Genomic DNA, 72,089 nt, shown 5'->3' with positions numbered 1-72,089 from the left:
CATGGGGATGCCAAGGGCTTGGTGACTTCGTTTTGGTTCTTTCGGCCTTGGCATCAAAACTTTCCACTAGTTATTTGGAACTTATTCGTATGTGTTTGCTACTCTATTCGTGGGTCTCCCGACCCCCCGTTTGTATTAAGACTTAATCGTGCGTAGCTTTATGGTCAATGGTCTCCATTATTTATTCTTTGTTTGGCCATATCATCCCTATGGAGGCACTTATTATTATGGTGGTGGCACTTATTCTTATGGTGAGTTTGGGTTTTCTCAAGGCAAAGGTATGAAAAGGTTCACCCAAACTCCCCTATACACATATTCTTGCCTCTATAGTCCTATACACACATATTCTTGCCTCTATAGTCCTATACACACATATTCTTGCCTCTATAGTGTACTTGTGCTACATAATCTTGTCATATGATCATCTTAGCACTTGTGCTTGGTTTGTGAAATTTAGGGGGAATTCTCTCTATGATGTGTGCATTTGTATACAAATGCATATTCTAAATATGCACACATCTAGGGGGAGCTTCGCCTATACTTGCAAACCAAAATTCCTTATCATAATATCCTATGATTTAGTGCAAATTCGTGTGCTGTCATCAAACACCAAAAAGGGGGAGATTGTAAGAGCAAGATCCATATCCCATGTTTTGTGTGTTTGATAACAACACTCGAACAATTCTAACCGTGCACAAAGTTTGTCATTGATAGGTTTGCAAGATGCACGGTACCCTCGCTGAGCACATTATGATCAGAAGACCGAAGCGTAGCTCTTAGGGTTTCTGGTTTTGCTTGTGTGTCGTGAGGTGACATGGTAGGAGAGGAAGAGAGGAAAGCTGTTTTAGCCATAGCGGTACTACCGGTACCAGGAGCGGCAGTACCGCTACCTCTACTGGTACCGCCCGTGATACCGCTCTGAGCCTTGCACATGGATTTGTCCCACAGAACACGTTGCGGTACCTTCACGGTACCTGGAGCGGTAGTACCGCTTGAGGGCGGTAGTACCGCCCACGGTACCGCGCTAAGTACCGTAACGCATTACGGTAGTACCGCTCTGGTACCGCTCGGGTACCGCTTGGGATCCAGTAAGGTCTGGACCCTATTGCGGTACCGCAAGCGGTACCGCGAGCGGTAGTACCGCAATGTGTCCATGTGGACAAGTTCAGTGGGGAATTCGAACTCAGAGCGGTAGTACCGCTTCTAGGAGCGGTAGTACCGCTTAGGCAAAAATAGTGGGCAACGGTTGGATTTGGAGGGACCTATATAAAGGGCCCTTCTTCTCCACCCAGCCTTAGCTCTTCTCTCTCTCTCTCCTCCATTGTTGCTGAGCTCAAAATTGAGGGGATCTCCTCATCCATCCAACCAATCTTGTTCATACTTTGTGTGGTGGTGGAGGAGACCCCGATCTATCATTCTACCGAGAGAAAGTTCACCAATTCGTAGTAGTCCTTAGTGGATCTTGTTGTTAGGGTTCCTTGGTGGAAGAGCCTCTTGGTGGAGCACTAGAAGAGCTTCTTGGTGGAGCATTGGAAGAGCTTCTTGGTGGAGCACTGGAAGAGCTTCTTTGTGGAGTATTGGAGGGGTTCCTTTGGTGGAGCATTGGAGATGGGTTCCTATGGTGGAGCATTGGAGATGAGCAGCTATGGAGTCTAGCTTGGTGATGTACTAGCTCCATAGGGTGTTGGGAGCATCCTTGTGTGTGTGGAGCTCGCCCCAACCTCGTGAAGGAATCACCGCCTCGACCGGTTCCTTAGTGGAAGAGGGAGAGCACCTCCGTGGAGTAGTCTCGAGGAAGAGGGTGAGGCCTTCCTTCGTGGTGTGGCCGCCTAGTCTCTTGTGTGAGACTAGCACCTCCTCAACGCAGACGTACCTCCTTTAGTGGAGGGAACTGCGGGAAACAAACCTCGACTCGCCTCGCGCCCCCCCCCCCCGGTTGTCTCGCTCCTCACTCTTACTATCTTGTTGATTCCTTTACTTGTTGCACATGCTCTAGCTTCATATTAGGAACACCGCTATAGCAAAAGTTATCACCTTTACCTTCCGTTGCGCTAAAACTTTAAAAAGGTTAAAACTTGCCGTAGCGCCATTCACCCCCCTCTTGTTCGCTACGATCCGTTCACTTATTAACTTGCTTGTTGAGCGATAACCATGTTCCTGGGGACGCCATCAACACTTTGTTGAATATCATGTGAGTTGCTATGCATGTCCGTCTTGTCTGAAGTAAGGGCGATTTACCATGAGTTGAATGGTTAGAGCATGCATACTGTTAGAGAAGAACATTGGGCCGCTAACTAAAGCCATGATTCATGGTGGAAGTTTCAGTTTTGGACAAATATCCTCAATCTCATATGAGAATATTAATTGTTGCTAAATGCTTAAGCATTAAAGTGGAGTCCATTATCTGTTGTCTATGTTGTCCCGGTATGGATGTCTAAGTTGAGAATAATCAAAAGCGAGAAATCCAATGCGAGCTTTCTCCTTAGACCTTTGTACAGGCGGCATAGAGGTACCCCTTTGTGACACTTGGTTAAAACATATGTATTGCGATGATAATCCAGGTAATCCGAGCTAATTAGGACAAGGTGCGTGCACTAGTAGTATACTATGCATGAGGCTTGCAACTTGTAGGATATAATTTACATGATGCATATGCTTTATTACTACCGTTGACAAAATTATTTCTTGTTTTCAAAACCAAAGCTCTAGCACAAATATAGCAATCAATGCTTCCCTCTGCAAAGGGCATTTCTTTTACTTTTATGTTGAGTCAGTTCACCTATCTCTCTCCACCTCAAGAAGCAAACACTTGTGTTAACTGTGCATTGATTCCTACATACTTGCATATTGCACTTGTTATATTACTTTACATTGACAATATCCATGAGATATACATGTTACAAGTTGAAAGCAATCGCTGAAACTTAATCTTCCTTTGTGTTGCTTCAATGCTTTTACTATGAATTTATTGCTTTATGAGTTAACTCTTATGCAAGACTTATTGATGCTTGTCTTGAAAGTACTATTCATGAAAAGTCTTTGCTATATGATTCATTTGTTTACTCATTACATTACCATTGCTTCGAATCGCTGCATTCATTACATGTGCTTACAATAGTATTGATCAAGATTATGATGGCATGTCACTTCAGAAATTATCTTTGTTATCGTTTACCTACTCGGGACGAGCAGGAACTAAGCTTGGGGATGCTGATACGTCTCCAACGTATCGATAATTTCTTATGTTCCATGCCACTTTATTGATGATACCTACATGTTTTATGCATACTTTATGTCATATTTATGCATTTTCCGGCACTAACCTATTAACAAGATGCCGAAGAGCCAGTTGCTATTTTCTGCTGTTTTTGGTTTCAGACATCCTAGTAAGGAAATATTCTCGGAATTGGACGAAATCAACGCCCAGGATCTTATTTTTCCACGAAGCTTCCATAAGTCCGGGGAGGAAACGAAGTGGGGCGACGAGGCGGCCAGACGCTAGGGCGGCGCGGCCCAAGCCCTGGCCGCGCCGGCCTAGTGTGTGGGCCCCTCGCATCGCCCCCTGACCTATCTCCTCCGCCTACTTAAGCCTTCGTCGATAATAACTCCAGTACCGAGAGCCACGATACGGAAAACCTTCCAGAGACGCCGCCGCCAATCCCATCTCGGGGGATTCAGGAGATCGCCTCCGGCACCCTGCCGGAGAAGGGAATCATCTCCCGGAGGACTCTTCACCGCCATGGTCGTCTCCGGAGTGATGTGTGAGTAGTTCACCCCTGGACTATGGGTCCATAGCAGTAGCTAGATGGTCGTCTTCTCCTAATTGTGCTTCATTGTTGGATCTTGTGAGCTGCCTAACATGATCAAGATCATCTATCTGTAATGCTACATGTTGTGTTTGTTGGGATCCGATGAATAGTGAATGCTATGTTATGTTGATTATCAATTTATTATCTTTGTGTTGTTTATGATCTTGCATGCTCTCCGTTACTAGTAGAGGCTCTGTCCAAGTTTTTGCTTGTAACTCCAAGAGGGAGTATTTATGGTCGATAGTGGGTTCATGTCTCCATTAAATCTGGGACAGTGACAGAAAGTTCTAAGGTTGTGGATGTGCTGTTGCCACTAGGGATAAAACATCGATGCTATGTCTAAGGATGTACGTGTTGATTACATTACGCACCATACTTAATGCAATTGTCTGTTGTTTGCAACTTAATACTGGAAGGGGTTCGGATGATAACCTGAAGGTGGACTTTTTAGGCATAGATGCATGCTGGATAGCGGTCTATGTACTTTGTCGTAATGCCCAATTAAATCTCACAATACTCATCATAACATGTATGTGCATGGTCATGCCCTCTTTATTTGTCAATTGCCCAACTGTAATTTGTTCACCCAACATGCTTATTCTTACGGGAGAGACACCACTAGTGAACTGTGGACCCCGGTTCATTCTTTTAATCGAATACAATCTACTGCAATACTTGTTCTACTGTTTTCTGCAAACAATCATCATCCACACTGTACATCTAATCCTTTGTTACAGCAAGCCGGTGAGATTGACAACCTCACTGTCACGTTGGGGCAAAGTAATTTGGTTGTGTTGTGCAGGTTCCACGTTGGCGCCGGAATCCCTGGTGTTGCGCCGCACTACACTTCGCCGCCATCAACCTTCAACGTGCTTCTTGACTCCTACTGATTCGATAAACCTTGGTTTCTTACTGAGGGAAACTTACTGCTGTACGCATCACACCTTCCACTTGGGGTTCCCAACGGTCGCGTGCTGTACGCGTGTCAGTTACGACCCACTATGAGTACTAATCTAATTATCTTATCTAAAATTTAAGCTTAGTTACAAACTATTACACAAATACTTGGTGATTCGTAAACATGTCACCGAAATTTGCATAGGTGAACTCACTCTCCAAGGGAAATGAGCCAATGAGTGGCCACTCACGATAACTATGCCTCGACTGTACTCCTCGTTGCAGCACACTTGTCTTGCAGTGGCAAAAGCGGAGACGGACGGCCACATGTTAACTGCTGACTTCCTTTGCTACCTCACCCGAAACTGGAGGAAAACTTGCTTGATTACCTTACTTGAAAACGAACCGCTTGAGCTGTAACCGAAGAAAAAAGATTTGATGACCTCTGCTCACTGCTGCCAATGCTATGACATCCACCCTATCTCTTAAGCAGCGGCAAACCTGCATTTGACACCATGCAACGGGCCTTAAAGATGATGGTCGTGTTCATACGCTCAGCTACACTGTTTTGTTGACGAGTGTGAGCAACAAAGCTACCTAACAGTGCCTCCCAGACTTGCAATATGATTCAAACTTATTAGAACAGAATTCCATACCATTATTGGTGCGAAGCTTCTTTGTCTTCCTTTCAATTTGCTTGTAATTAGCTTAATCTAAGATTTGTGCTTAGTTGCAAATTATTACTATAATAGATTGCGATTTGTGAAAGAACGAGTAAAGATGAATAGTTTGAGCAACAAAAAGTTAATAGTTGATGTTTTATGTGGTATTTCCTTCCTAGCCTTGTACGATGAAAGATTAGCGGTGCGCTGGAGGCTGGTTACACTAGGTAAGTTTGATTTTGCGTGTGTCGTGCGCAATACATGGTAAGGCGCGTGTCGCCTGATCCATGGTAAGTGTTGTATGTGTAGCACTGTTTCCTCCATCCCAAAATATGTCGCAGGTAAGTTTTAGTCAAAGTTAAACTTGTAAAGTTTGATGGACCATATAGCAAAAAAATATGGAAACTGCTAGGCGTCCCCCGGGGGATCTGATTTCCCAGCCCCCGGGTCCGTAGCCGTCCGATCAAACGTCCTAGGCCGTAGGATCTGGGCGGAAGGGAGACACGGTCCTGCTTTTGCTGCCGGGTAGCAAAAACTGTCCGATTGCAGCAAAGTACCTGAATTAACTTGTCCGCAGCTCCGCCACTAGTGACAGTCTCGTGGCAACCGCCGGTGACAAGCCCTGCAACAACATCCGCCGCGTAATCCATGGCGCATTTGCTACGATCCGTGCTGTACCCCCTCCTGGCAATGAGAACCACCTAGTCCCACCACCAATTGTTGCTTCAAGCTCTGGATCTAATCAGGGTCCTCGCCGGCGAGGCGGCAAATACGGCGAACGCGAGCGCAGGAGGACCGTTGTAGCAACCCATCCATGGAAGATTCAACAACCCTCCCGTGTTTTTCGACCACACCCCGAGGTTGACCAACCAGCTACATCGGTGAGTTCTTCCATCCAATCTCCATGAGTTTTGTTGCTGCAGTTTGCTTCTATACTTCAAAAAACTTGTGGAATTAGTTACCCTATAGTCAGGTGATGAACATTGCTACAAGTGATCAAAAATTGTCTTGTATTAAAAATTTTGTGCTCATGCAGCAATGATGCTGCATAGAATTTGCTTCTACAAAAAATAGTGTTGCACATATTCTTAACCATATTTAGTTGAGGATTGTTTTATTTCTACTTGAGCATTTCCTAATTACATTTGTGACAAAAAATTAATGCAGTTACAACATAGAAGAACAAGGCCTTAAATTTTACACAAGGGAAGTCTTCGACAGGTTCCAAAAAATGGTGCAGAGTTCAACAAGATTTTACCCTATCCGTGTAGAGGCAGAAGGCCTATGTTTTGATCTGGTTCCAAATCAAGACCTTGATGTGAAAACTTATCGGGTTGCAGTTGACCCTGAAGAAGGATGTTACACATGTGGCTGCAACATGTTTGAGATGTGTGGTTTAATATGCCCACATATCATTAGAGTGATGGTGCACCTCAATGTGCAGCAAATACTAGAAAGATACATGCTTCAAAGGTGGTATGCGGCAACAACAACACATGCCCGAGAACCTGGGACAAATACAATCAAATTTGGTGTCCCACTCACTAACACACTAAAGTACAACTCATTGTGCAGAAAGATGAACCAGTTGGCATCTGACGCATGCTTCGATGATGAGACCTATGTTGCTGTCTCCCGCATTGTTGACGAATGATACGTCCAATTTGCATCACTATTTTATATCATAATTTGCTGTTATTCATTGATATATTTCATATTGGGACACAATACTTATGTTATTTCATCTATTTTGCATGTTTCATCATTATTGGAGGATCAAGCACCGGAGCCAGGATTCTGCGGGAAAAAGCACCGTCAGAACGCAATATTTCGGAAGATCAACTGTGGAAGGAAATTATACCAAAAATCCTATTTTTCAAGATGACGAAGAAAGCCAGAAGGGGGAGCCAGGAGGACCCAGGGTGGGCCCACACCCTAGGGCGGCGCGGCCCATGCCCTGGCCGCGCCGCCATGTGGTTTGGGGGGCCCACGACCCCTTTCGCCTCCTTTTCTTCGCGAAATCCTTCGTCCCGAAAACCTAAGCCACAGAGGGTACCTCGCGAAGAGTTACAGCCGCCTCTGCGGGGCGGAGAACACCAGAGAGAAAAGAGCTCTCCGGCGGGCAGGAATCCGCCGGGGAAATTCCCTCCAGGAGGGGGAAATCGACGCCATCGTCACCGTCATCGAGCTGGACATCATCTCCATCACCATCATCATCATCTCCACCATCATCACCGCCATCTCCACCGCTGGACACCGTCACCGCCGTAGCAATTTGGGTTTGATCTTGATTGTTTGATAGGGGAAACTCTCCCGGTATCGATCTCTACTTGTTGTTGATGCTATTGAGTGAAACCATTGAACCAAGTTTATGTTCAGATTGTTATTCATCATCATATCACCTCTGATCATGTTCCATACGATGTCTCGTGAGTAGTTCGTTTAGTTCTTGAGGACATGGGTGAAGTCTAAATGTTAGTAGTGAACTATGGTTGAGTAATATTCAATGGTATGATATTTAAGTTGTGGTGTTATTCTTCTAGTGGTGTCATGTGAACGTCGACTACATGACACTTCACCATTTATGGGCCTAGGGGAATGCATCTTGTATTCGTTTGCCAATTGCGGGGTTGCCGGAGTGACAGAAACCTAAACCCCCGCTGGTATATCGATGCAGGAGGGATCGCAGGATCTCAGAGTTTAAGGCTGTGGTTAGATTTATTCTTAATTACTTTCTTGTAGTTGCGGCTGCTTGCAAGGGGTATAATCACAAGTATGTATTAGTCCTAGGAAGGGCGGTACATTAGCATAGGTTCACCCACACAACACTTATCATAACAATGAAGATTATTTAGCCGTATGTAGCGAAAGCACTAGACTAAAATCCCGTGTGTCCTCGAGAACGTTTGGTCATTATAAGTAAACAAACCGGCTTGTCCTTTGTGCTAAAAAGGATTGGGCCACTCGCTGCAATTATTTCTCTCGCACTTTACTTACTCGTACTTTATTCAACTGTTACATCAAAACCCCCTGAATACTTGTCTGTGAGCATTTACAGTGAATCCTTCATCGAAACTGCTTGTCAACACCTTCTGCTCCTCGTTGGGATCGACATTCTTACTTATCAAAGATACTACGATACACCCCCTATACTTGTGGGTCATCAAGACTATTTTTTGGCGCCGTTGCCGGGGAGTGAAGCGCTATTGGTAAGTGGAATTGGTAAGGAAAACCTTTACTGTTGTGCTGATTTTATTTACTCGCCATTGCTATAAGTCATTATGGAGAGATCTTCTCTTCAATTTTTATTTGGGAAATCTACTACTACTGCAACGGTAGTGGATGAGGCGCCAGGTGAGGAAGTGATACCATATAAAAAATTATTGAACGTGTTATGGATAACCGCTATGAAGGGGATGGAACTGTCCATCCTGGTGATCATTTACTGTTTTTGCATGAATTATGCGGGTTATTCAAATGTGCAGGTATTGCTATGGATGAAGTGAGGAAGAAACTATTCTCTTTATCGCTGTCTGGTAAAGCGGCGCATTGGTATAAATTACTGGATAATGGGGATTCTCTTGAATGGAATGATATTGTGCCCCGGTTTTATTCTAAGTTCTATCCTCCAAGTGAAATTCACAAGGATCGGAATCGCATATATAATTTTTGGCCTAATGATGGAGAGAGTATTGCCCAAGCTTGGGGGAGATTGAAGTCTTTAATGCTCAAATGCCCCATTCATGAGCTTCCTGGTAATGTTATTATTGATAATTTCTATGCAAGACTTTCTTTTCAAGACAAGACCTTGCTGGATACTTCTTGTTCTGGATCATTTACACGCAACAAAGAAGAGTTTAAAAGGGATCTTCTTGATCGGATCCAAGAAAATACTGAAGGATGGGAGAACGACAAGGATAGAGAATCAGGTATAATTTATGATTATAAATGCATTGAAGCTTTTATGGATACTGATAAATTTCGTAATATGAATGCTACATATGGTCTTGATTCTCAAGTTGCTGTAAATCTTTATAAAGCTTTTGCCTCTCATTATGAATTGCCAAAGAAGAATTTTGATAAGTATCATGAACCGTATAAAGATAAAATTGATTCATCTATTAATAAATGCGTTGTAGTTGAAACTGCTGATCATATTATTCCAGAAGCTTATATTGAAAAAACTCCTTTCCCTGCTAAAATGAAGGAGTACTCTGTTATAAATAGTGCGGTTCATAAAAGTGAAAAGAAACCTGTAGAACCTGAAGAACAAATAAAAGTTGAACCTGCTGTTGCAATAGTTAAAGATCTTGTGACTGAAAATGTAGAGGATGGTCATATTATTTTCTGTGAAGATGCTTCTAATATTGTTTCACATCCTAATAAACCCAAACAAGCTAGTGTTCCTATGCTATCCGTTAGAATTGGTGATCATTGCTATTATGGATTATGTGATATTGGTGCAAGTGTTAGTGCTATTCCTTATGAGCTTTACACGGAGATTATGCACGAAATTGATTCTTGTGAACTTGAAGATATTGATGTGGTTATTCAGCTGGCTAATAGAGAAACTATTTCTCCAATTGGTATTGTTCGAGATGTGGAAGTTTATGCGGTAAGATTAAATATCCTGCTGACTTTTTGGTACTTGGTTCTGCTGCTAGTGATTATTGTCCTATTATTTTTGGTAGATCTTTTCTAAATACTTGTGGAGCTATTATAGATTGCAAGAAAGAGAAAATTTTGACTAAATTTGATGGTGAATCTTATGAGTTTAACTTCTCTAAATTTACCAAAACTCCTTATAAAGCTGATTTGCCTAGTAATGATTTTAAAATGGAGCAGTGTGCATCTATTGTTCTTGTTCCTAATAATCCTTTGCAGCAACATTTGGAGGATAGTGAGAGTGAAGTTTTTAGGAAAGAAAGAGATGAGCTCGAGGAAATTATTCTTCGCCAACCCATTCTCAAGCATGATTTACCGGTGGAAGATTTGGGTACAACACCGCCACCAAAGGAAGATCCTGTTTTTGATTTAAAGCCTTTGCCTGATAATCTTAAATATGCTCATATTGATGATAAGAAAATATATCCTGTTATTATTAGTTCTAAGCTTTCAGAGATTGAGGAAGAAAGGTTATTGGAAATATTGAAGAAGCACCGAGGAGCTATTGGCTACACTCTTGATGATTTGAAAGGGATTTCTCCTTCTATTTGCCAACATGCTATTAATATGGAAGATGATGCAAAGCCTGTTGTTGAACATCAGCGTCGTCTAATTCCGAAGATGAAGGAAGTGGTAAGGAATGAGGTATTACGACTTCTTGAAGCTGGTATTATATATCCTATTGCTGATAGTAGATGGGTTAGTCATGTGCATTGCGTTCCCAAGAAAGGAGGAATGACTGTTGTGCCTAATGATAATGATGAGCTCATCCCTCAAAGAGTAGTTGTAGGGTATAGAATGTGCATTGATTTTCGAAAAATTAATAAAGTTACTAAGAAAGATCATTACCCTTTACCATTTATTGATCAAATGCTAGAAAGATTGTCTAAAAATACTCATTTTTGTTTTCTTGATGGTTATTCTGGGTTTTCACAAATTCTTTGTCATAAAGCTAAAGATCAAGAGAAAACCACCTTTACTTGTCCCTATGGAACTTATGCTTATAGACGCATGCCTTTTGGTTTATGTAATGCTCCTGCTACTTTTCAAAGATGCATGTCTGCTATTTTTCATGGTTTTTGTGAAAGTATTGTAGAGGTATTCATGGATGATTTTTCCGTCTATGGGAATTCTTTTGATAGTTGCTTGCGAAACCTTGATAAAGTTTTGCAGAGATGTGAAGAAACTAACCTTGTTCTTAATTGGGAGAAATGCCACTTTATGGTTAATGAAGGAATTGTATTGGGACATAAAATTTCTGAGAGAGGTATTGAAGTTGATAGAGCTAAAGTTGAAGCAATTGAGAAGATGCCCTATCCGAGGGATGTTAAAGGTATTCGTAGTGTTCTTGGTCATGCTGGGTTTTATAGGAGATTTATTAAAGATTTCTCCAAGATTTCAAAGCCTCTTACTAGTCTTCTTCAAAAAGATGTACCATTTGTTTTTGATGATGATTGTAAGGAAGCTTTTGAAACTCTTAAGAAAGCCTTAACAACTGCTCCTATAGTTGAACCTCCTGATTGGAACTTACCCTTTGAAATTATGTGTGATGCTAGTGATTTATTTGTAGGCGCTGTTCTTGGACAACGAGTAGATAAAAAACTGAATGTTATTCATTATGCTAGTAAAACTCTTGATGCTGCTCAAAGAAATTATGCTACAACTGAAAAAGAATTATTAGCTGTAGTCTTTGCTTGTGATAAATTTAGATCTTATATTGTTGATTCAAAAGTTACTATTCATACTGATCATGCTGCAATTAGATACCTTATGACAAAGAAAGATGCTAAGCCGAGGCTTATTAGATGGGTACTTCTTTTGCAAGAATTTGATTTACATATTGTAGATAGGAAAGGTGCTGATAATCCTGTTGCTGATAATTTGTCTAGATTGGAAAATATTGCTTATGATCCTGTTCTCGTTAATGATAGTTTTCCAAATGAACAATTGGCTGTAATAAAGGTGAGCTCGCGAGACAGTCCTTGGTATGCTGATTATGCTAACTTTATTGTTTCCAAGTACTTGCCTCCGACCTTTTCAGCTCAGCAAAGGAGGAAATTCTTTTATGACTTGAGGCATTATTTCTGGGATGACCCACACTTATATAAAGAAGGAGTGGATGGTATTATGCGAAGGTGTGTTCCCGAATATGAACAACAAGAGGTATTGAGTAAATGTCATGGTAGTGCTTATGGAGGACATCACGCCGGAGAAAGAACCGCGCAAAAGGTTCTACAATCAGGTTTTTATTGGCCAACTCTCTTCAAGGATGCGAGAAAATTTATTTTATCTTGTGATGAATGCCAAAGGGTTGGTAATATCTCCAGACGCAATGAAATGCCTATGAATTATACTCTTGTTATTGAACCATTTGATTGTTGGGGATTTGACTTCATGGGACCTTTTCCGTCTTCAGAAGGTAACACTCATATACTTGTTGCTGTTGATTATGTTACTAAATGGGTGGAAGCTATACCTACAAAAAGTGCTGATGGTGAGACCTCTTTAAGAATGCTTTTAGATATTATTTTTCCTAGATTTGGAGTACCTAGATATATTATGACTGATGGAGGTTCTCATTTTATTCATGGAGGTTTTAGAAAAACTCTTGCTAAGTATGGTATTAATCATAGAATTGCTTCCGCTTATCATCCTCAAACTAGTGGTCAAGTAGAATTATCAAATAGAGAGATTAAATCTATTTTGGGAAAGACCGTTAATAAAACTAGAAAGAATTGGGCTAGTAAATTGAAGGATGCACTATGGGCTTATAGAACTGCTTACAAAAATCCCATGGGAATGTCACCTTATAAAATGGTTTATGGGAAAGCTTGTCATTTACCTTTAGAACTAGAGCACAAAGCTTATTGGGCTGTTAGAGAATTAAATAAAGATCCTAAACTTGCCGGTGATAAGAGGTTGTTGCAATTAAGTTCTCTAGATGAATGGAGAAGTGAAGCTTATGAAAATGCTAAACTCTTTAAAGAGAAAGTTAAAAAATGGCATGATAGGAGGATTATCAAAAGAGAATTTAATATTGGGGATAAAGTCCTATTGTATCGGTCTCGTCTCAGATTCTTTGCAGGGAAATTACTCTCGAAATGGGAAGGACCATATGTTGTTGAGGAGGTGTATCGTTCAGGAGCAATTAAAATTAGCTCTCTCCAAGGCAATGCTACGCAAGTGGTGAATGGACAAAGACTCAAGCATTATATCTCGGGTGATTCCTATAATGTTGATGTTGATATTATTCAAGTGGAAACACCGGAGGCTTTCATTAAAGGACAAATTGACAGTCCGCCAGAACTCGACTTTGAATAGGTAACAGTACTGGTAATGAAAAGTACGCGATTTACTTTCCGAACAATATTTTTGCTGTTTTTGGAAAATATGAAAAATTACGAGTTCGAAACGGAGTGGAAAGGACGCACGAGGGCGTGGCACCATAGGCCGGCGCGGCCAATCCTGGGCCCGCGCCGCCCTATGGTTTGGCCGCCTCGTCGCCCCTTTCCGACTCTGTTTCGATCTGGTACTTTCCGTTTGTCGAGAATTTTTTTGCTATATAATCCCCCGGACCCCTGGAGGTCCGTATATCGTGTTTTCGACGTGTTTTGTTTCGAGCTGTTTCTGCCAGGATCTGTTTTCAGTTTAGAAGCACCATGGTCTCCAAGAACAAGGGCAAGGAGTTTCCGGATGAAGATGATCGAGATCTTGGGTGGAAAGAGGAAGACAAGGACGTCAAGGAAGAGGATGAAGAAGAGGCGGAGGAAGATTCGCGCGCACACCCGCGTGCTACTATCGCAAGCATCAAGGTGGTGGACAACCCTTTTAGTGCAAACAAGAGCGCAAGAATTCGCACTGGAGGAGGGGTTCCACGTCATTACCTAACTTCGAAAACATCTCTATCAGGCACTCATCACCCCTTCCACAATCTAATTTTCAATAATCAAATTGAAGGGACTCCCAAGGCAGCATTGCCTAGCCAGTGGGATATAGATCGCTCTAACACTGCAGGAGAGAAGGAGCCTGAGGCTGAAGAGTGGGGAAATAACTCCAAGAGCTGGGACTCGCCGTCAGACAGACTCTTTAACCGCGTCGAGCACAATTCAGAGATGATTCGCAATCTCATATACAGGATTGACGAGCTTCAGGAGCTTATTGAGAAGCTTGTCAGAAATTCATCACCACCATCGCCAAAGGAGTAATTCATCATCGGTATTGGCATCCCCTTGGTTTGTTCCAAGCTTGGGGGAGTGCCGCGGTATCACATTATCACTATCTTTTACTTTTATTGTCAAGTAGTGTCATATCATGAGTAGGTAAGTTATCGTATAAGATGGGTTGCAGTTGGAAGTATCTCTCCATTAGTTGGTTATCTATGTATCCCTTGGTGTGAGTTATCGTTATGGAATATTAATGAGAAGTCTTATCATTTACATATTGCACATCTTATTCTAGTTTGCAATCTCTATCATATGATTTACCTTGTTGTTAGTATTGGTATCACTTTGGGAGCATTGAATAAATCTATTTGGTTTTGGCAAACTTAGCATTGGTCAATAGCAACAACACTTTGAGGTTTAAGTAGAAAAGAGAAATACATGTAGATGTTTCATTGTCTTTCTTGTTAGCTCATAGCTTATTATTCTGAAGTTAAGATTGTTTGTGCTTACAAGGAAGATGCATGATTGTTTCTACCATATGTATATTTGTTTGTTTCCCTCGACTCTTATGCTTGCTAATTAACCTTGCTAGCCAAAGGCCTGTACTGAGAGAGAATACTTCTCGTGCATCCAAACCTTAACCCAAACCTATGCCATTTGTGTCCACCATACCTACCTACTACATGGTATTTTCTGCCATTCCAAGTAAATACTTCATGTGCTACCTTTAAACAATTAAAAACTTAGTATCTCTTATTTGTGTCAATGTTTCATAGCTCATGAGGAAGTATGCGGTGTTTTATCTTTCAATCTTGTTGGGCAACTTCCACCAATGGACTAGTGGCTTCATCCGCTTATCCAATAATTTTGCAAAAAGAGCTGGCAATGGGATTCCCAGTCCCAAATTAATCAAACTAAATAGACACTCCTCCATGGTATGTGATTGATGGATGGCACCCGAAGGATTCGGTTAGCCATGGCTTGTGTAAGCAAAGGTTGGGGGGAGTGTCATCATCATAATAAAGTTAAAATAAAAAGGCACTCCTTCATGGTATGAGATTGTTGGCAGGCACCCGAAGGATTCGGTTAGCCATGGTTTGTGAAAGAAAGGTTGGAAGGAGTGCCACATAAAATGAAAATAATATGGGAGACGCTCTTAGGAGGCTGTTTGGCAAGGGGGTTAGAGTACCCGCTACCAGTCGTTGACAACAACAAACACCTCTCAAAATGTTACTTTTATTCTCTTTATATGATTGCAAAACTGAAAAAGCTCTAGCACATGATTTAATCCCTTCTTCCCTCTGTGAAGGGCCTGTCTTTTACTTTATGTTGAGTCAGTAAACCTATTTCCCTCCATCTCAAGCAAGCATTTGAGTAGTTGTGATCAAACCATTATATTGTGATTTGCTACATCATGTCTTTTATTCTTCCTTGTTTAGTACAAGTTTTATCTGAATGAATATAGCTTTGCAAGTTATCAATGATTATGAAAAGACCATTATGATTGAGTATGCAAGTTGTGCCTTATAAACTTTAACATGAGAGCGCTGCTCAATGAGATAAATATAATCTGTTAATTGTTCTCTGACCAAGAACGAAGTTTGCCATCACCAATTATGATTTCTTATGCACCTTTACTTGTGATTACCTTATACTTGTTTCAAGTTGAGTTATAAGAGGTTGTTTACTATAATGTCTTGTGTGAAAGAATATGATGCTTCTTGTCCGTATTTTATTTATCGACTTTTCACTCCATAAACATGTGGTCCTGTCTATCGAGTTCAGTTTCGCTTGGGGACAAGCGAAGTCTAAGCTTGGGGGGAGTTGATACGTCCAATTTGCATCACTATTTTATATCATAATTTGTTGTTATTCATTGATATATTTCATATTGGGACACAATACTTATGTTATTTCATCTATTTTGCATGTTTCATCATTATTGGAGGATCAAGCACCGGAGCCAGGATTCTGCGGGAAAAAGCACCGTCAGAACGCAATATTTCGGAAGATCAACTGTGGAAGGAAATTATACCAAAAATCCTATTTTTCAAGATGACGAAGAAAGCCAGAAGGGGGAGCCAGGAGGACCCAGGGTGGGCCCACACCCTAGGGCGGCGCGGCCCATGCCCTGGCCGCGCCGCCATGTGGTTTGGGGGGCCCACGACCCCTTTCGCCTCCTTTTCTTCGTGAAATCCTTCGTCCTGAAAACCTAAGCCACAGAGGGTACCTCGCGAAGAGTTACAGCCGCCTCTACGGGGCGGAGAACACCAGAGAGAAAAGAGCTCTCCGGCGGGCAGGAATCCGCCGGGGAAATTCCCTCCGGGAGGGGGAAATCGACGCCATCGTCACCGTCATCGAGCTGGACATCATCTCCATCACCATCATCATCATCTCCACCATCATCACCGCCATCTCCACCGCTGGACACCGTCACCGCCGTAGCAATTTGGGTTTGATCTTGATTGTTTGATAGGGGAAACTCTCCCGGTATCGATCTCTACTTGTTGTTGATGCTATTGAGTGAAACCATTGAACCAAGTTTATGTTCAGATTGTTATTCATCATCATATCACCTCTGATCATGTTCCATACGATGTCTCGTGAGTAGTTCGTTTAGTTCTTGAGGACATGGGTGAAGTCTAAATGTTAGTAGTGAACTATGGTTGAGTAATATTCAATGGTATGATATTTAAGTTGTGGTGTTATTCTTCTAGTGGTGTCATGTGAACGTCGACTACATGACACTTCACCATTTATGGGCCTAGGGGAATGCATCTTGTATTCGTTTGCCAATTGCGGGGTTGCCGGAGTGACAGAAACCTAAACCCCCGCTGGTATATCGATGCAGGAGGGATCGCAGGATCTCAGAGTTTAAGGCTGTGGTTAGATTTATTCTTAATTACTTTCTTGTAGTTGCGGATGCTTGCAAGGGGTATAATCACAAGTATGTATTAGTCCTAGGAAGGGCGGTACATTAGCATAGGTTCACCCACACAACACTTATCATAACAATGAAGATTATTTAGCCGTATGTAGCGAAAGCACTAGACTAAAATCCCGTGTGTCCTCGAGAACGTTTGGTCATTATAAGTAAACAAACCGGCTTGTCCTTTGTGCTAAAAAGGATTGGGCCACTCGCTGCAATTATTTCTCTCGCACTTTACTTACTCGTACTTTATTCAACTGTTACATCAAAACCCCCTGAATACTTGTCTGTGAGCATTTACAGTGAATCCTTCATCGAAACTGCTTGTCAACACCTTCTGCTCCTCGTTGGGATCGACATTCTTACTTATCGAAGATACTACGATACACCCCCTATACTTGTGGGTCATCAACGAAGCAAACAAACTTGTTGCTACAATGCTTAAAGCAAAAGGTCAAGTGCAGCAAAAATGGGAAGGATATCAGCATCGACAGGGTGAAAACCAGAGACAACAAAAACCTGAAGCTCAATAGCAACATCAACAAACAGCAACAATAGATGGTACTACAAGTCAACATGTGAAGAATCCTCCACGTACGAAGCCAAAAGGTCACCCAAAGTTGACAGAAAAGAGAATGAAGACATTGGTTGAACTACGGGATGAGGCCAATGAGAAGAGAAGGAAGAAGCAAAGTGAACCTAAAACAATACTGTGGTGATGAATATCATATGTCTGTAAGGGAATGCAAGTACATGAAAATTGCTTTGGCTAGAGAAGCTACGATGAAAGCGGTAGCAGATTTGACGTTATAGATTGCTTCATCGAGGAATTATACAAATTCATTTTGAAAATTAGTTATACGAGAATATGTTACATATGCTTACAATTATAGTATAAAAAGAACAATGTCGGAAAATGTTACAAATGCTACATCATTGATTTTGTACCCCTATCTGTCTTATAATGATTTTGTAACCTGGAAAGTGTTATAGCATCAATAATGTTGCAGCATCAAACAAATGCAGATGCAACACTTATAGCTTGTGAAAAACAACATAATAAATATGAGTTTGCAACAACAATTAATCCCAGTCAGGAACATATGTTTTTACTGTATTTGTCGTACCGGGGACAGAAGGAAGCATTTCAATTGACATGTTAATGTAATTTCTTGATGGTTCATGCCTTGAAGCGTTTTATTGTACCATCTTGTTTGCAGCATAGAATAAAATGGAAAAAGTTAAACCTACTTGCTAGAAGCATGCATGTGGAAAATAAAGTTGAGGTATAAATTTGCTTGAAGCAAAACTTGTTTATGACATTATCAGGGAGGTAAACTTGTTTTTGAAGCAATGCTTGTAGCATATTTTTTGTGTTGAGCAACACTTAAAATGTTGGGAAGTGCATGTACCACATGTATATTGACAACAAAAATATATGATGATGGTAGCTGATGTCTACGTTCCCCCTCCTTTCCTGTAGACAGTGTTGGGCCTCCAAGAGCAGAGGTTTGTAGAACAGCAGCAAGTTTTCCCTTAAGTGGATCACCCAAGGTTTATCGAACTCAGGGAGGAAGAGGTCAAAGATATCCCTCTCATGCAACCCTGCAACCACAAAGCAAGAAGTCTCTTGTGTCCCCAACACACCAAATATGTGCACTAGTTCGGCGAAGAGATAGTGAAATACAGGTGGTATGAATAAGTATGAGCAGTAGCAACGGTGCCAGAAAATAGCTTGCTGGCGTGTAGTTGATGGTGGTAGTATTGCAGCAGTAGTAACACAGTAAAACAGTAAACAAGCAAAAGAGTAACGCAGCAGTATTTAGGAACAAGGCCTAGGGATTACACTTTCACTAGTGGACACTCTCAACATTGATCACATAACAGAATAGATAAATGCATACTCTACACTTTTGTTGGATGATGAACACATTGCGTAGGATTACACGAACCCTCAATGCCGGAGTTAACAAGCTCCACAATAATGCTCATATTTTAGTAACCTTTAGTGTAAGATAGATCAAAAGACTAAACCAAGTACTAGCATAGCATGCACACTGTCACCTTCATGCATATGTAGGAGGAATAGATCACATCAATATTATCATAGCAATAGTTAACTTCGCAATCTACAAGAGATCATGATCATAGCATAAACCAAGTACTAACACGGTGCACACACTGTCACCTTTACACACGTGCAGGAGGAATAGAACTACTTTAATAACTTTGCTAGAGTAGCACATAGATAGTAGTGATACAAAACTCATATGAATCTCAATCATGTAAAGCAGCTCATGAGATCATTGTATTGAGGTACATAGGAGAGAGATTAACCACATAGCTACCGGTACAGCCCCGAGCCTCGATGGAGAACTACTCCCTCCTCATGGGAGCAGCAGCGGTGATGAAGATGGCGGTGAAGACGGCGGTGGAGATGGCTCCGGGGGCAATTCCCCGTCCCGGCAGGGTGCCGGAACAGAGACTTCTGTCCCCCGAATTGGAGTTTCGCGATGTGGCGGCGTCCCTAGAGTCTTTCTAGAGTTTCGTCAATCGGTGTCGAAGTTTTAGGTCACGACGGCTTAAATAGGCGAAGAATCGGAGTCGGAGGGGGCCTGGGCTGCCCAAACCATAGGGGGGCGCGCCCCCCTTGGGCCGCGCCGCCCTAGGGTGTGGGGCCCCCTTGGCACCCCTCTGGCCTTTCTCCGGTGCTCTGGAAGCTTCGCGTATTTCTAAGACTTTCGGTGTTGATTTCGTCCGATTCCGAAAATATTTCCTTACTAGGATTTCTGAAACCAAAAACAGCAGAAACAAGAATCGGCCTCTCGGCATCTCGTCAATAGGTTAGTTCCGTAAAACGCATAAAAATGATATAAAGTGTGAACAAAACATGTTGGTATTGTCATAAAACAAGCATGGAACATCGGAAATTATAGATATGTTGGAGACGTATCAGCATCCCCAAGCTTAGTTCCTACTCGTCCTCGAGTAGGTAAACGATAAAAGATAATTTCTGAGGTGACATGCTACCAACATAATCTTAATCATACCATTGTAAAGCTTATGAGATGAATGCAGCGATTCGAAACAATGTAAATGCAATGAGTAAACAATTGAATCATATAGCAAAGACTTTTCATGAATAGTACTTTCAAGACAAGCATCAATAAGTCTTGCATAAGAGTTACTCATAAAGCAATAAATTCTTAGTAAAGGTATTGAAGCAACACTATGGAAGATTAAGTTTCAGCGGTTGCTTTCAACTTGTAACATGTATATCTCAGGGATAGTTGTCAATGCAAAGCAATATAACAAGTGCAATAAGCAAGTATATAAGAATCAATGCACAGTTCACACAAATGTTTGCTTCTTGAGGTGGAGAGAGATAGGTGAACTGACTCAACAATAAAAGTAAAAGAATGGTCCTTCAAAGAGGAAAGCATCGATTGCTATATTTGTGCTAGAGCTTTTATTTTGAAAACATGAAACAATTTTGTCAACGGTAGTAATAAAGCATATGTATCATGTAAATTATATCTTACAAGTTGCAAGCCTCATGCATAGTATACTAATAGTGCCCGCACCTTGTCCTAATTAGCTTGGACTACCGGATCATCACAATGCACATGTTTTAACCAAGTGTCACAAAGGGGTACCTCTATGCCGCCTGTACAAAGGTCTAAGGAGAAAGCTCGCATTGGATTTCTCGCTATTGATTATTCTCAACTTAGACATCCATACCGGGACAACATAGACAACAGATAATGGACTCCTCTTTTATGCATAAGCATGTAACAACAATTAATAATTTTCTCATTTGAGATTGAGGATATATGTCCAAAACTGAAACTTCCACCATGGATCATGGCTTTAGTTAGCGGCCCAATGTTCTTCTCTAACAATATGCATGCTTAACCATAAGGTGGTAGATCGCTCTTACTTCAGACAAGACGAACATGCATAGCAACTCACATGAAATTCAACAAAGAGTAGTTGATGGCGTCCCCTGAACATGGTTATCGCCCAACAAGCAACTTAATAAGAGATAAAGTGCATAATTACATATTCAATACCACAATAGTTTTTAAGCTATTTGTCCCATGAGCTATATATTGCAAAGGTGAATGATGGAATTTTAAAGGTAGCACTCAAGCAATTTACTTTGGAATGGCGGAAAATACCATGTAGTAGGTAGGTATGGTGGACACAAATGGCATAGTGTTGTTTGGCTCAAGGATTTGGATGCATGAGAAGTATTCCCTCTCGATACAAGGTTTAGGCTAGCAAGGTTGTTTGAAGCAAACACAAGCATGAACTAGTACAGCAAAACTCACATAAAAGACATATTACAAGCATTATAAAACTATACATCGTCTTCCTTGTTGTTCAAACATCTTACTAGAAAATATCTAGACTCTAGAGAAACCACTCATGCAAACCAAATTTTAACAAGCTCTATGTATTTCTTCACTAATGGGTGCAAGGTATATGATGCAAGAGCTTAAACAAGAGCACAACAATTGCCAAATATCAAGTTATTCAAGACATCATACCAATTACTACATGTAGCATTTTCTGTTTCCAACCATATAATAATTAACGAAGCAGTTTCAACCTTCGCCATGAAAATTAAAAGCTAAGAACACATGTGTTCATACGAACCAGCGGAGCGTGTCTCTCTCCCACACAAGCATTTATTCAAACAAAAACAAAAACAAGAAACATACAGACGCTCCAAGTAAAGTGCATAAGATGTGACGGAATAAAAATATAGTTTCAGGGGAGGAACCTGATAATGTTCTCGATGAAGAAGGGGATGCCTTGGGCATCCCCAAGCTTAGACGCTTGAGTCTTCTTAGTATATGCAGGGGTGAACCACCGGGGCATCCCCAAGCTTAGAGCTTTCACTCTCCTTGATCATGTTGCATCATACTCCTCTCTTGATCCTTGAAAACTTCCTCCACACCAAACTCGAAACAACTCATTAGAGGGTTAGTGCACAATAAAAATTAACATATTCAGAGGTGACACAATCATTCTTAACACTTCTGGACATTGCATAATGCTACTGAACATTAGTGGATCAAAGAAATTCATCCAACATAGCAAAAGAGGCAATGCGAAATAAAAGGCAGAATCTGTCAAAACAGAACAGTTCGTATTGACGAATTTTAAAATGGCACCAGACTTGCTCAAATGAAAATGCTCAAATTGAATGAAAGTTGCGTACATATCTGAGGATCATGCACGTAAATTGGCTTAATTTTCTGAGCTACCTACAGGGAGGTGGACCCAGATTCGTGACAGCAAAGAAATCTGAAACTGCGCAGTAATTCAAATATAGTACTTACTTTTCTATCAACGGCTTTACTTGACACAACAAAACACAAAACTAAGATAAGGAGAGGTTGCTACAGTATTAAACAACTTCCAAGACACAAATATAAAACAAAGTACTGTAGCAGAATAACACATGGGTTATCTCCCAGAAAGTTCTTTTCTTTATAGCCATTAAGATGGGCTCAGCAGTTTTAATGATGCACTCGCAAGAAATAGTATTTGAAGCAAAAGAGAGCATCAAGAGGCAAATTCAAAACACATTTAAGTCTAACATGCTTCCTATGCAAAGGAATCTTGTAAATAAACAAGTTCATGAAGAGCAAAGTAACAAGCATAGGAAGATAAAACAAGTGTAGTTTCAAAAATTTCAGCACATAGAGAGGTATTTTAGTAACATGAAAATTTCTACAACCATATTTTCCTCTCTCATAATAACTTTCAGTAGCATCATGAGCAAACTCAACAATATAACTATCACATAAAACATTCTTATCATGAGTCTCATGCATAAAATTATTACTCTCCACATAGGCATAATCAATTTTATTAGTAATAGTGGGAGCAAATTCAACAAAGTAGCTATCATTATTATTCTCATCAGGTGTAGGAGGCATAGTATAATCACAACAAAATTTACTCTCCATAGTAGGTGGCACCAAAAGACCACTATCATTATAATCATCATAAATAGGAGGCAAAGTATCATCAAAGTAAATTTTCTCCTCAATGCTTGGGGGACTAAAAAGATCATGAAAACCAGCTTCCCCAAGCTTAGAACTTTCTATATTATTATCAACAATGGTGTTCAAAGCGTTCATACTAATATTACTACCAGCATGCAAATAAGATTCCATAGGTTTTTTAATTTTCGCATCAAACAATCCATGTTTTAAATCAGGAAATAGAAATAGAAGCTCATTCTTGTCCATTATGCCAAACTAGTGTAAACAAGAAACAAAAAGATGCAATTGCAGGATCTAAAGGAAATAGCTTTGAGTACTTACAACGTCGGAAAATAGCTTGGTGGCCGAGGTCCGGAGTGTGAGTACCTTTTACCTTTCCTCCCCGGCAACGGCGCCAGAAAATAGCTTGATGTCTACGTTCCCCCTCCTTTCCTGTAGACAGTGTTGGGCCTCCAAGAGCAGAGGTTTGTAGAACAGCAGCAAGTTTTCCCTTAAGTGGATCACCCAAGGTTTATCGAACTCAGGGAGGAAGAGGTCAAAGATATCCCTCTCATGCAACCACCGCAACCACAAAGCAAGAAGTCTCTTGTGTCCCCAACACACCAAATAGGTGCACTAGTTCGGCGAAGAGATAGTGAAATACGGGTGGTATGAATAAGTATGAGCAAGAGCAACGGTGCCGTAAAATAGCTTGGTGGCGTGTAGTTGATGGTGGTAGTATTGCAGCAGTAGTAACACGGTAAAACGATAAACAAGCGAGTAACGCAGCAGTATTTAGGAACAAGGCCTAGGGATTACACTTTCACTAGTGGACACTCTCAACATTGATCACATAACAGAATAGATAAATGCATACTCTACACTTTTGTTGGATGATGAACACATTGCGTAGGATTACACGAACCCTCAATGCCGGAGTTAACAAGCTCCACAATAATGCTCATATTTTAGTAACCTTTAGTGTAAGATAGATCAAAAGACTAAACCAAGTACTAGCATAGCATGCACACTGTCACCTTCATGCATATGTAGGAGGAATAGATCACATCAATATTATCATAGCAATAGTTAACTTCGCAATCTACAAGAGATCATGATCATAGCATAAACCAAGTACTAACACGGTGCACACACTGTCACCTTTACACACGTGCAGGAGGAATAGAACTACTTTAATAACTTTGCTAGAGTAGCACATAGATAGTAGTGATACAAAACTCATATGAATCTCAATCATGTAAAGCAGCTCATGAGATCATTGTATTGAGGTACATAGGAGAGAGATTAACCACATAGCTACCGGTACAGCCCCGAGCCTCGATGGAGAACTACTCCCTCCTCATGGGAGCAGCAGCGGTGATGAAGATGGCGGTGAAGACGGCGGTGGAGATGGCTCCGGGGGCAATTCCCCGTCCTGGCAGGGTGCCGGAACAGAGACTTCTGTCCCTCGAATTGGAGTTTCGCGATGTGGCGGCGTCCCTGGAGTCTTTCTGGAGTTTCGTCAGTTGGTGTCGAAGTTTTAGGTCACGACGGCTTAAATAGGCGAAGAATCGGAGTCGGAGGGGGCCTGGGCTGCCCAAACCATAGGGGGGCGCGCCCCCCCTTGGGCCGCGCCGCCCTAGGGTGTGGGGCCCCCTTGGCACCCCTCTGGCCTTTCTCCGGTGCTCTGGAAGCTTCGCGTATTTCTAAGACTTTCGGTGTTGATTTCGTCCGATTCCAAAAATATTTCCTTACTAGGATTTCTGAAACCAAAAACAGAAACAAAGAACTGGCCTCTCGGCATCTCGTCAATAGGTTAGTTCCGTAAAACGCATAAAAATGATATAAAGTGTGAACAAAACATGTTGGTATTGTCATAAAACAAGCATGGAACATCGGAAATTATAGATACGTTGGAGACGTATCAGTAGCAAACTGGGTTATGTATTTACAACAAACAAAAACAACTTATGTAGAAAGTAAAGAAATAATGATACTGGAAAGACCATAAAACATGAGATACTGATCATAATTAAAACAAGATTATCCATATTGCAGGGCCAACATTCCAAAAAACAAAAAAGCTTAGGTCTGGTAGATTGTACTGAGAAACATAAAAGTATTGATCATTCAACTAACAGGTCCAACATAAAAACCCATCATCAGAAGCCTAGTTCTACTCCATGGTCCAGTACATGGTTACAGTTACAAGAAAGCAACACCATGAGTTTTGAAAAATCTAAACTATCCTTGCTGCAAGTCCTCGTTCATTATCAGGTCAACATCTTCGCTCTGATTGTCCCTGTTGTCGATTAGGCTTGCTGCGAGCACCATTCGAAAATCTGGAATTGCATCATTCTCGAAATTCGGCATGACTTTCCCATTAAAGTGCTCCATGTAAAGGATGCAGTAGAAGCCACAGTCAAACCTGCATCAACAAAAAATTGGTGAAAAACAAGGTAAAAAAGAAGAAGGAACCAGTGAACATTATGGAAGTATCAACTAATTGTCAAAAACAGTGAAGCAAACTTACAAAGTGTATTGTTGCGGATGGTCATGTGTGATTTGCTTGAATTTCCCAAAGTCAACCCATGAAACTTTGGACTCGTTTGTAGTCCGGACGAAATTGGAGAACTTTGGAAAAAGCCAATAGCATGGGATAGTAAGGACAAATCAGAAAAAATCAATTTAGTTGAAGCAAAATTGAGAAAAAAGTGGGATTTGCTACCATGTTATTTGCTTCATTTGCTAAGGTGCTCGCACCATTCTCTGGCATCATTGAATAAAAAATGTGATTTTTTTTGGGGAAAAGCAGCAGAAGAGGAAGTACTAGACGAGGAAGAGGTAGGGAAACTCACCGGAGGAAGCGGAGGAGCACATCGTCTTCTCCGGCGGCAATAATCGTCGGCAGCGCGCGGATTCGCTCCGCGGTCGCCAACCTCTCCACCACGAACAGCCCACGAGCCGCCCAGACACGAACCGGCCGTCTCGACCAGGTGGTGGGTGGGATGCACCAAATGCGGGATGGAGTAACGCCCTCTCCGCGAGGTGGGTGACGTGTCGCAATATTAGCCGATGATTGAACCCCCATCGGACAACTCTCCACCAGTAGGTTCCGACGCGCGCGTCCCCCAGGGAAATAGGATCATTTTCCAAAAAAATATCATCATATGTCATATAAAATATATATAATGTTAAAATATGTGTCATCATGATTCTAATAACATTGTTTTCATTGTATGAAAGTACTATATGCGCAACGTTAGGATGGAGGGGTACAGTACATGAGGGCATCTCTAGCGGCGCGACGCAAACGAACGCTGAGCGACCGTTTGTGTCCGCCGTGATCGAAAATGCGTCGTGCACCACCTCCAGCGGCGTGACGCAAAGTGACTGGGCCGTCCGCGGAGACGCAAACCTGGCCCAAATATGCGCCAGATTTGCGTCTCGGCGGACGCTCCGCGGACGCGCAAAGTGTCCGTTCGCCTCTCCACCGGGCCCGCCTGGCAGCGAGTCTGCACCGAGGGCACCGCTTCGGCGGTCAGCGCTTCCGCGTCTGCGCCGCAGGATTCGCCATCAATGGCGCGGCTGCCTGTTCTGCGCGCGCACTGGCGGGCGGCGGCTGGGCTTCTGCGCCGCCTTCAATGGCATCGTATCCCGCGCGCGGCCGCCCTTAAAAGTCCACCGGCCGCGTCGCTCCTTCACCCACACCACACCTCCACTCGCACCACCATCGCCGCAACGCCTTGGGGAAGAAAAACGACTTCGAGGCCTCAGGAAGCGGCACCAAAAAGATCCCGCTCCCCGTCACGGTGGGGAGGATCATGCACGGCAAATGGATGTCGTGCGACGACGCCTGGTCCGGCGTGCGGTACTGGCGGTGGCGGCTCAGCTGCCGCCGGGTGCCCATCCCTCCAGTACCTGCGCGTGAGCCTGATCAGACGGCGGAGATCCAACGCAGGAGGCGGTATCTGCCGGCGGACCTCCGCGCCGATCCGGCGTACGCCATCGACTCGGAGCTTTGACGTACGTACCTGTCCACGGAGACGGACAGGAGACGAAGGGCAGGCTTCATGGGCGACAGGGATTATCCCTTCGGCCCTGCACCGCCGGCTCGTCATCAGCAGGCGCGGACGCGACGTCAGCAGATGCAGCACAACGTCGCCGACGACCGCGAGGACGACGACGACGAAGCCTACGCCGTGTACGACGACGTCGCTGTCGTCTTCCACGAATGGCAGCAGGCCTTGGCGGAGGGCTGGAACTTCGACTTCCCGGACAACATGACGGACGACGAGATGGCGAAGGTCGCCGTCCTCATCTCCGAGTACGACGCGCCTGTGCAGCCACCGCTGCCCCGCTACGCCACCGCCGTCATGCCGCCGGGCCTATCGGCGGATGAAGCACTACGACAAAGCGCTCCCGAGTGGCCAGCCGCTCCGCCACCGCCACCACGCCCGCAGACGGGCGCTTCCACCGCCGCCACGGCCGCAAAGATCGGGCGCTCCACCGCCGCCACAACCGCAAAGATCGGCCTCCACCGCCGCCACGCCCGCAAAGATCGGGCGTCTCCACCGCCGCCACAGCCACAACACTGGGCGCCTCCACCGCCGCCACAGCCGCAGCCTCCTCAACCTCGAGCACCGGCGGCGGTGCGCCCGGCGTACGCTCCTCCGGATGGCAACTGACCTTGGGTCATACCAGAGCTCATCGTGCTCGACAAATGACGAGGAGCAAGACAAATGACGAGAGCGAGAGGCGTTTAGGTTTATTTTGTATGTTTTAAGTATGTAAATTATGTTTCATGTTTAAAAAAAATGATTCGTCCTAAAAAAAATGCGTCGTGTCGCTGGAGCCACCCGACGCAAACGGACGTGGTCGATTTCGACCAAAAGAATCGACGACGCGGACAGTAAAATGCGTCCGCCCGCTGGAGATGCCCTGAATTGTATGGAATCATGTCATCGAAACTTGCATAGGTGGACTCACTGTCCGAGGGCACCGAGCCAGTGAGGTGACCAGTCACGATAACTGTACCTCGATCTGTACTCACACTTGTCCTGCGATGCCACCACCTGGTGACCGTTTCCCACCCGTAGTTACAGCCTTGGGTGAGCCGCAGAAGATCCCGTCGATTCTCGCGCGGCGGAGCTCTCACTCTCAGCCACCGGATCTGACCGGTGGACGGCTCTGCCCTCATCACGCCCCCACTCCGCCACTCACACAGCCTCCCACCTAAACCCCTGCCCTGTCTCCGGCTCCCCTCCCCCACCCAACCTCGGGAGCACCGGACGCCCGCACCAAGGAACCCGGCGGCGGCATCGCCGGTAAGCCACCTCCCCTGGACCTCCTCTCCCCCGGCCGCCCTTCCCCTCCAGAGGCCCGCACCTAACCCTAGATCGACGGGCGGGAGCAGAACGCCGGCGGCATCCGGCTCGGAGGCATCCGGCCTCCTCCTGACCCTCTTCTTCCGCAACTCCGGCGAAACCTCACATTCGAACTCCTCCTCGCCCTTCCTTCCTCTCGCGGCCACTCACCGGGAGAGGAGCTGCAGAATACACAACATTTTTCTCTTCTTTCTATTGTCCCCTTTACTGTCAGCAGTCTGATCCGGACATTACCTCGTCTCCGACGCGTCCAGTCCCACATGGATTTGTTCGAGCTGTAGGATCAGTCTATATTTTGTCGTGTTTTCGGTGAAACGTGTGTGTCCCCTTTTTCCAACTTAGATCTTCCAGTCTGTTATATAGGCGGGGCGTATTGGTTTGCTTTTCTGGGTGGGCTTCGCTGAAGCGTGTGTGTGTGCTCCCCACATCCCCTTTGGCCTTTACGGGTATGGTATAATCGAGATCACTGGAGCGCATAAATTTTACTCTACTTTTGTGTGTGGGGAGAGACAGTTTTCAGTTGTTGTGCGAAAACTTTCTGTGGCTTCTAATGCCCTCAGCTCGTGAACCCTCATGAATGTCTCAATTTCTTCAGTTCTACCTTTGTACATAACATTTTATCAATAGAAAATCTCAAATCCCCTACCGTTTTACTGTCAAAAAAACCCGTCATGAATGTCTCAATTTCTTGAGTTCTACCTTTGTACATAACATTTTATCAATAGAAAATCTCAAATCCCCTACGGTTTTACTGTCAAAAAAACCCGTCATGGATGTCTCAATTTCTTGAGTTCTACCTTTGTACATAACATTTTATCAATAGAAAATCACAAATCCCCTACGGTTTTACTGTCAAAAAAACTCGTCATGGATGTCTCAATTTCTTGAGTTCTACCTTTGTACATAACATTTTATCTATAGAAAATCACACCGTAGGGGATTCCCCTACGGTTTTACTGTAAAAAAAAACCCATCATGAATGTGAGTCAGGATGTCCGGTGTGGCGTGTTTGAGGTTAGGGTGGCACGAATCGTAGTTTTGTTGTTAGTTTATGTCTGACACTGCACTAAGGTTGTTTGGATGTGTGGGATACACAGAACCCAGTGAATCCTACAAACCAGGGAAACTGTTTAACGGAACAAAACCTTGTTTGGCTCCTGTGAAAAGTCCGAGGGACGTAGAAAACTTAGTTCTCGAAAAGCTCTGACTCCAGGTTTTCAGAAAAAGACGACTATTACTCGTTTTTCTGAAAGGCGAGTTCTTCACGTATTCGATCGAACTAACTCATTCCAGCCCGTTCTTTTCTCAACTAAATTCGTAGGCGCCTTCTTGCTGCCGCTGGCCACCATGCCTTTTTTCAATGCCTCTATGCCGACGTATTCCAGGGCATGCGGCCAGCCACCGTCAAGGAGGCTTGCAATGGCCACGTTGAGGAGCATTAAGCATGGCGTCCTAGCCCCTAGGTCGTCGAGGAGCATTAATCAGGCGAGCCGGCTCTTCGAGGGGCCTGCGTTGGTCGTGTCGATGAGCGGCAAGCGCGGCGTCCTAGGCGTCGAGGGAGCTACGCCGTGCCTCTTGGTCCGCGTCGAGGAGCTGGTAGCGTCCTAGTACTGTGCGGTGACCGCCGTCTAGCGATTCCACGCCGTGAGGTGAGCTTCGCTTGCAGCCATGGCGATTCCTCCGGTTGTTTGCTCCTCTGGAGATCGGCAATAGTGGCAAGCATCGGTGGCGAGGACTCCATAGACAGCAAGGTTGAACGAGCATGCACCTCTGTTGCCGGAGTACTGAAACGCTAATCTTTATCTAAACAAGAAATAGTACAAACCCGTATTTCACTTTTTCAACCCAAATGTGATTTCCTATAAACTAATTCTCAGCCAAAATTTTAGTAAAAGTGATTTTTCCTGAAAACCAGTCTAAAACTTGTTTTACAATATCTGGCCGCTAATCTCACGTATCCAAACCGCCACTAAAAGTAGCACAGAATATCTGGTAGTAGCAGATTGCGCAAATAAAAAGAAACCCTGCCCTAACTTACTTTGACGCCACTACATGAGCAGAAAATGACGATTCGCGCCACCCTAACCTCGTACACCTCACTCATCATCTAAAAAAGGCCATATGTTTCATTTACTGTCCTGCTGAGATTGATGTATTTACCTTTTCGAGAAAATGATGCGTATGTGGATTTGTTTGTGCTGAATGTTAGAATCGTTTTTTGGGGGGATTTTGCTGTGTGTGCCCTCCATGTTCCCTTGTTAGATCTCCCATCTGTTATATAGCCAGCCATATTGATTTTGTACTGATGAAATCGAGATTATTGTGGCGCATAGATGGTGGTGTGCGGACTGAATTGAGTTGTTTTGAAAAAACTTTGATGGCTTCCAATGCCCTTATGAATGTGAAGCTAGGGTGCCCTGTGTGATCGGTTTAGGGTTAGGGTGTCTGTTATTGTCTTTTACTTCATGTAGCGGCGTTGAATTAAGTTAAGGCTGGCTTTCTTTTTATTGCGCAATCTGTTAGATCATTTTGTGCCGTTAGTAGATGTCTTGTGTTACTTTTAGTGCAGTGTAAGCAACACACTTCATTCATCTAAAAAAGGTCATGTCTTCATTCATTGTCATATGGAGATTGAGGTATTAACCTTTTCGAGATAATGACGTATACGTGTGTGCGTACACATACCACGTGTTGGAGCTATGCTATCTACTAGCTCTCACTCAGGACTATCTCTCTCCCCTAAAGAGATGTGCTTCACACACAGCTCTGTTTTGATGTGCCTCACACACATGTGCACACACATGGCTTATACTACTAGGAACTAGGAAGCTTGTGCTTCACACGCATGGCTTCTACTAGTAGGAAGCTTTGTTAGATATCTCAAGTGTACCAAGCTTGCTTAGATGGGAGGGGTGATACCCCTATTTATACTTGTACATGACCCTTTTGTTGCCATATATCACAATCCAAACCCTACACCATACTTTTAGAATTCTCTACAAACTCTAGATATTTAATACTACTCCTAAATATCTCACTCTTGAACATTCTTAATTCTAGAGTTCTCTATACATGCCCTAGATACTTCATGACTAAGCTAGCTCCTTCTACTAGCCAACTACTTTGACAAGATTAATACTAACACCACGAGTATCGCCATTTATGGCTAATAATCATTTCAACAGTTCAATTTGTAGTATTCAATGCTGCACTGTAGAATGCATTTTGTATGTTCAAATTATCAGTATCTAATGTGGTGTTTTTTGTATGATGGCATTGCGAATCGCGATACTTGACATGGTATTAGCGTCCTCTGCTCGTGTAATGGAAGATCCACCAAGGGACAGTGGGCAATCAACAAATGGCCCTGAGCCTGAGCTGGAATCTACGATACTGGATGACACTGGAGGGAGCAGATCCCATACCATGGATGATTCGAACGGGCAGTCTTCTATGGATGTTAACAGAGATCTGTCTTTTATGGATGTGGATGCGAATGGGAGATCATCCCTGGATGATGATAGTAAAGGGAAGTACTCTTCTGAGTCACATCCAGAAGTTCCCATTGACATGAGCTTGGGAAGTCTAGAGGAGTTCTGCAAGGAAGCCTCAAGGTCATTTTTTGACGAGATTGGTCTGATTAGCCATCAGTTGAATTCCTACAACCAGTTTGTCTCGCATGGGCTCCAGGAGCTTTTTCATTCGCTAGGGGAAATTACCGTCGAGCCGGATTATGATCCTTCAAGGAAAGGACCAGGTGGTTGGAGGCATGCCATCATCAAGTTTGGGAAAGTGGAACTACATAAGCCTGTATTTTGGTCTGAAAAAACTGATTTTGCTGAGGAGTCACTCGTCCTCGAGCCGAGACATGCTCGCCTCCAAAATATGACATATTCTTCCAAAATGGAGGTAGAAGTGAATATCAAGGTCAGCAGTTTTCATGTTCTATATATGTTAATTACATATTCTTTTTGCTGTTATCTATTTGCGAAGTGTCTCATGCATGCACACAATCTGTAGAATCCCCAAAATTTACTTGAAATTGCAAAACGACATGTATGGCATAACCTACTTTTAAATGCTGTTGACAACACACAGTTTCAATTTTGTTCTCATAAGCTAATCCTGTAAAAGTACTCAATTCCTTCTCTGTCTCTCTACTGATCTTGTGAAGCTTTTGTCGTCTACATTCAATACGGTAGCTGTTCTTTCACTGGTGCCCTAATCAATATACCAAAATGGTCCATTGACAGTACATGAATTGGTGCAGTCAAGGAACCAATGTTTGCATGATGTTGGTTCAGCAGTCATTCAGTAGCATACATAGTTGTAGATGTCATTATGTGTGTTAATGTTTTTTGCACTTTATCCTATTGAACTGTTGTGTTGATATCCTATTGAACTGTTGTGTTGATATGTCATTATTTTTACCTCCGTTTCAGAATATAAGATGTTTTGGGTAGGTTAAAGTCTTCTATTATGAAACAGAGGAAGTATGTGCTAAGTTGTCTGATACTGTATTTTGAGGTTACGACATCGATATTGGTGCTCATATTTGCGTCCTTAGTTGTTGTACAGTCACTGAGTCACCCTATTGACTGTCATGTTCTAAACTGTTAACAGGTTTATTCTATGGAGAAAAGTGACAAGGCTAAAACAGGGAATGATCTTTCTGTTCAGAGCAGAGTTCTTATCATGAACGAAACTACAACAATGAATATTGGCCGCCTTCCAGTTATGGTTAATTCAAACTTATGCTGGCTGCATAAAGATAAGAAAAGTGAGCATAAAGATAAGAAAAGTGGGCATGCAGATAAGGCAATTGACTGCCTTTATGATTCTGGTGGATACTTTTTGATCAAGGGAATGGAGAAGGTATAATAATATTGATGTCTCGTTGCTTATTTTATTTAATCTATCATGCTTGGAGTGTTGCATTATCAGTACTATGGAGCTGTGGATTTTTTTATATTTTAATTGGATAATCTTATATATTCTTGCTCTTATCTAATGAAAGGAAGCCCACATATCTGTTTTCGAAGGCATTAGTGCCAAACACTATGATCTTTTACGATAATTCTATTATAGTATACAACTGCACATGGAGTGCTATCAAAAGAGTTAACTTATACCCTACAGAAAAAGACCAGTTAAAATGTTTATCATGTGCATGGGTCTGCTTCCATAGGTTGAACTCTTGTGTGTGAGCCCATTAGTCAAATATGATCTTAGTAAGCTACAATATGTTTTTTTAAAGACAAGGTAGAATTCTATCGAACTAGCTAAATACTCATGCTTTGCTACGGAAAACAACAATGCGAGTGATCATGTTAATCACCGGCCTAGTCTGTTCCATACTTTAGGAACACGATCATGTTAATCACCGGCCTAGTCTGTTCCATACTTTAGGAACACCTTCATGCCTACCTAAGTTCAGCCTAGACCAGTGTCACTTCTGCACATTTGTGCTTTTTGTCATCTTGCATCTTTGTTTTGGAGGTGGTTACCTTTGCGTGGGAGTCTCATTGTGTTCCAGTTAGTTAGTTTGTGCATCTTGTTACAAATCTTTTAGTAATGTTGGAAATGGAGGCGGAGGCATGGAGAACTGCGCGTCATCAACTCCAGTCTATGCCATATACTACCTCTGCTCCAATGAATAAGGCTTATATATTTTTCAAAAAGTCAAGCTAAGCAAAGTTTGACCAAACTTTTAGAAAAGTCTGTCAACAAATATGACATTTTATAGATATCATATGAAAATATATCTCATGATATATTTAATGATATTGATTTTGTATTTTGCATGTTAGTATTATTTTGTAAAAACTTGGTCAAACTTTAGATGGTTTGATTTTTCAAAAATAATATAAGCCTTATTCATTGGAATGGAGGTTACTAGTTAAGATTTTCCAAAATTAGGCCAATGATGCATGGACATGAGGTTCTGCTGATAACATAGGCACATCTAGACTCACTTAATGATCTTGTTAGGCAATTAAGCTATTCTCTTGGGGAGCGGTTCTTTTAGAGTAGCAGTTGTCTGATACAGTGGTAATTTTATAACATATTGCAAGCTTCTTGGATCTCACTATATTTCAACTCTAAAGGTATTCATCGCGCAAGAGCAAAAATGCTTGACCAGGATTTGGGTTGCTGACCGGCCTTATTGGACTGTCTCTTATTTGTCTGAAATCAGAAAAAGAAGAGTATATATCACACTAATTGATTCTACAAAGAATAATGATACCAGTGGGAGCAAAATCATTTCCTTCTCCTTTTTGTATGCCAATATGCCTATTTGGCTAATGTTTTTTGCGCTGGGCGTATCATCTGACAAGGAAGCATTTGATATGATAGACATGGGAGACTGTGATGCTTCTGTCATGAACGCGATATCTGCAACTATTAGTGAATCAGGTGAACTGTGTGAAGGCTTTCGCAAGTCCGATAAAGCCCGCCAATATGTGGATGATTTGGTCAAGAGTCAAAAATTTCCTCCAGCAGAGTCGTTTGATGATTATGTTGCTAAGAATCTGTTTCCTGGTATAAGTGGGAATAGGAATAAAGCATATTTCTTAGGTTACATGGTCAAATGCCTTCTCATGGCTTTTACTGGGAAGCGCAAATGTGATAATAAGGATGATTTCAGGAACAAAAGGTTGGAGCTACCTGGTGAATTGCTTGGAAGAGAACTTCGTGCACATCTTAGGCATGCAGAGAGACTCATGGTTAAGGCCTTGCAGAGAGATTTGAATAGTGACCGCGATTTAGAGTTTCCTCTGCGCTACCTTGATGCTTCAGTTATTACTAATGGTATAAATCGTGCCTTTGCTACTGGTTCTTGGTGCCACCCCTTCAAAAGAAATGAAAGATGCTCAGGAATTGTTGCAACGCTAAGGAGAACAAATCCTCTTCAAATGATGTCAGACTTGAGGAAAAGTCGCCAGCAGGTTGCTTATGCTGGGAAAGCTGGTGATGCAAGATATCCGTAAGTAATTTCTTAGACCAAGTGTTGTGCACTTGCATGTCCATTTTGTGATTTATATGCCCTCATTTAAACTAACATCAAGGAAAAACCTTGCAGCAATCCGTCCTACTGGGGAAAGATGTGTTTTATGTCCACTCCTGATGGTGAAAACTGTGGGCTTGTGAAAAATCTAGCTGTGACTGCTATTGTTAGCTGCAGAGTGGCACAGCCATTGATTGACAGATTTATTTCTTGTGGAATGAATAAACTGGATGAAATTCATGCCGAGGAGATTCCTAAAATGGTTAAGATCTTTCTCAATGGCGATTGGGTAGGATCCTGTACTGATCCAGCTTCATTTGTCATGCGTTTAAGGTGTATGAGACGCGGTGGTCTGATTGATCCACAGGTTTGCTCTCTTTCTCATGGTTAGATTAGAAGCATTGTTTTTATCTTGATTTTTCTATCTATGTTCAATAACATTAGTAACTCTTCTTAAACTAAACATGGCATGTATGCAATCTTATAGAGTATCATGATGTTCTGTCATGTATATATTTGTACTTAATTATTTCTGGAGAATCATTATTTTACAGGGTTCAGTTAATGATAACCAAGATTATAATCTCTTCCTGTTTGTCATATTCTGATTTAATTTTTTTTGTTGGTGCTATCTCCTAAACTGATTTTTGCCTTTTTGGTACTGCCTAACTTTCAATTTGCATTTCTTTTGTGTTTTGTACCGAAAATTAGGTATCTGAGTAATATAATTTTAGACAACTTTCTTATCTGATATACAATAATGGAGATACCTATTGCTACATGTGCGTTCCCCTTGCATATTATGTGCTAACATCAGACACCACAATGTCATTTGTGGTATTGCTTATGCTTCCATCTGATCAGGTTGAAATCAAAAGGGACAAGCACCAACTTCCTGGAGAAGTACGGGTGTTCTCTGATGCAGGGCGAATCCTCAGACCTCTTCTTGTGGTTGAGAACCTAAATAAAATTACAAAACGGAAGGGCTGTCCTTACTCTTTTCAGACACTAGTGCAACAAGAAATAATTGAGTTCATTGGTGTTGAAGAGGAGGAAGATATACAATGTGCATGGGGAATTAGGCACCTATTTCCGAGCAGTGGGCAGGAGGTTCCTGGTTATACTCACTGCGAGCTGAATGGATCTTTTCTGTTGGGATTAAGTTGTGGTCTTATCCCTTTTGCAAATCACAATTTTGCTCGAAGGGTGCTGTACCAGTCGGAAAAACACTCACAGCAAGCTATTGGATACTCCACAACAAATCCACGTACCAGAGTTGATACTCTTTCCCATCAACTTTACTACCCTCAGAAACCCCTTTTCAAAACAGTTACAGCTGATTGTATTGGGAGATCAGATTATCCTTTTGGAAGAAAAGATGGATTTTCTAGGCCAGAGTATTTCAATGGACAAAATGCGATAGTGGCAGTCAATGTTCATCAGGGATTCAACCAAGAGGATTCCCTGGTTATAAATAGGGCTTCTCTTGAACGGGGCATGTTCAGAACTGAGCTCATACGGAGCTATAAGGCAGAAGTAGAGACCAAAGAGCCCATCAAACGGCTGAAAATGAAGGAAAAGGTGAACTTTGGTAAAATGGAAAGCAAGAGAGGGCGAGTTGACAATCTTGATGACGATGGATTACCATACGTGGGTGCAAGTCTCCAGAGTGGAGACATTGTCATTGGGAAAGTGTCAGAATCTGGTGAAGACCATAGTATTAAACTGAAGCATACGGAAAAGGGAATGGTCCAGAGAGTGTTGCTCTCAGCCAATGACGAGGGGAAGAATTTTGCTGTTGTGTCTTTAAGACAGGTAAATCTTCAGTAAATAATAACTATTTTCTAGTACTTGCATCAACTCAACTTCACTGGTGATTTCGTTCGTCTTATAAACAGTAAAACCACTGGCGGAGCTATGTGCATGTCAGGGGGGGCAGTGGCCCCCCCAACTTTTGACCATTCTCTAAAGATTTTTTTGGGGGATAGGCTTAAATGGGATTTTTTTAACCTTTTGCCCCCCCAAACTTAGAGATTTTACATTTCGCCCCCCCAGTACTTCTTGCCTAGCTCCGCCACTCTATGTTTGCCTTCTGCTCTACAGATTGATCAACATAAACCAACTGCAACTGAAATGTTTCTTAGTTGTGTTTGCTCTCCTTTCATGTGCCCAATACTATAGCATGATCTAGTGAACTAGCAAATTGCTTCTTTTGAGTTTGTTGTATATATTTATCTTTCCCTTCTCGAAACATGAATTTGCTACCCTATTTTCCTCTATATCCTTCCATATAGGAGCTAAATGGAAGTTTAGAAAGGTAAGCATCAGTGTGCACTAATGGTACGCAAGAGAAGTAATTGATCCGAAGTGGTATTTTCATAGTTAAATGTCTGTGCTTGAAACATGTAGTATGTAATTACTCTAGTAACAATTCAGAATTAGCTCAAGCATAATGGTGGGTGATAAGATCACTAATTATGTCTTAATTAATGCATATGGTACACGCTTCATTTATAAACCATATCTTCTTGGGAACTTCAAATAAAATAAATCAACTTTGCCTAGCAGTATATGCGCATTTGTCGATAAAGAAAAGGTATTACGTATAGATATATCCTGAAAAACATTCTCATGCCGCTAACAATTTGTAGCATTTACTGACATTTTGGGTCTATCAAAGAAGTCTGCATCTAGGTGGAAAGCAAGAGCAATGATCCTTGCAACCGATTTTGCCACTCCTGAAACCAATATTCCAATAAAGGCAGGCCAAATAAGACATCTTTGTCTTACGTTTGAACCATGGTTTAAAGGCGATGCTTAGGCGTCCAGGCGCCCCCCCCCCCCCCTCTGCCTTGGAAAATCGACCGCTTTAGGCACCCCCCCGGCCGCGCGCTGTAAGACGCCTTAACGCCTTTGAAACCATGGTTTGAACGAAGAAAGAAAACATCGATTATCAGACACATAAGGCGCCCCAAAAAGGCAAAGAGACATTTCATTGACCACTTGGAAGCCACTTTATTAGCTCAGACTCAAGTTTACAGGAAGCCACTGTTTTGGACCATAAAATGGCCTGGTACCTCAACACCTATATTATACCTTTCCTTGTAGTCACCTAAAGAGTCAATTGTAAGAAACCCAGTTTGCAGTGCAGCTTGTATCTCCTTTTTACAATGTAGGAGACTCATGATTTTTAAGTTTACAAAGTAGCAACGGATGGATGAGTCAATAGATTACCATTCACTTGATTTTCTGGATCAAGAATCTCATCTAAAATAAGAGCATACACACGATTCTTTTCATTTCCGAGAAGCTTCAGTTTCTCACTGTTTGGTAGATCAAAGAACATCTTGCTCTGGGTAAAAACCTCATCCATGAACTCCTAGCTTACTCCATGATCCAGCACACAGAAGAAGCCTGAATCCAGCCATGGCTAAAAGTAATTTGGAACATTTGTTTAGAAAAATTTGGTTCAAAACTGTTGCGAGAAACAGAACTCAGTAACCATGTTTTCAACACTAAATATCATGAGGATTTCATCAAGGCACTCTAGTGGCCCTTCTTTGTACTCCCAGATAGTTTGCAATAACTGATATTTTAGAGGTTGGGGAAAACTATGGCTAGTAAGAGGCAAGACAACATATGCAAAGTAATTAACAGTACTAATACTGAGCGTTTCTGCAGAATAACTACAAAAATCCTTACAGCATGGATTGCTTGGGTTATCTATCATAGAACTCGGACTATGATACTGACTGGCGTCTTGCTCATTACATTATTCATAAGAACGAGAACGCTTGATCCTTTATAGAATATCATCTTTTAATATGTAATTTGGTATCTAGTCCTAGAGGCCAACATCATAAAATGTCATTTTGGCATAATAGAGATTCTATTTTAAAATGTATACTACTGTAAATAGTTAGTGAGAAACAAATATAGCCCATATTGTTGGGGGGTATACATGCCTTCTTCTATTAACACAATAACCCTCGGTAACACTGCCCTTAACAATTTGTTCCTTGGTATCCTAATATACGGAATACTCAAAGACATAGATCATGTACGAAGTAGGAAAAGCAAGCCCACTGAAAAATGTCAGTACAATTAAATACTGCTATGGTGTGTTCAGTACAGAATAACTACTAAAACGGACAAAAGCAGAAGCCAAGCCTAATGCTTTTAATGACCTTTTATGCACCAACTGTAACTAGTACTTCCTGTTTCTTTCCTCTTCAAGCAATCAGATCTTTTTATTTCTCTGTCAAATATGATATAATAAATCCAGCCGGTCACTCGATATATTATAATATTTTCCTATCCTTTTTGCTATGCCTTCGTATTCCTAGAACTTGTGTTTCCTTTAGATGGCCATAAAGTTCTGTTGCTGATGATTTTTCAGGTTCGATCTCCTTGTGTCGGAGATAAATTTTCTAGCATGCACGGACAGAAAGGTGTTGTTGGTTTTCTAGAATCCCAGGAGAACTTCCCTTTTACTTGCCAAGGAATAGTTCCGGATATTGTGATAAATCCACATGCCTTTCCTACCCGTCAAACTCCAGGCCAGCTGCTTGAAGCTGCTTTGGGGAAGGGAATTGCTCTTGGTGGTAAAATTAGATATGCAACGCCATTCACAACAGCATCACTTGAAGTGATCTCGGAACAATTGCACAAGTAAGTGCCTTCTTAATTCTCTGAATTAATTCAAAATGAGCCTCTTGTTGAACATAGATACAGCAGAGTGATATATTTACTGATTTAAAATGGCTGAGCACAGGGGTGGAGCTATGTGTTGGCCAGTATGGGCCATAGCCCCTCCTTTAGTATCACAATCTATAGAGGGTAGTTGTACATGATAAATGCCTTGGCAAGAAATCATCTTCTTTCTATGCATTTTTTTCCCCTCAGGTGATGGCCAACTCTCCAGTTTTGCGGTTATCCTCTATTAGTTCAACTTGGTAATTACTGGTACATTTGAAGTTACATCTGTTTCAATTTTTTTTACGTCACTGGATGGCACCCTGTTATCCTTGAATCTTATACTTCACTGTAGTATGGATCAAATTAGCAGCAGTGTAATGTTAGTGAAACTAGCATAATGGTCTGCACATAGTTTTGGTCCTGATATATCGATCAATTGGGGAAACAGATTCTGGTAAAAGAACTGGGAAAATGTACTATACATGTTTTGTAAGGTCTGCGCTTACATTTCACTGTATTTACAGATTGTTCAAGGTACAAAGTAGTGCACGTTATTGCCTTAAAAGGTCCAAAGCTGATGCATCTTGTTGTATTCAGGGCTGGATTTCAAAGATGGGGAGCTGAAGGTGTTCTCAACGGCCAAAGTGGTGAAAGAATGAAATCCCTGATTTTCATGGGACCTAACTTCTACCAGAGGCTGACACACATGTCCGAAGACAAGGTGAAATTCCGGAACACGGGGCCAGTGCACCCCCTCACAAGGCAACCTGTCGCAGACAGGAAGAGGTTTGGAGGTGTGAAGTTTGGCGAGATGGAGCGCGACTGCCTCCTTGCCCACGGAGCAGCTGCCAATCTCCACGAGCGGCTCTTCATGCTTAGCGACTTCTCAGAGATGCATGTGTGTCAGACGTGTGAACGGGCGGCGAACGTCATCATAAGGCCCGTCCAAGGAGGGAAGAAGATCCGAGGTCCTTACTGTGGGTTCTGCCGGTCTTCGGAGAACATAGTCAGGATTGCCGTCCCCTACGGCGCGAAGCTGCTCTACCAGGAACTCTTCAGTATGGGGATCTGCCTCAAGTTCAAGACGGAAGTCTGCTAGAACTCCGTTGTCAGACTCATGATGTATATAGGTTATCTATGGTTATGGACATGTATGCTATGCGAAACCCCCTTGTGACAATGGTGTTTGCATTAGCTAGCTATGATGGGGTGAGCCCTGTGATGCGAAGCTGCTCGTGAAGGATATCTTAAGCCGTGTGGGATCTACCCTCCGGCCTGGGAAGTTGCGTTGAAACATTATATTAGCTAGACCTGTTTTAATGAACTTCCTCCTAAGTGACTGGAACTTTTGTCTACCCTAGCACTCTTCTGGGAAGAAGTTAATCGTGCGCATTGCTGGTTTGGATGGGTCGCATCATGATTACCTTTGACCACCAGCTATCGCTGACCACCCTATGTTGGCTTCAGAGTCAGGTTAGGGCCGAGCTAGTCGTGTTATGTGAATGTCTAATGTCTTGTTGCAGGTTATGTCATATATTGTGAATTACGATTACCTGTGTTCACGAGAGCATGTAACCCGCTGCATCTATATGCATAAGATAGAAATCACATGCCTGAATCAAAATGTCCCGTGAATTGGCAGCATGCTCTGGGGACATGTGCGGATGAAACAATATTTCATGCTCTGGTTGTGTCTGAGCATGCTAAGTTTTTCTGGACAGTCCTAGTCTCCTAGAGGAACAACGACCCGAGGAGTTGGGCCTCTGGTTCTGGATGATGTCAGTTCGAACGAAGATAAGGCGGTCTGCATCACCTTGATGTGGTGTAGCTGGACGAGTAGGAATATAATCGTACGCGGGGGAACAGTATTTAGCCAGTACGGTCCCTTCTACTTATCGATGAACTGGTCTCATGCCTGGAGTAACCTCAAAAACCTTCGGCTTCTGTGCCTCATGCTGCCGCCAGGCTGATTGGACATTTGGACAACTATTAACACTCTTGATTTGGTTAGCAGGACAAGTGACGGTGGGCTGATTGAAGGTGGTTGTACCACCATGAATCCGCACACAAGAATGTTATGGCTCATCACGCGCCACGTGGACCGAGCAATTCACGTCACTAGTACCATGGGGATGTAGACGCCAGAATTATCACCCCTCCGTTCATCCCACTCGAAAGCGATTGCCAGAAAACAGAGGTCCTCTCAAAACTCTGCCTCTCATTCATAAACACATTCAGAAAGAAGGACACTGTTCTCTTGATGATCAATACCATCTGCACAACTATGGTTACGCTGATACTCGCACATTAGTACATTACCTTCTCCGCCTTAGGGTAGAATAAGATGTTGTGCTTGATCAAAGTTTACTGGTCGAGTGGTCGTTGATAAAACATGCTTAGAAAATGCACCCCCCCCTGTAAATCTAAGAAACTAACCTTCCTAATCACTGAGTCATTCCTCGACCTCGATCCCCAAGAGTGATGGTATACCAGTGATCCATGTACAGGGTCTCCCTGCAAAGATGGATGGTAAACTGTCCACCACTTCCCAAATGCCCACTGTCACTAGTAGTCCTGGCGGCATGGTTACACAACGCGTCACGAAGAGTGAGCCTGGGAGGGCAGGCAGATGAGCCATAGGACTGCAGCTTGCCAAGACTTGACAGTAACTCGAGCAGAAAATTCACATGGACAGGATAAGGCCGCCTTCCGGAGCACTTGACCATAGCTTCCATCAAACGACGCCAGAACCGGACGTCAAATTTCGACCTGAGCAGCGTGCCAACCATCCTTGCGCCCAAGAACGTCCCGCCCAGCTGCCGGGCCATCTCCTTGCCCATGGCCGCCATCCTCGGGTGGTCGCCGGCGTCCATGCCGCCGAACGCGAACGCCTTGAAGTAGTACCAGTACTCCTCCTGCGGCAGCGGTCTGACCACAACGGGGTCCACCGTGCCGAGGCATGCGTTGTCGCTGTCGCGGCTCGTGAGCAGGAGCTTGCTCCCGGCTGCCAGCATGGTGGCGGCGGCGGGCGACGCGGCGAACGCGCTCCACGCCGACGGGTCGATGGGCCAGGCGTCCTCGAAGATAAGGAGCGACCTCCGCGACGCGAACCTCTCGTCCTTTCCGAGGATCCTGCGCACGCCGGCGAGGTACTCGCCGCCGTCGCTGGCCCAGAGGGTTTGGTCCGGGTGCCCACCCTCCCTGACGACGTGGTCCAGCTGGAAGCACTCGACGAGCGAGAAGTGGCCGCGCACGCGCTCGTCGTCGCAGGCGTGCCTGACGAGCGTGGTCTTTCCTGCCTTGATGCGGCCGATGATGGGGAGGACGCTTAGGTACGGAGGAGCACCGGCCGGCTCCGGCTGCAGCAGGAAGTTAACCACGCGCTCCGTCTCGACGTGCCGCCCGAACACGCGCCGGTCCATGTACAGCGTAGTGGCGACCGGCCGGTGCACCCGCCGGGGGTAGCCCTGCACCAGCAGCACGAACTCTCGCATGCAGTCGCGCGTCAAGCTCTCCAGCTCCTCGATGGCGACGGCGAGTTTTTCGTCGTGGTTGACCCGGCCGAAGACCAGGCTTGCGACGCGGAGACGCTTGGCGCTGTTGAACGTAGACGAGAGCGCGAGGGAGCGTCGACGCTCGACCACGTCGTCGTCGCCGACATCGATGTCCGTCGCTTCGAGGGCGAAGCGGGCACGGTACATGCCGGCGGTGAGCGCCTTTAGGTGTGAGAGGAGGTGATCGTTGGTGATGTGCCGTCCCTCCGCCTCCTCCACCGTGCCGCCGATGCTCGCGAGGAGGCGCTCCAGCCTACGTCGGTGTGCGTCGCCGCTCCCTCGTCCGCCCAGTCGTGGGAAGTTGTCGAGCGCGAAGGAGAAGAGCCTGGCGAGAAGCTCGGACAGTGCCGCGGGGAGAACCACTTCCTTGGCAAACTCCATCTTGATTCTTCACTGCGAGAGAGAGGGTCAGAGAAATGATGGAGAGAGAACTGAGAAGTCTTTTACTATCTAAGCTAGACTAGAAGCAACGAAAAGTCTTTTTTTTTAATATCAAACCGCGTCTGATGGGGATATGCCCATAGGAGGTCGGTCGCAAGTCCCACTCGCCATGAGATGAAGGCCCAAGTAGACTGCCAGTCGCCCGGCCAACTGGACTCGAAGGCGACTGGGCCGAAGATCCAAGGAGGAAATCCGTACGGCCGGATAAGGAGATTACTTGCAGAAGGGTGATGTATCCCGGATTAGTAGCAACTGACATGATTCGGAGTTATCTCCTTGTAACCCTAGACCGAGGGTGGATATATAAACCCCCGGGCTAAACCCTAGAGGGGACAACCTCTGAGATCCAATCTCCCCCTGTAAGCTCTTGGCTCCGCGCCGACTGAGCCCCCCCCATTGTAATTCTCCACTGAGCAATAAGATCTAGCAGGACGTAGGCCTTTTACTCTCCGGAGGGGCTGAACCTGGGTAAAACCTTGCGTCCCTTGCACCTCGACCCGCAGATGGCAATGTTCCCTTGCCCCCGCATCAACGAAGTGCTACCCCCCGTAGCATCTGCTGTGGTCATATCCACGACAGTGGCGCCCACCGTGGGGCATGGGACATCAAGCCTCCGAGCTGCGGCGAGGCCCTACTCGCCAGTGCGGCGGCCGGTCGCTTCCGGCAGGATGATCACCACCGGCAACTTCTTCCACATCCAGCCAAGCACCTACCGGCCCGCCTCATCGCCCCTCAAGCACGCCTGGATGGTGCCGTTCGGCTCGATCAACCTCTTCGTTGGGCTCGCCGGCGTCAGCGACCCCACCGAGCCCCGTCCCGGCCGATCACACGACCCCTTCGCGCTGGGCCAACTCCTCACCGCCACTCGCCCAGTCACCGGCGAGGTGTACACGGAGGCCGAGTTGGCCCTGGAGGACGACGCCGACTCGGGGCCGCGGCGCCGATCGCCGATCCCACCATCACGGCGTCAGCCGCCAACTCCGTCGCTGCAACCCCAGCCGCCGACTCCGTCGTCGCGGTGTCCGATGCCGACTCCACCACGGCATCAGTCGCCGGGTCCACCGCCGTGTCCCCGACCGTCGGCTCCATTGCCACGGCGTCATTTAAAGACTCCATCTCCCTGGTCTCTCACCCAAGCGACTTTGAGGACGATTCCGTTCTCTCCCTCTTCGGCAGCGATTCCGACTCGGACTCCATGGAGGCCCCGCGCTACTGCTACCCAACCGCCGTCTTCATGGCGGGAGGCGAGGAGGAACCTCCGAATGACGCCTTCACCACTCCTCTCCCTGCAACCGCCACCGTGACCGAGATCGAGGCGCATCGGGCGGCCCTCGAAGAACAGAGGAAGAAGGAGCTCGCCGAGCGGCAGAAATTTCGCCTCGAGCAAGACGAGGTGAGAGCCGTGTCCCACTATCGCCAACAGCGCAATCGCTTGCGCATGGAGCGTGCCCGCGCGCACGACTTCCCCAGCGCGCGTCTCAACTTTGACGACCCGGATGGAGAAGTTCGGACTACCCGAGTCCAGAACCCCGACATCCCAGAAGGAAGTCGGGTCGCCGCCGGCAGGACGGCGCATGGAGCGCCACCACCACCACCACCTCCACCGCCACCACCACCCGAAGTTCCTCGGGCGGAAGTCGACGCCAATGGCCTACCACTACACTCGTCTCCAGCTGACAACGTTGCAGCCGCCCAAGCTGTTCTCGCGAGGCTCCCCGAAACGGGAGATGGCGCGATCCTCATCCAGCACGCCAAGGCCCTGGTCGCCAAGGCTTTGGAGCAGCAACACGCCGCCGCCGACTCGCAAGGGCGATTCTATTCGCGCTCCTCCGCCAGTCGCGCGGCGTCTTCCGGAGCGGCGAACCGCGCGGTCGCCAACGCCAACAACTGCCCACCACCAGCACCACGCGCGGCCCACTCGACCAATAACCGAATCGAGCCGCGCCCCGCGCGAGTGATGGTCGCCGCCAATGGACAACCCGTCGATGCGCGCACCCACATCGTCAACGATCAAGAATGGCGGGCGCGAAACCGCATGAATGACCGCTACGCTGACGAAGCCCCGCGCCAGAGCGCGTTCACTCGGGTCGGCCCCGCCTGTTTCGGGCCGATGACCAGAGGCGAGCCGTACCCCGCAGGGTTTAAGGGGCCCCGCGACATCGAGAAGTACGATACTCACATCGACCCCACGGTCTGGATCGATTCGTACGCCATGGCAATGGGCATCCAAGGCCATTCTGAGTTGCTCGCGGCACGCTACCTGCCTCTCATGATGGACGGCGTAAACCGCCACTGGTTCAACACCCTCACCGCCAACAGCATCGACTCTTGGGAAGAAGCCCGTGCCGCATTCATCCAGCACTTTGCCAGCGCGTACACTCGCGCAACAACTATAGAAGACCTGGATCGCTGTGTCCAGGGCCCGCGCGAGTCGACTCGCCGGTGGGTGCAGCGCTGGCAAGATATGTGGACGACCTCCAGCGGCATTAGCACGGACACGGCGATCTAATGCTTCTGGCGGTGCTGCCGGTATGAACCGCTAAGCGCCAAGCTCCACCGCGTTAGCAGAGATAACATCTCAATCTCCGAGCTCTTCGATATCGCCACCCGCTACGCCGACGAAGACCCTACAGTCGACTCGGACGACGAGTACGGCCAGCGGCGCAATCGCCGCCCCGTTCACACCGATTCTCGATGCGGCGATTACCGGTTCGGCGGCCGATCCAACAACGGCAAGCGCCGCGCCGACGGAGGACACAACGAGCTCGTCGCCAACGCCGACTATGAGCAGCGCGAGCCAAAATCCTTCCGACGCGACAACCGTGCACCGCGGGAGGACCGACCTCAGCCCAAGCGCTTCGATGCCCGTAGTCTGCTGGACGCTCCGTGCATCTACCACAGCAGGGAGGGCAAGCCCTCAACACACACGACGTGGAACTGCTACTCCCTGAAGCAGATAGAGAAGGCCCGCCGCGCCAAGGAGAACGACGGCGGCAATCAGCACAAAGATCGCGCCAAGGACCCAGATTAGCACAAGGGAGAAGGGTTCGGTCACAGCGCCGGCTCACTCCACACCTTCACCGGAGTCGGCGATCGTCGGGACAGGAAGGTCCTCGCAAGGGCAGTGGCAGTACACGCGGTCGTCCTCGACGTGCCCCGGTGGCTCAACTGGTCCGAGCAAAGCATCACCTGGAGTCGCGAAGACCATGCTCCCCGCATCGAGTACCCCGGCCGAGTGGCGCTGGTCGTCAGGCCCAAGGTGGCCGACTACTGGCTGCCAAAAACCTTGATGGACGGAGGAAGCTCCATCAACATTCTGTACTACGAGACCTTCCAGCGACTCGGCTTACCAGACTCGCGCCTTGAGAACACCAAGGGCACATTCCATGGCATCGTCTCCGGGCGGAAGGCCTTCCCGATCGGCAAGGTCACGCTGCCAGTCACCTTTGGCACAACCGTGAACTACCGCACCGAGCGGATAACATTCGAGGTGGTCAACTTCCGCAGTTCCTATCACTGCGTGCTCGACCGACAGGCGTTCGCCCGGTTCATGGCCGCACCTCACTACGCCTACAACATGATGAAGATGCCCGGGCCTCGCGGCGTCATCACCGTCCACGGCGACCCGGAGATGGCACTGGAATGCGAGGACGTCAGCGCCAAGCTCGCCGACGCCGTCATCGCCGACGAACACGACAACTCCGCCGAGCTCGCCAAGTACCCAGTCGACCGCAACGACCCGGCCATCCTGGTGAAGCCGACCGAGCTCGACTCGTCCGCAGCAACCTTCAAGCCTACAACCGACACTGATGAGGACATCCCTACTACACCACTACATCCGTCAATGATAAATGAAGATGAACCTGTTGTGGAGCTCAAGTCCAATGAAGTTCGGATTGGACCAATTACAAGGGCTCGTGCGGAGCTACTTAAATAACAGGTGAACTTGTTTCTAAACGGTACTTTGATTGATGAGGACTTTATACTGCCTAAGTCCTATTACTTGTGTATCATCAAGTATCAAGAGGAGACGAGCATCGCACGAGGAGGAGAGGAGCAGCTGGACATGAAGACGGACATCAAGATGGACGTGAAGCTGGACATGGAGCTGGACATGAAGATATCTCATGGACGCGCGAGGGAGGAGCGGGAGGCATGCGCGAGAGGAGAAGAAGACGTCCAGGCCGGTCCAACACCCGGTCCGACCGGCCGCCAGACCGGCCGACCCGGTCACTGACTCGGTCGACCGGGCGCCAACCGGATTTGATTTATCGTACCGGATGAAAACCGGAAAACCTCGCAACTATCCGGTTGCCGCCCGGTTGACCGGACCCCAGACCGGCCGACCCGATTGCCGCCCGGTTGACCGGACCCCAAACCGGCCGACCCGGTCCCTGGCCCGGTTGACCGGATTCCAGACCGGATTTGTCCGAGTCTGTCTCGACCAGATCTATTCTGGGTCGGTTATTTTTGTATCTTTTCGACCAGAACTCGTCCCGGACGCCTATATAAGTGCCCAGGACGCCCCCCTAGCTGCTTTAGACCACGTTTAAGATAAACCCTAGTTCTTACTTGTTTGCTCTAGCAAAACTATTGAATCCCTACACCATATTTCTTGAATATTGTGTAGATCCTGAAAATGTCTTGTGTGATCTGCTGTTCCATTGGGAATTAGACGGTTGCAACTTACCGCTTCGTGGTCGGCGGCTACGTGCGCAAGTGTGTGGAGTTGCGAATATCTTGCAGGGTTGAGAGCTGTTGCATTGGCGACAGGGACCAGTCGAGAGATCTCGTTGCGTCATACAAGTTATCATCCACTTCATCGTCGTGTATCTCCGCTGCCATCCCCCCGTGATCATCATCACCACCGTTGCTTACTGAGAAGATCGGGCCACCCCTTATCATCTTGGTATCAGATTTCCAGTTTTCCTCGGTAAGCCATCCACAATCCACCCCATAGTTGAGTTGTGAGTGTTTCCTATCCAGAAAAAGCCAAAAAAAAAATTAGGGTTAGGGTTTGCCATAGCTTTAGATTGCACTAATTTCAAGTTTTAGTTGCTTTTAGTTGTTGTTTTTGCGTATCTTTTCTTTCCATCTAGTCTTTTAGGGTTTGAGTTTACTCTACCATCTTGTGTTCCTTTATCTTGTGGTGTCAGTTTTTGTTACTCCGAGTCCACATAGCGTACAGTGTGCTTGTTCCCAACCATAGACACAGCCTTTCGATATAAAGTGACTAGGAACTTTCCCAGAAGAGACTAGTTTTACCGCTCGACAGGCTGCTCGTTAGGTTATTGGTGCTTTGCATTTTTCTGTTGGCCGTGTTATCAAGGAGTTGTGTCAGAAAGTCAAAAAAAAAGAGAAAATTGAAAAGAAGCAAAAAGAGCTACATAGCTGCGTGTGTTATATAAAAGAAAATTCCAAAAAGAAAAGTGTAGTGCTAGTTGAATCAAGTGAAGGCCTAAGTTTACTTTACTGCACCTGTAGTTGAGCAATCTTGTGCCTGTCTCGTTGAGCTTTGCTAGCGTCTCTCGTGTGCATTGCAACCTTTCCCACATATAGTTGCATTGCCCCATTATATCGCCTTGTGTGAGTATCATTGGTTGTCTACGGTCAGCGCTAGATCTTGTTATTGGTGCAAATAGGTAGCCTACCTACAGCCCCACATATACCCTGCTTTGTCGTGTGATTTGTTCTTATACCCTTGATATTCGCTTCGCTACATCCGTGCACTAGTTGTTACTACAAGTGGTAAGCAACACTAATTTACTTTGGAACGGTAGGATCTCCTTTTCTTATCAGTTTTGAGTGAGTTGTGAGCGTACCACCATATATTTTTGATTTAGTGCACTAATCTACTAACGATGTCTGCTAGTGATCATAGAATTGTTAACCAGGAAAACAAGAGTGCTGCAGATATCATCACATGGAGGGAGTATGAGGCTCTTCGTAATGAGATGCAACATGAATTCCGCGCTCAGGACGAGGTGCTTAATGGAAAGATTGATGAGATCTCCCAAAAGCTGGATGCTACTCATGTGACCGTCACTACAATGCAAGATCAAATGACGGATGTACAACGCAATCTTGCTGATTTGCGCTTAGCTGTTGAGAATTTGACCGCGCAACAACAACAAGAAGATGGCGATGATCCTGAGCTTCAAGATGATGCACACAATGCTCGTGATGCGCCACGTGGTAATCGTCCTCGCGGTTGGGTTCCACTTGCCCGCCATGGTCGTGGACAAGATGAGGAAGATGGTTTGGGTAAGCCCAAATTTTCTATACCCAAGTTTGAAGGAGGAGCTGATGTTGAAGAATACCTCACTTGGGAGCTGAAGATTGAGAAGTTATGGAGCTTACATCCGCATTATACTGAAGACCGGAAGATCAAGCTTGCTTCTTCCGAATTTGATGGCTATGCTTTGCATTGGTGGGATGCTTTTGTTCGTAACCGCGAAGAGGATCGTGAACAGCCTATACGCACATGGCGTGCCATGAAGGAGGCGATGACTGCTCGCTTTGTGCCTACAAATTACTTGCGGATTATATATGATAAGCTGACTCTATTGAGACAAGGTGTGAAGACTGTGGATGAATACTACATGGAGATGGAGATGCTTATGCAGCGTGGCCGTGTCCGTGAGTCTCTTGAGATGACAATGCAGCGTTTCCTCAACGGTTTGAAGTATGACATCAAAGGCATTGTTCGTCACTACAGCTACACCAATATGAATCAATTGTTACATCATGCAAGAGAAGCTGAATCACAGTTGGCTGACGAAGCAAAGATCAAAGGTCGAGCTACAGGAGCTAGGCGTTTCACACCCCGCGCGGCCCCATCTATGGCGCCGGCGCCTTCGACGCGCTCCGCCCCTCCGCCTAGTAAGTCGGTCTCCAATGTGTCTAACACAAAGAAGTCCGAATCTGCTGCAAGTACAAGTGGCTCTAATGTGTCTACTGCGCGTAACCGTGATATGGTTTGTCATACATGTGGTGGCAAGGGTCACTTCAAGAGAGATTGTCCTAACCGCAAAGTCATGGTTATCAATGAGGACAATGAGTATGAGACGGGAGATGATGTTGATCCTAATGCTCCAGAAGATGATGACTATGACACTGATGGTGAAGATGCATATCCGTCTGATGCTCGCACCATTGTTGTGTCGCAGCGTGCTCTTAATGTGTTGCCTAGTGCATCTACGCAGCGCTGCAATTTGTTCCAAACAAAGGCTTTAGTTGGTCCTGACAAGGCTTGCAAGGTCATTATTGATGGCGGGAGTTGCCGCAATTTAGTAAGCAAGGAGTTGTGTACCAAGCTGAAGTTGAAGTATCTACCGCACCCGCATCCATACTATATTCAGTGGTTGAGCGACAATGGTGAGATGAAGGTAAACCACATGGTGCGTGTTGAGTTTGCTATTGGACCGTATAAGGATTGCATTGATTTTGATGTTGTTCCTATGACGGTGTGTCACCTACTATTGGGGCGGCCTTGGCTCTATGACCATTCTGTGCAACACAATGGCCGTGCCAATACATATCACTTGGAGTTCAAGGGCAAGAAAATCAATTTACAGCCTATGACACCACAGCAAATTGTCAATGAGTCCCATCAGCAAGTTGAAGTCAATTTGGAGGATGCTTCTTTCGATAGGCGAGAGAATTGTAATGTTGTGAGTGATATAATGAAAAGTGAGAGAGTGAATTCCTTAGTCTCATTAGCCACCAAAGAAGACATGAGAGAATTTAGTGAGGATTCTACAACCATGCCTCTTGTGCTCTTGTACAGGGGTACGGTTTTGGTTTCTAACGACATGACCCCTCTTCCTCTTGGTGTTTCTAATGTTTTGCAGGAATTTGGCGACGTGTTTCCGGATGAGGTACCCGCAGGACTTCCACCATTGCGAGGTATTGACCATCAAATCGACTTGATTCCCGGAGCTTCGCTACCCAATCGGGCACCATATAGAACGAACCCCGAAGAAACGAAAGAGATACAGAAGCAAGTACAAGCGCTACTCGACAAAGGTTATATCCGCATAAGCCTTAGTCCTTGTGCTGTTCCTGTTATTCTTGTTCCTAAGAAAGATGGTACATGGCGTATGTGCGTAGATTGTAGAGCTATAAACAATATCACTATTCGATATCGTCACCCTATTCCCCGTTTAGAGGATATGCTAGATGAATTGAGTGGTGCTGCTGTGTTCTCTAAAATTGATTTGCGTAGTGGTTATCATCAAATTAGGATGAAAGAAGGGGATGAGTGGAAAACCGCCTTTAAAACAAAATTTGGTTTATATGAGTGGTTAGTAATGCCTTTTGGTTTGACTAATGCACCCAGCACTTTCATGAGACTGATGAACCATGTTTTGCGTGATTTATTGGCAAGTTTGTGGTTGTGTATTTTGATGACATATTAATTTACAGCCGCAATGAATCTGATCATATTATACATATTCGACAAGTTTTGCAAGTGTTGCGTGATAGTAAACACTATGGTAATCTTGAGAAGTGCACATTTTGCAAAGATAAGGTCATATTTCTGGGTTATGTTGTCTCTAAGCATGGAGTAGAAGTAGATGTGACTAAAATTGAAGCTATTCAAAATTGGCCTACTCCCATGAATGTGAGTCAAGTTAGGAGTTTTCATGGTCTAGCTGGGTTTTATCGCCGTTTTGTGCCCAATTTTTCTACTATTGATGCACCTTTGAATGAATTGACTAAAAAGGGTGTTGCATTTGAGTGGGGCGTTGCCCAAGATCATGCTTTTGATGAACTGAAACGATTGTTAACTTCTGCATCATTGCTTGCACTTCCTGATTTCAATAAGCAATTTGAGATTGAATGTGATGCTAGTGGTATTGGAATTGGTGGTGTGTTGATGCAAGAGGGTCGCCCAATTGCATATTTTTCTGAGAAACTTTCTGATTCTAAGTTGAACTATCCAATATATGATAAAGAATTGTATGCTTTAATTAGAGTTCTTGAGGTTTGGCAACATTATTTGTGGCCAAAAGAATTTATCATACATTCTGATCATGAAGCTTTGAAATATCTGAAAGCCCAATCTACTTTGCATAGGCGTCTTGCTAAGTGGGTTGAGTTCATTGTGTCTTTTCCATACATTATTAAGCATAAGAAGGGAAAAGATAACATTGTTGCTGATGCTCTATCTAGGAAGAATATGCTATTAACTCAACTTGATGTTAAAATTCCTGGTTTAGAGGTGTTATGTGATTTGTATGCTACTGATCATGATTTTGCTGAACCATATCGTTTATGTGCTCTTGGTAAAGCATGGGAAAATATCACATACATGATGGGTTCTTGTTTCGAGCTAACAAACTATGTGTTCCAGAATCGTCTGTGCGTTTCCTCTTATTGCAGGAATCACAATGCTGGAGGTTTGATGGGTCACTTTGGGCATGAGAAGACGCTACTCATGCTCGCTGATCATTTTTATTGGCCAAAGATGAGGCGGGATGTGGACAGGTATGTGAAGAGGTGCATTACTTGCAATAAGTCCAAGTCCAAGATGAAGCCTCACGGTTTGTATACTCCATTACCGGCACCTACTACACCTTGGGAAGATATTAGTATGGATTTTGTGTTGGGTTTGCCGCGTACTAAAAGAGGCCATGATTCTATATTTGTGGTAGTGGATAGATTTTCTAAAATGTCACACTTTATTGCCCGCCACAAAAGCGACGATGCGTCGCATATTGCTAACCTGTTTTTCAGGGAGATTGTTCGACTACATGGAGTCCCGAAGACTATTGTTTCTGATCGTGATGTGAAGTTCATGAGCTACTTCTGGAAGACACTTTGGGGAAAGCTTGGGACAAAGCTACTGTTCAGTACTACTTGTCATCCCCAAACTGATGGTCAAACTGAGGTGGTGAATCGAACCTTGTCACAACTGTTGAGATCTATGATCAAGAAGAACCTGAAGGAGTGGGAAGAGTGTTTGCCGCATGTAGAGTTTGCTTACAACAGGGCGGTACATTCTACCACGGAGCTATGTCCTTTTGAGGTGGTGTATGGTTTCAAACCCATTACTCCACTTGACTTGTTGCCTTTACCCATACATGAGAGAGTTAATATGGAGGCATCAAAGAGGGCAGATTTTGTGCGAAAGATCCATGTGAAGACTAAAGAGTTGATAGAGAAGAAAGGCAAGAGCAATGCTGCAAGGATGAATAAGAAGCGCAAAGAGATGTTGTTCAAGCCTGGTGATATGGTCTGGGTACATTTTCGCAAGGATAGGTTCCCGAAGCTGCAGAAGTCTAAGTTGAAGCCTCGTGGTGCTGGTCCTTACAAAGTGCTTGCCAAGATCAATGATAATGCATACTCGATAGATCTTCCAGTTGATGAGTTTGGTGTCAGTAATTCTTTCAATGTTGCTGATTTGACACCATATGACGGAGAAGACCTTGGAGCGTCGGGGTCGACGCCTTTTGAAGGGGGGGGGGGGGGAGATGATGAGGACATCCCTACTACACCACTACATCCGTCAATGATAAATGAAGATGAACCTGCTGTGGAGCTCAAGTCCAATGAAGTTCGGATTGGACCAATTACAAGGGCTCGTGCGAAGCTACTTAAACAATAGGTGAACTTGTTTCTAAACGGTACTTTGATTGATGAGGACTTTATACTGCCTAAGTCCTATTACTTGTGTATCATCAGGTATCAAGAGGAGACGAGCATCGCACGAGGAGGAGAGGAGCAGCTGGACATGAAGACGGACGTCAAGATGGACGTGAAGCTGGACATGGAGCTGGACATGAAGATATCTCATGGACGCGCGAGGGAGGAGCGGGAGGCATGCGCGAGAGGAGAAGAAGACGTCCAGGCCGGTCCAGCACCCGGTCCGACCGGCCGCCAGACCGGCCGACCCGGTCACTGACCCGGTCGACCGGGCGCCAACCGGATTTGATTTATCGTACCGGATGAAAACCGGAAAACCTCGCAACTATCCGGTTGCCGCCCGGTTGACCGGACCCCAGACCGGCCGACCCGGTTGCCGCCCGGTTGACCGGACCCCAGACCGGCCGACCCGGTCCCTGGCCCGGTTGACCGGATTCCAGACCGGATTTGTCCGAGTCTGTCTCGACCAGATCTATTATGGGTCGGTTATTTTTGTATCTTTTCGACCAGAACTCGTCCCGGACGCCTATATAAGTGCCCAGGAAGCCCCCTAGCTGCTTTAGACCACGTTTAAGATAAACCCTAGTTCTTAGTTGTTTGCTCTAGCAAAACTATTGAATCCCTACACCATATTGCTTGAATATTGTGTAGATCCTGAAAAAGTCTTGTGTGATCTGCTGTTCCATTGGGAATTAGACGGTTGCAACTTACCGCTTCGTGGTCGGCGGCTACGTGCGCAAGTGTGTGGAGTTGCGAATATCTTGTAGGGTTGAGAGCTGTTGCATTGGCGACAGGGACCAATCGAGAGATCTCGTTGCGTCATACAAGTTATCATCCACTTCATCGTCGTGTATCTCCGCTGCCATCACCCTGTGATCATCATCACCACCGTTGCTTACTGAGAAGATCGGGCCACCCCTTATCAGACACTCGCCAAGTAGATCTTGTAGATGATGATTCGAGTAGGCAAATTACCATTGGGACGGGCCTGTCCGCCCAATAGGAAAGCGCGCTCATCAAGTTCCTCCGTGAGAATCGAGATATCTTTGCATGGAAACCATATGACATGCCGGGTGTCCCGAGAGAACTTGCTGAGCACAAATTACAAGTCGACCCCTCCGCATGCCCCGTTAGGCAGGCAATGCGCCCCGTAGGAGAAGAGCGGCGGCGCGCAATCGCTGAAGAAGTGAACCGGCTGCTCGCCGCCGGCTTCATCATCGAAATCAAGCACCCCAAATGGCTGGCAAACCCAGTCTTGGTGCTAAAGAAGAACAAGACATGGCGTATGTGTATCGACTACACTAGCCTCAATCATGCATGCCCCAAGGACCCATTCGTCCTGCCGCGAATCGACTAGATTATCGACGCGGTCGCCGGGTCCAAGTCGCTGTGCTTCCTCGATGCTTACTCCGGGTACAATCAAATAAAAATGGCCAAAGAAGACCAAGAGAAGACATCATTCATCACGCCATTGGGTGCTTACTGCTACACATCCATGACCTTTGGCCTCAAAAACATCGGAGCGACATATCAACGGTGCATGAACAGCTGCCTGGAGAGCCAAATCATCCGCAACGTACACGTCTACATAGACGACGTGGTAGTCAAGTCGACTCGACGGGCCGACCTCATCACCGACCTCGCCGAGACATTCGCCAACCTACGACGATACAAGATCAAGCTCAACCCTCTGAAATGCACCTTCGGGGTCCCCTCGGGACAGTTGCTCGGCTACGTCGTCTCCAAGCGTGGCATCGAGCCCAACCCGGAGAAAACCCTGGCGGTCATGCGAACCAAGCAGCCAACCTGCCTGGTCGATGCGCAAAAGCTCGCCGGCCGGGTCGCAGCCCTCAGTCGCTTCATACCCAGACTCGCGACAAGGCCACGCCACTCTACCGCCTGCTCAAGAAGTCGGAGTCATTCGAGTGGACAGAAGAAGCACGACGGGCCCTGGAAGAGCTCCAACACGCCCTTCAGAACGCCCCCATCCTCGCGGCCCCACTACCACAAGAAACTATGCTACTATACGTTGCTGCGTCGAATCGCGCGATAAGCGCGGTCATGGTCGTTGAGCGCAAGGAAGAAGGAAAAGAGCAGCTGATACAACGCCCAGTCTACTACATCAGGGAAGCCCTAATCGACTCAAAGCAACGGTACCCGCACTATCAAAAGCTGGTGTACGCAGTCCTCAGGGCCCAGAGGCGACTAGCCCCCTACTTCCACGAGCACCCCATCAAGGTAGTCGCTTCAACACCACTCACCGACATTATTCGCAACCGTGACGCAACTGGCCGGATCGCCAAGTGGGCAGTCGAGCTCGGCGTCCACAACATCACGTACGAGTCGCGCCACATCATCATGTCTCAGGCACTCGCCAACTTCCTCGTCGACTGGGAAGAGGCCCAGCAACCGAGATCCCCCGCGGACCTCAAGCATTGGACACTGCACTTCGACGGCTCCAAGAACCTTGAGGGGGCAGGCGCAGGAGTCGTCCTCACGTCGCCAAAAGGCGACATCGTGAAGTACGTCCTGCAACTCCGGTTCGAGCCCTGCACCAACAACATGGCCAAATACGAGGCGCTCCTACACGGCATGCGAGTAGCAAAAGAGATGGGCGCAACACGGCTGCGCTGTCTCGGCGACTCCGACCTCGTCGCCAGCCAGACATCCGGCACCTGCGACGCTACCGACGCCACCATGATCGCGTACAAGCGAGCGGTCGACCAAGCCGGCACCAGCTTCGCCGGCCACGTCGTCGAGTGGGTCGAAAGGCGCAAGAATGAAGAGGCAGATGCGCTAGCCAGACTCGGGTCCAAGCGACTCCAACCTCCTCCAGGCGTCTTCCTCGATATCCTCAGCGACCCCTCGGTGCGTGCACCTCGCGAGCTGGACATCGCCGAGCCTCCTGCGCCCGACTCCATCCTAGTCGCACTCGCCTCCGATAGCAGCGACTGGACGGAGCCATACCTAAGCTACCTCGAACGCCAGGTGCTGCCAATGGATGAAACGGAGGCACGAGCGATCGTATGCAGGTGCAAGTCTTTCACCATTATCAACAACGAGTTATACAAGCGCAGCGTCTCGGGGATATTCCAGCGGTGCGTCGGCGCTGACGAAGGACGCAAGATCCTGCGCGACATCCACGCAGGGGACTGCGGCCACCATGCAGGCGCACGCTCAATCGTCGCCAAAGCCTTCCGACATGGTTTCTATTGGCCAACAGCCCACGAAGACGTAGTCGCGCTCGTCCGCTCGTGCGCCGGATGCCAAAAGTATGCAAGCCAGTCGCACATGCCGGGATCGGCATTGATGACCACCCCCCTCACCTGGCCGTTCGCCGTCTGGGGCCTGGACATGGTAGGAAAATTCAAAACAGCCCCCGGCGGGTACACTCACCTGTTAGTCGCGGTGGACAAGTTCACCAAATGGGTCGAAGCAAAACCCATCAAGAAGTGCGATGGAAAGACAGCCACCAAGTTCCTACGCGAGCTCATCTACCGGTATGGCTACCCTCACAACATCATAACCGACAATGGCACAAATTTCGCCAAAGGGGAGATGGCCGATTTCTGCGAGGACAAAGACATCCGACTAGACCTCGCATCGGTCACATACCCCGAGTCGAACGGCCAAGCGGAAAGAGCAAACCAGAGCATCCTCCACGTACTCAAGCCGCGACTAATGGTGCCTCTCGAGCCCGCAGCCGGCTGCTGGGCAGAAGAACTCCCCTCCGTACTGTGGGGCATTCGCACAACATCAAACAGGTCGACCGGCTTCACGCCCTTCTTTCTAGTATACGGCGCCGAGGCGGTCATGCCCACGGACATTGCTTACGACTCGCCACGGGTCACCAATTACGCCGAAGAAGAGAACGAGCGCGCTCGCCAGGACGACATTGACCTCCTCGACGAGGCCAGGGACCTCGCACTCTCGAGGACCGCCATCTACCAGCAAGGTCTCCGCCGCTACCACAGTCGTCGCGTTCGGAGTCGCTCCTTCCAAGTAGGGGATCTCGTGCTCCGGCTAATCCAAGACAAGAAGGGCATGCACAAGCTGTCCCCCCCCATGGGAAGGACCTTTCGCCGTCAGCCGCGTACTCGGCAACGACTCCTACTATCTCACTGACGTCCGCAAGGATGACAAAGGCGAACCACTCACCCGAGAGGTGGAGCGCCCCTGGAATGTCAATCTCCTCAGACGGTTTTACACCTAAGGAAGATATGTAACTCACAAATTCAGTGATTAATCAAAATCGCCGATTGCGTCAATCTCCAACACCGATCGCCTCTCCGTTGTTCGCCGGATAACTGTATCTCCCATCTCGTTAAACACGAGCCCAATCGCCATGACACGCGACTTGGTACTGGGAGACCTTCGATCGCCGCTGCTGGAAGAGAAAAGTCCACGATCGGCCAAGTAGCCTGGCTAACAAGGGCACGACGGGCAACCCGGGCGCAACACCAGGCCCAGCTTACCCCACCCCTTACGCTGACAGGTGAAAACGGCGACTGGAACCTACATCAGGGTCGCATGCCCGACCAGCCCCCCGGGCCTCAGCGATCGTCTAGTGCTACGCTATACATCACACCAATGCCCTCCTCTACCTTAGGCTGGTGACTTGAACGGCTAAGTACTTCGACCAGGGACCCCGCAAAACGGACCCGCGGCTCGCCAAGGAACAACGCCCCCAAGAACCCCCTTTGGAGTCGCCACGCGACTGGCTCACCGAGCCACGACGAGAGGCGCGCTACATATAAAACAGCGCAAACATAACCAACCCGCTACTCCACCCATGAGGCTGCTACTCGCACTAAAATGACTACGTACCGCGACTGGGGACGCCCAGTTCGACAGGGAAAACATTCAAGTCGATAGCCTTCATCGGGGTCGCATGGCGACTGGCCCGCTGGCCATGGAGAGTCGGACCCAACTCAACCAGAAAAGCATTACCAATACGTTTACATACTTCAAAAGTGGTCACCAAATCTTACTTAAACAAAAGCTAGTACTTTATTTACAACTAACACCAGCGAGTCATACCCTCGCGGGAATTTGAGTGGCATCATCTACAGGTTTACAAGGCCCTACTGGGACGCCCCTGGGGTTTCCTCTACGACCGGCTCGGCGCCGCCATCACCATGACGGAACTTCGGGGTGTACCGAACGACCGGGTAGGTGGACAAGGAGTTGGCAGTCACGGCATGGAACAGCCGCTCCGCAGGGAAATCCACCGGGCCAGCTTCCTTCTCCGCGTCCTCTGGCGCCGACTGGCTGGCAAGGTGCGTCTCCAAGTCCACGGTCGCCAACACTCGGTCGGCATAGGGGCGCACCGCCTCCATCAAGCGCAGCACCTCGGCGACATCAAACTCGCTAGTCTCCGAGGGGAATCCAGCCGTAACCTCCTCCACATCAAACCCCTCCGAGTAGTGTGCCAGCACCATGCTCAGCGCCATGGTAATACCCACGCGGCAAGAGGAGCGGCGGAGCCAGTCGACAACCGCCGGAATGTTGGAGACGGCCTTGAAGACTGACGGCGTGTCCCGTGGAATCACCTCCCGAGGACTTAGATACTGGAGAGCCGCCAGGATCTCCCCCGCGCAGGCGATAATGCGCGCGGTCGCAGTCGACAGGCAATCCCACGGGGTCGCCGTCTCCACGAAGTCGCTCGTACCTGAAACGAGCAACAAGAAAAAATTCAAGTCAGAATTCGCTCCCGGTGCCGACTCGCCACGCTCGGGGAGTGGCCCCCGAGGCCGACTCGCCATGCTCGGGGACTGGCCCCCGAGGCCGACTCGCCACGCTCGGGGACTGGCCCCCGAGGCCGACTCGCCACGCTCGGGGACTAGCCCCCTTGAGCGGACTCGCCCACCGGGCGATCAACAAAAATCAACGGAGGACTGCAGGAACTTACCAAGGAGCTGCCGCGACATCTCGGTGACTGTTATCACCAGAATTTGACCGAGTCAGAGGTGGGCCGCGATCAAGATAGATTTGAAGAATATACATGGAAGAAATATGAGGATCGGCCTTTATGTGCAAAATATGGGCTAGTTGGCCCGTGTATCTGTAACATAGTAGATTACGTGTCGTTTTAGTTAGAGTTGGCCTCGTGCACGGTTGGGATTATTCCCACGTTAGAAAGTCCCCTGGACTATAAATATGTATCTAGGGTTTATGAAATAAACAACAACCAATGTTCAACCAACAAATCAATCTCGGCGCATCGCCAACTCCTTCGTCTCGAGGGTTTCTACCGGTAAGCATCATGCTGCCTAGATCGCATCTTGCGATCTAGGCAGCAGAAGCTTTATGTTGTTCATGCGTTGCTCGTGCTGAAGCCTTTTTGATGGCGAGCAACGTAGTTATCTTAGATATGTTAGGGTTAGCATTGTTCTTCGTATCATATGCTATCGTAGTGCAACCCTTGCATATCTAGCCGCCCTCACACCTATCTTAGGTGTGGGGGCGGCACCCCGCTTGATCATTATTTAGTAGATCCGATCCGTTACGGTTGCTCCTTGTTCTTCAAGGATTAGTTTAATATCTGCAATAGTTAGGCCTTACAAAGGGTTGGAGGATCCAGCGGCACGTAGGGTGTCGTTTGCTAGTCCTAGACAGGATGTTCCGGGGATCAACCTCGCGCTGGTTTTTAGGCCCTACCTAGGATCGGCTTACGATCACCGTGCGTGGCCGCGAGGCCCAATCGTGAGTAGGATGATCCGATTATGCGGTGAAAACCCTAAATCGTCGTAGATCGCATTAGCTTTATCTTGATCAAGCAGGACCACCATATATTCGTGCACCTCGTACGAATCATGGGTGGATCGGCTCCTTGAGCCGATTCACAGGATAACCTGAGAGCCGATCGAGGCTCGTATTTAATGTTTACGTGTATGCCATGCAGGAAACTAAGCGAGGCATCTCCATCACCTTCCTGACCAGGTATAGGTCAGGTGGCACGCCCTTGCATCAGCATCGGACGTGTGTACCAGAGGCTTTGCGGGCCATCGCTCGGAGGGACCAAGGCCAGCCGCAGCCCTAGGTTGTTCCCGGCTCTACTGTGTTGCCCGTCGCTGCCCGCCGGTGGGTTTTGACCGCAACACATTCTGGCACGCCCGGTGGGACAAGCTTCGACATCAACCACCTCGCCATCTACATCTGAGATGGCGGACGGCACTCCAGTCACGTACGAGGATCTGACCGACGAGCTCAAGAAGAAGCATGACGAGGTCAAAGCTATCCTCGAAGCCGACCTCATCGGCTCTTTCCACAGAACCCGTTCACATGGCATCAGGTGGAAGGGGTTCTCGCCTAATGGTGCACTCGATGGGATAGACCTCTCTGCCCCGTCGGAAGAACGCACCAGGTCCCTGCGGCAGAGATCAAACTACTTGGTGGCTCACTCGCTACACCGCCACTCTGAGAACCTGGTAAACACGTTGGAGCGTGTCGCTCTTCGCGTGATCCAGGAGATCATGAGGCACCAGTACTCGCCGTCAGGACCAGCTCTCGGGACGCATCAAGGAGAGTTGCCTCTCCAGTCCCGTCCACCGCTGCCATTTGCGTTGGCAGCGCCAGAAGTGCCGACTTCACCGGCATTCGTCGTCTACAAGATCGGTGGTGACCCTAGTGACTGCCAGTTCTTGCATGAGGCGCCTAAGGAGATCCCTCACGGGTACACGTGCACGTATGTGCCAGATTGCGGTAACTGGGCGCTCACAAACCAGGCCACAACATCAGGGACTTCTGGGAAAACAGGAGGGACGTCGGCGACAGATCTTGAGAAGCGAGACGTGGCTAACTAAGTACGCCACCCCGACGAACCTCCGGAGCTCAGCTCCTGCAGTTGGCTCGTAGCTGGAAAAGCAAACATGGCTGGCTAAGTACGCCACCCCGGCGAATCTTCAGAGTTCAACTCCTGCAGCTCGGCACGACGGATCAGATCAGCACCATACTGAGAGACCAGTTCGGCATGGTGCCGAAAAGGAGGGCAATCGGCTATTCCAAGCCGTACCCTGACGACTACGAGTTGATCCCGCTACCACCTAAATATCGGCTCCCTGATTTCTCCAAATTCAGTGGATCAGATGGTTCCAGCTCCATCGAGCATGTGGGCCGATATTTGGCACAGCTAGGAACGGCCTCAGTGTCGGATTCACTACGCGTGAGGTTCTTCTCATAGTCCCTCACGGGATCGGCTTTCGGGTGGTACACCTCGTTGCCACCAGATTCGATCCGGACTTGGAAGCAGTTGGAAGAACAATTCCATATGCAGTATCACTCAGAGGCTTTCGAGTCTGGCCTTGCCGATCTAGCACAAATACGTCAGAAGCGTGGAGAAACTGTGACAGAATACATCCAGCGCTTCAGGAATCTTAGGAACCGATGTTATTCGGTTCGTGTGACTGAAAAGGAAGCAGTCGAGTTGGCAGTAGCGGCCTTGCAACACCGCTCAAGGACATGGCCTCCCAAGCAGACTACCCCTCACTGGCGCACATGGTTCAGAAACTATCGGCATATGAACAGCGCCACCCGGACCTGTACCAGGACAAATTCAAGCGTGCAGTAGTCCTGGTCGAGGCAGAGGAAGACGAAGTTTCTGCGGGAGATCAAGAGGTAGCAGTGGCTGAATGGACTCGGGGGGCAACCCCCGTGTCCTGCAAATGGGTAAAGCCACCAGGCCCGCCCAGGGGATTCGATTTTGACGTGACCAAAACTGAGCAAATCTTTGACCTCCTGCTCAAGGAGAAGCAGTTGACGATTCCCGAAGGTCTCAAATTCCCCACGGTACAAGAGCTGAACGGAAAGCCATACTGCAAATGGCATAACTCGCTCTCCCATGCCACCAACGACTGCAGGGTGTGGCGTCAGCAGATCCAAATGGCGATAGAAAAAGGACGTCTGATTTTCAACCAGTACGCCATGAAGGTCGACACCCAACCCTTCCCCGCCGTTAACATGGTGGGATGCACTTACCCTGAAGGTTGCCAGCCAGGATCCTCGTTCAGCATCCACATGGTAGGACCTGGGCGCCACTCTGGCAAAGATGGAGACGAGGGCAGCTGCTCTCGTAGCAAGGACACAGAGGAGGCCGCTCCACGCGATCGGCTCCGTCATGATGGCAAGCGCTACGTCACAGAGGGAGAAGTGAAGAACATTAGATATCAGCGACCCCTCTCTGATCACCTCCTCAACAAGTATGTGAGTCAGTATGACCAACGCCGACGATCCAGCGATGATGATGAAAGAGATCGTCTGGCTAGAGAAGCCATAAGATATCGTCGGCATGATCGCGATGAGGAGGAGCACGAGCGCCGTGCCAAAGGAAAATCAAGGGAGCAAGACGACAACGACAGGCACTGGGACTGCCCCTTCTTCAGACACTGCTGGGATTCAGGAATGAGCCGATTGCCCACAATCGGCAATTGCCCAGAATGCAACCAAAAGAAGAAGGAGGCAGCCAACGTGTCCGTGTTCAAGCGCTTGGGGCCTCTCCCGCCACAAAGCAAACGCGCTGAGTCCCCTCGATGGGAAGATCTCGAGGATTCAGAAGACGAGGGACAAGAAGAAGAAGAAGACAGGTACCACCGGCCAAGGTGGTGCCCTGATGGACTCAGCCGTTCCCAAAAGCGCAGGGTTCAGCGATTGCGCAGCCTGGAGGAAGCCGAACGGTTATACTTGCATACGCTAAGGAAGGCACGACCTGATCTGGCTGTGAAAGTTCAGCGAACCCTGGACGAAGAGGGCCGTCCATGGAAAATGGAGTGGCGTCCCAAGCAAAGGAAAGCCGATGATGAAACATCGGCTGGCACAAACATGGTGTTCATCCTCCCTTCGGAGTTCAGTGCTCCAGGATTAGACGAGGCATCTGTGGCACAACTTGACTGCGGCCCACGGCCGGTTATCTTTGAGAAGCCACGAGAAAGAAGCTACAGACATCTGAAGGCCCTGTACTTGCGAGGTTATATCGATGGGAGGCCTGTAAATAAGATGCTGGTGGACACCGGAGCGGCAGTCAACATCATGCCATACTCTATGCTACGTCGGTTGGGACGCTCTAGCTCAGATCTAATTAAGACCAACGTGACATTGAGCGATTTCAACGGCCAAGCGTCTGACGCACAAGGTGTTCTGAATGTGGATCTGACCGTAGGAAGGAAAACCATCCCTACAACGTTTTTCATCGTCGATAGCAAGAGCACTTATGCTGTTCTGCTAGGAAGAGATTGGATCCACGCCAACTGCTGCATTCCCTCCACTATGCACCAATGCATAATACAGTGGGATGGAGATGAGGTAGAGGTCGTTCAGGCCGATGACTCAGCCGAAATTTCAACGGCTGGCATGAACGCATGGGAAGCAGCAGGCCAAGAACCCCTCTCAGGTATCAATTTGGACGACTGCGAGCGCATCAATGTGACGAAGGGAAGGGTTAAGCTGGTTTTATCCACTGGCCTTACCATGTAGCTGAAGCAAAGCAATGAGCAAACGTGGCGAGGCTGATCCTTGTGATTGGCCCCAAAAATCTATGAAGGGACATTACAGAACCTTCAGTCAGCGCTTCAATCAATATGGAGGCCGATCCCAGCAATCGGCCAAAATTATCCTCACCACATGTTCTGCTGGTGTTCGTCATTGATCCTACCGGAGCCGACGTACGAATTACAGAGCCGATATCTGCCATTCCCTGACAGATTTGGCTCGGGGGGCACCTAAACACGATGAACATGTGAACATGTGCAGGAGAACATGTGGCCAGTGAAATATTGGGGCCGATAGGAAAAAATCGGCCATTAAAATTTTTTTTTTTACATAACGTACAGCCGATGCGCAGCCATCGACTCTAGTGCAATTATACGAGGTTTACCGGATCTCCACCAAATCCAGTTCAGCTGTGGGGCCCTCTGCTTCTTCGCGGGAGTAAAACAATGAGAACTTCTTCAGCTACTTTGAGCCGATCCGGGTTCCTGAACCTTCTTGTCGAGGATTTTCAACCCTTGGTACTAGTTCAGCAGTGTTGACAAAAGGGGTATATCGGCTTTGGTGCATCCTCTCTGACATTCTCGCCCCGAGTAAGGCTCGGGGGGCAGCAGGCCTGGTGGACGCTCTGTTCAGGAGCCGATTGGGGTACCATCGGCTGATCTTTCGTCGCAACCTTCTTCACAAAATGATGAGTGTTTAAAGAAGACCATTAGGTTTGGTTGGAAGAATTCAAAGGCTTCCCTGAAGACTCTACATTATCCACCAGATTTCAAAATCATCAGTTGAAGAATGGAAGGGTGAATTTTAAAGGACCGATGCGTTGCTATCGGCTCATTACGCATTGGCAAAGGGGGCAAATCGGCAAGATCAGTATGAGAGGAAATCGGCTAAATTAAGCTCAAAGGAAATCGGCAAAATCAAATTGGGAAAAGTTCTTCATTGATAGATTTCTTACATAAAGAGCTGATTGCTCTCAAAAGGAAGTACTAGGGGATACATTGCCCCATCTACTGCTACTGGTCCTATACTAGAGGTCCTATCTACGGGCCGTCGCTGCCCTCGTCGTCGCCGTCGTCGCCACTGTCGGCGCTGCTCCCGGCGGGCTCGTCGTCGCTCCAATGGCCACCAACCGGGCCCTCATTGTCCTCGTCCTCTTCGTCAGCGTCATCATCGTCGCTGTCGAAGTCGCTGAGGTTCCCCGGCCAGGGGCAGAACCGTTTGGCCGACGGCTCGTCGGAGGAGGGGTCGTCCTCCTCCTCCTCCTCCTCTTCCTGCTCCTCCTCCTCCTCCTCGGAAGAGGTGAAGTCGCAGGAGAAGCGATCGTCATCGCTCTCCTCCTCCGTTTCCCCGTCGGCGAGGAAGCGGAGGTCGCTTTCCCCGTCGGTCAAGGACTTATCGTCCTCAGACCAGACAGAGAAGTCATGGCTGGACTCCTCCCCAGCTTCGATGGCGCGGCGGGTGTTCGCCGCGTGGACCTCCTCCTGGGTCGGCTCCGGCGTCGGCTCACGGGAAAGGGAGGACTGGTTGGAAAGATCCGATGGAGCAGAGGAGGAAGAAGACATGGTGGCGCAGGAGGGCTTTTGGAGTACTAATGCGAAGAAGATGCGGAAATAAACTGTGCGGAGCGGTTAAATAAAAGGGGATATAGTGGAAATTCAATGCCACAGCAGTTTCCGAGGAAGTGGTGCCTAAGAAAAAAAAACTGCCAGGTCACGCGGAGAAGTTGAGAAGGCAAGGCATCATGATGATGGATACTGCAACGGTTCTGCCACGACATGACCCAACGAAGGAAAAGCAGAGTGATTTTGGAATTACCAATTCCAAAACCAGGGGGGCATGTGTTATCACCAGAATTTGACCGAGTCAGAGGTGGGCCGCGATCAAGATAGATTTGAAGAATATACATGGAAGAAATATGAGGATCGGCCTTTATGTGCAAAATATGGGCTAGTTGGCCCGTGTATCTGTAACATAGTAGATTACGTGTCGTTTTAGTTAGAGTTGGCCTCGTGCACGGTTGGGATTATTCCCACGTTAGAAAGTCCCCTGGACTATAAATATGTATCTAGGGTTTATGAAATAAACAACAACCAACGTTCAACCAACAAATCAATCTCGGCGCATCGCCAACTCCTTCGTCTCGAGGGTTTCTACCGGTAAGCATCATGCTGCCTAGATCGCATCTTGCGATCTAGGCAGCAGAAGCTTTATGTTGTTCATGCGTTGCTCGTGCTGAAGCCTTTTTGATGGCGAGCAACGTAGTTATCTTAGATATGTTAGGGTTAGCATTGTTCTTCGTATCATATGCTATCGTAGTGCAACCCTTGCATATCTAGCCGCCCTCACACCTATCTTAGGTGTGGGGGCGGCACCCCGCTTGATCATTATTTAGTAGACCCGATCCGTTACGGTTGCTCCTTGTTCTTCAAGGATTAGTTTAATATCTGCAATAGTTAGGCCTTACAAAGGGTTGGAGGATCCAGCGGCACGTAGGGTGTCGTTTGCTAGTCCTAGACAGGATGTTCCGGGGATCAACCTCGCGTTGGTTTTTAGGCCCTATCTAGGATCGGCTTACGATCACCGTGCGTGGCCGCGAGGCCCAATCGTGAGTAGGATGATCCGATTATGCGGTGAAAACCCTAAATCATCGTAGATCGCATTAGCTTTATCTTGATCAAGCAGGACCACCATATATTCGTGCACCTCGTACGAATCATGGGTGGATCGGCTCCTTGAGCCGATTCACAGGATAACCTGAGAGCCGATCGAGGCTCATATTTAATGTTTACGTGTATGCCATGCAGGAAACTAAGCGAGGCATCTCCATCACCTTCCTGACCAGGTATAGGTCAGGTGGCACGCCCTTGCATCAGCATCGGACGTGTGTACCAGAGGCTTTGCGGGCCGTCGCTCGGAGGGACCAGGGCCAGCCGCAGCCCTAGGTTGTTCCCGGCTCTACTGTGTTGCCCGTCGCTGCCCGCCGGTGGGTTTTGACCGCAACAGTGACAAACGCCTCGAAGCTGGTCTTCTCGGCCTGCACCGCCAGGACAATGCCCTCGGACGCCTCCTTCTCCGCGGCAAGCTCCTTGGCGTGCTGCAGCTTCAAAGCCGCGACTTCCTCTCGAAGAGCCGCGGCGGCCCCCCGTGATACGTCTCCGACGTATCGATAATTTCTTATGTTCCATGCCACATTATTGATGATATCTACATGTTTTATGCATACTTTATGTCATTATTATGCGTTTTCCGGAACTAACCTATTGACGAGATGCCGAAGGGCCAGTTGCTGTTTTCTGTTGTTTTTGGTTTCAGAAATCCTAGTAAGGAAATATTCTCGGAATCGGACGAAATCAACGCCCAGCATCTTAGAATCCCCGGAAGCCCCGAGAGTCGCCAGAGTGGACCCACAGGGGGCCCAGGAGGTAGGCCGGCGCGGCCCAGGCCCTGGCCGCGCCGCCCTATCATGTCATCGCCTCTTCGACCCTCTGACGCCGCCTCTTCGCCTATTTAAGCCCCCTCGACCTAAAACCTCGACACGGAAAAGCCACGGTACGAGAAACCTTCCAGAGCCGCCGCCATCGCGAAGCCAAGATCTGGGGGACAGGAGTCTCTGTTCCGGCACGCCGCCGGGACGGGGAAGTGCCCCCGGAAGGCTTCTCCATCGACACCACCGCCATCTTCATCAACGTTGCTGTCTCCCATGAGGAGGGAGTAGTTCTCCATCGAGGCTCGGGGCTGTACCGGTAGCTATGTGGTTAATCTCTTCCTATGTACTTCAATACAATAATCTCATGAGCTGCCTTACATGATTGAGATTCATATGATGATGCTTGTAATCTAGATGTCATTATGCTAGTCAAGTGGATTTTACTTATGTGATCTCCGGAGACTCCTTGTCCCACGCGTGTAAAGGTGACAGTGTGTGCACCGTGTGGGTCTCTTAGGCTATATTTCACAGAATACTTATTCACTGTTATGAATGGCATAGTGAAGTGCTTATTTATATCTCTTTATGATTGCAATGTGTTTTGTATCACAATTTATCTGTGTGCTACTCTAGTGATGTTATTAAAGTAGTTTATTCCTCCTGCACGGTGTAATGGTGACAGTGTGTGCATCGTGTTAGTACTTGGCGTAGGCTATGATTGTGATCTCTTGTAGATTATGAAGTTAACTATTGCTATGATGGTATTGATGTGATCTATGCCTCCTTTCGTAGCGTGAAGGTGACAGTGTGCATGCTATGTTAGTACTTGGTTTGGTTATGTTGATCTGTCATGCGCTCTAAGGTTATTTAAACATGAACATCGAATATTGTGGAGCTTGTTAACTCCGGCATTGAGGGTTCGTGTAATCCTACACAGTTAGTGGTGTTCATCATCCAACAAGAGGGTGTAGAGTCTAGCATCTATCTATTTATTCTGTTATGTGATCAATGTTGAGAGTGCCCACTAGTGAAAGTATAATCCCTAGGCCTTGTTCCTAAATACTGCTATCGCTGCTTGTTTACTGTTCTACTACATTTGTACTGTCCGCAATATTACCACCATCAACCACACGGCAGCAAGCACTTTTCTGGTGCCGTTGCTACTGCTCATATTTATTCATACCACCTGTATTTCACTATCTCTTCGCCGAACTAGTGCACCTATTAGGTGTGTTGGGGACACAAGAGACTTCTTGCTTTATGGTTGCAGGGTTGCATGAGAGGGATATCTTTGACCTCTTCCTCCCTGAGTTCGATAAACCTTGGGTGATCCACTTAAGGGAAACTTGCTGCTGTTCTACAAACCTCTGCTCTTGGAGGCCCAACACTGTCTACAAGAATAGAAGCTCCCGTAGACATCAAGCACTTTTCCTGGGCGCCGTTGCCGGGAGGAAAGGTAAAAGGCACTCATACTCCGGTTCCTGTGTAATGCATTTTTTCTGGCGCCATTGTGTTTGTGCTCGAAGCTATTTCCTTTAGATCCTGCAATTGCATCTTTTTGTTTCTTGTTTACACTAGTAAGGCACAATGGAAAACAACAAAAATATGAGAGATCTTTATGAACTTTATCTTGAATTAGGACATGATGTGTTTGAAGAGAGAATTAAAAAACCCATGGAACTTTATATGCATGCTAATGGGAATGTTATTGATATGAATGCTTTGAACACTATTGTTGCTAATGCTATGGAAAATTCTAAGCTTGGGGAAGCTGGTTTTGATGAGCATGATCTTTTTAGTCCCCCAAGAATTGAGGAGAAAATTTACTTTGATGATACTTTGCCTCCTATTTATGATGATTATAATGATAGTAGTCTTTTGGTACCACCTGTTATGGAGGATAAATTTGATTATGATTACAATATGCCTCCTATATTTGATGATGAGAATAATAATGATAGCTACTTTGTTGAATTTGCTCCCACTACAACTAATAAAATTGATTATGCTTATGTTGGGAGTAGTAATAATTTTATGCATGAGACTCATGATAAGAATGCTTTATGTGATAGTTATATTGTTGAGTTTGCTCATGTTGCTACTGAAAGTTATTATGAGAGAGGAAAATATGGTTGTAGAAATTTTCATGTTACTAAAACACCTCTCTATGTGCTTAAAATCTTGAAGTTGCACTTGTTTTATCTTCCTATGCTTGTTATTTTGCTCTTCATGAACTTGTTTATTTACAAGATTCCTTTGCATAGGAAGCATGTTAGACTTAAATGTGTTTTGAATTTGCTTCTTGATGCTCTCTTTTGCTTCAAATACTATTTCTTGCGAGTGCATCATTAAAACTGCTGAGCCCATCTTAATGGCTATAAAGAAAGAACTTCTTGGGAGATAACCCATGTGTTTATTTTGCTACAGTAATTTTATTTTATATTTGAGTCTTTGAAGTTGTTACTACTGTAGAAACCTCTCCTTATCTTAGTTTTGTTGCATTGTTGTGCCAAGTAAAGTCTTTGATAGTAAGGTTGATACTAGATTTGGATTACTGCGCAGAAACAGATTTCTTTGCTGTCACGAATCTGGGCAAAATTCTCTGTAGGTAACTCAGAAAATTATGACAATTTATGTGATTGATCCTAAGATATGTACGCAACTTTCACTAAATTTGAGAATTTTCATTTGAGCAAGTCTGGTGCCTCAATAAAATTCGTCTTTACGAACTGTTCTGTTTTGACAGATTCTGCCTTTTATTTCGCATTGCCTCTTTTGCTATGTGGGATGGATTTCTTTGTTCCATTGACTTCCAGTAGCTTTAAGCAATGTCCAGAAGTGTTAAGAATGATTGTGTCACCTCTGAACATGTGAATTTTTGATTATGCACTAACCCTCTAATGAGTTTGTTTCGAGTTTGGTGTGGAGGAAGTTTTCAAGGGTCAAGAGAGGAGGATGATACAATATGATCAAGAAGAGTGAAAGCTCTAAGCTTGGGGATGCCCCGGTGGTTCACCCCTGCATATTTCAAGAAGACTCAAGCATCTAAGCTTGGGGATGCCCAAGGCATCCCCTTCTTTATCGACAAATTATCAGGTTCCTTCTCTTGAAACTATATTTTTATTCGGCCACATCTTATGTACTTTACTTGGAGCGTCTGTTTGTTTTTGTTTTTGTTTTTGTTTGAATAAATGCTTGTGTGGGAGAGAGACACGCTCCGCTGTTGCATATGGACAAATATGTCCTTAGGCTTTACTCATAATATTCATGGCGAAGTTTCTTCTTCGTTAAATTGTTATATGGTTGGAATTGGA

The 72,089-nt window shown here is 46.5% G+C and overlaps 2 protein-coding genes across 3 annotated transcripts; one reads left to right on the top strand and one right to left on the bottom strand.

The window, feature by feature from the left end:
• The first annotated feature begins 28,242 nt into the window (after window positions 1-28,242).
• On the top strand, window positions 28,243-41,576 carry LOC127341533 (DNA-directed RNA polymerases IV and V subunit 2). 2 transcript variants are annotated; one of them, XM_071827994.1, is made up of 9 exons: window positions 28,243-28,350; window positions 28,416-28,454; window positions 31,822-32,441; window positions 33,138-33,389; window positions 34,622-35,502; window positions 35,599-35,890; window positions 36,388-37,338; window positions 39,923-40,194; window positions 40,819-41,576. In XM_071827994.1, exons 3-9 carry the CDS (start codon window positions 31,839-31,841, stop codon window positions 41,318-41,320), a joined length of 3,753 nt encoding a protein of 1,250 aa, XP_071684095.1. In that variant the 5' UTR covers window positions 28,243-28,350; window positions 28,416-28,454; window positions 31,822-31,838; the 3' UTR covers window positions 41,321-41,576. The 2 variants fall into 2 exon arrangements, with proteins under 2 accessions (XP_071684095.1, XP_051223364.1); XM_051367404.2 differs by adding an exon at window positions 40,429-40,478 and having other exon boundaries at window positions 28,316-28,454; window positions 40,819-40,908.
• Window positions 41,577-42,424: 848 nt separating this feature from the next.
• LOC127341534 (disease resistance protein RGA2-like) lies at window positions 42,425-44,618 on the bottom strand. The gene has a single exon (XM_051367405.2). It carries the CDS (start codon window positions 44,154-44,156, stop codon window positions 42,666-42,668), a length of 1,491 nt encoding a protein of 496 aa, XP_051223365.1. The 5' UTR covers window positions 44,157-44,618; the 3' UTR covers window positions 42,425-42,665.
• Between the last annotated feature and the right edge of the window lie 27,471 nt (window positions 44,619-72,089).

Source organism: Lolium perenne, chromosome 3, assembly GCF_019359855.2.
Source record: "Lolium perenne isolate Kyuss_39 chromosome 3, Kyuss_2.0, whole genome shotgun sequence".
NCBI classification, from domain to species: Eukaryota; Viridiplantae; Streptophyta; class Magnoliopsida; order Poales; family Poaceae; genus Lolium; species Lolium perenne.
Note: the sequence above shows the minus strand (reverse complement) of the source record. Positions and strands in the feature narration are given on the sequence as shown.

What these genes read in the sequence shown, in the direction of transcription:
- LOC127341533 (XM_071827994.1), top strand. Translation starts at nt 31,839, where the DNA reads ATGGAAGATCCACCAAGGGACAGTGGGCAATCAACAAATGGCCCTGAG. An exon ending in AGGTAGAAGTGAATATCAAG is followed by an intron (nt 32,442 to 33,137) that starts GTCAGCAGTTTT and finishes AACTGTTAACAG; the next exon opens with GTTTATTCTATGGAGAAAAG. An exon ending in TGATCAAGGGAATGGAGAAG is followed by an intron (nt 33,390 to 34,621) that starts GTATAATAATAT and finishes TCAACTCTAAAG; the next exon opens with GTATTCATCGCGCAAGAGCA.
- LOC127341534 (XM_051367405.2), bottom strand. Translation starts at nt 44,156, where the DNA reads ATGGAGTTTGCCAAGGAAGTGGTTCTCCCCGCGGCACTGTCCGAGCTT.